Source organism: Magnolia sinica, chromosome 3 (assembly GCF_029962835.1).
Source record: "Magnolia sinica isolate HGM2019 chromosome 3, MsV1, whole genome shotgun sequence".
Classification (NCBI taxonomy): Eukaryota; Viridiplantae; Streptophyta; class Magnoliopsida; order Magnoliales; family Magnoliaceae; genus Magnolia; species Magnolia sinica.
In genome coordinates, this window is record NC_080575.1 from 127571943 (window position 1) to 127644031 (window position 72089).

Below are 72089 nucleotides of genomic sequence, written 5' to 3' on the forward strand. Positions count from 1 at the left end.
TTTATCATTTTCATGTAAAGTATATATTTCAATAGGCTTGTTACAACTGTGTCAAACATTATATACATTTACTAATTAGAGATATTAAAGTTGATTTAGGAATTAAATTTAGATCCATTAAAGGTAATATGCATAATTACTTTTGGATTAGAGGGGATTCCAAATTTGGAGTGTCAAACACAATGGAAGGATTTCAAATCAAGGGGATTTCAAATTAGGGAATCTGAATCTAAGGGCTTCCAAATCCATGCTCCCAAACAGGCTCTTTAACTTTTGCCAGTACCTGGTGAATGAATTGGATGATAAATACATAGAGAGTTTAACTCCGCGTTCCATTTGGAAGTCTAAATAACGAGTCACCATTCCCACCATCCTCACTTGTCCTTGGGGCTTTACATGAACCGAGTTAGCTCGGTTACCTTGCTCGACTCGACTCGAAAAAGCTCGATTCAACTTGGTTCGAAATTGAGTCCAAGCTGAATTGAGCTGATTTTTTGAGCTTGAAAAAATTTTGAACCAATTTCGAGTTTACCCGAGCTCGTCTCAACTCGGATTGAACCCCAACTCAAATTGAACTCAGATTGAACCAGTTCGATAACTCAGTTACTTTAATGTTGATGTTGCTTAGGGGTGTACATTGAACTGGTAGAACCGTGAAATCAGACATGAATCAATTAAACCATCCGGTTTAGTCCGGTTCTATAGTGCACCGGTTCCAGTTTCGGTTCCTAAAAACAAAGAAAACCGTTTTGTTCGGTTCGGTTCCGTTTTAGGGGTATGTAGAATCGAACCAAACTGCGAATCCGAACTGTGGAAACGAACCTAGAATCGACCCTGGAACCGAACCTAAGGTTTTTTTCAAAAAAAAGAAAAGAAAAAAAGAAAACCCTAAGTCTACCCAACCCAACCCTGCTACGTGCGGCTGCCCTTGCTCCCCCCCCCCCCCTAACACACACACACACACACACACTTGCTGCTCCTCTCTCTCACTACAATGGGTAGTGTTAGTGGCTGTCGGAATTTATACCAATTGGGCTGGATTTTAAAAAGCTCAGAATTGTGGAACTGATCCAAAACTGAACCGGTTTTCACGATCCGGTTCCGGTTCCGTTCTAGGGTGCTAACAGTCTGGTTTCAGTTCCGAAATTCCAAACATTGTATAGAACGGTTTGGTTCCGATTTCACCCCAAAATCAGGCCGAATCGACCCATGTGCACCTCTAATGTTGCTCACCAAGTGTTTGATAAAATGACCCAACGAAGTGTCAATTGGTGGTAAGAAAGGTATGTATATGAAACAAATACATTTTTTTTTTTTTTAATGTTGCCTACGAGGTGTTTAATGAAATACCTTTAAAACTGTTTCTGTTATTTTATATAGTGAGACTTTTGAAGGTGCGGTCCTTGTGTTTGTGAAAATGCTGCACAGGTAACTCAACTCAAAATGGCCTGAGCTGCTGACAGAACTGGCCTGTTAAACTTAATGACTGGGCTGAGCTGAGCTTGCCGAGCCGAGTTTGAGCTCGGTCAGCGAGTGGCTGGCGCTGAGCCAAGTCAAGCTGCGCCAAGCCCGACTCGGTTCGACTTGTCTACACCTCTACCTGTCCCTTTGGTATGGCCCACCTGACCCATCGATCAGGATGGATTTTGGGATCCATGCCTAAAATGTAGGGAGCATCTAATGGCAGATGGGATGAAACTCTAATATCGCTTTCGTGTATGGTAACGATAAATGATCATTTCTCATTTGGTGGCCGTATACAGATTCAAATGATGAGCTTACCATGGGCCTTTCCAAATTGAGTTTTGAAACCTTCCATCCTGACATGAGCTGGAGAAGCTATTTGGTGGAGTAGATTTCTAACGGACATCAAAACCGAGAAAACACTGGTCTATTTGAGATTGCAGTATCCAAAAGAAGACGGATCAAAATCCACTCTTATGTACGGCTGTTATTGCAGAACATCCAATCATTGAATGCATGCTATTGCCACGCGTAATTCGTGTACGGTGCCAGCTTAGAACTCCCACACTGGTTAGCTGTTGTCTATAAACCCTCTCTCATCTCTCTCTCTCTCTCGTATCTGCATCTCCCAGTCTTCTGAAATCCGAATCTTTTGAATCGATCCGTCTCTTGTTCTGAAATACCGCGATTATCTTTATTTATTTATTTATTTTTCCTTTTTTCTTTTGACCATCTCTCATATTCGAATTCTGGCAGTTCAGGCCAGATCGAAATCCGATTTAGATGGTATGCAATGCTAGCTTGAGTAAGATCGTCGTCCGAGGGGGCTATCTCGTGAATTTAACCAGAAACGGAGGCCATTTTAGGGATTTTGATGCGAGATCGGGCGTGAGATACCATTGGAACCGCAGGATCGCGGCGATCCGCACGATGATGGTCGACACGGGCAGCACGGCGACGGCGGACCCCACAGCTGCCGTTGCCAATGTCTTGACGGAGAAAGAGAGCACGGACGGCAGCAGCGGTTACGCGAGCGGCGGATGTAAAAGGTACAGTCATCCTGATGTTTTTTTTTTTTTTTTTGAGTTCCAATCCCGAAGGGAACTTTGGTCATTATCGAGATTGTTGCAAGATCGGATTGGAATAGCAATATAACATTCTCTTCTTTGTTTTTTTTTTTTTTTTTGGGAGAAATCTAAGCTGTACTTTGTAGAATTGCACATCTAGGGTGTACTTTGTGATCTCAGATCTGAACCGTTCATCTGGTGGCCCTCACGATTGTTGTGCCATGGGTGAAAATCTCACCTATTGGATGATCTTACCATCTGAGCTATAAATGGACAGCAGATAAATAGGAAAAGATCCATCAATAGACGGATAGGATACTCTAATCTCTGAGATTTTCCTGACAATGCGGCCTGTCCATCATGGGACCTACCTGATGAATGGTCCAGATCGCTGAATTGTTGCAAGCTACAATGCAGTGGACGCAAATCATTTGCCTACCATTGTCATGAGGCAGATGTACCGTGCCCTGCATCTGTGTTTTTGCCTGTATTTATCATAGGAGGAGTGATATTGGTGGTTTGAATTGTTTGACATTTAGTTGAGGGAGTGTTGGATACAAGAACGGAATTGAATTGCAATAATCAATCTGATAAAGTCAAAGTAATCAAATTGGTGAGTTCCAACATTCATCTTGATGGATCTGGCTTCAATATGCAACTGCATTACTTTGAAGTTGGGCAGGGACGAATGTAACTGCAGTTTGGGTGGCTTTCTCATTATTAGTTCTTCAAAACATTGTTCTTGTCATTCCCACTGATTAAAAATATTTTTTGCAATTCAATTCTCTTGTACATCCAAACGATGAATGTACTTGGATTTACCCCAAATGGCTATTTTAGCAGGACGTATAATGTTCTGCCAAGGGCTTGAGCTGTTCGTACAGAAAGTGAAACCCATTATGTGGGATTGGGTTTTTCGGCTTTCTGCCCTTTCCACCCCAGATTATTGCTGGATGCATTTGCAGGTTTGACCTTAAAACTTCCAATACTAATCTGAACACAACTTTTATTGATTTGGATGGCAAAGCATCTTCCCAGCACGCACGCGCACACACACTCACCAATTACTTTGGGACATCCAAGTGGGTCATTCCTCAATTGAAGGATTGGCATACTTAGTCGACCTGGACCTGCCCTTTTTCCATGACCTGGCTTTTTCTGAAATGATCTCCACGTCCTTCATATCTGGTGCCCTTTATTTATTTATTTGAAACATATATATGTGCCATTTCGGCACGTGGAAGAATTGTAGAGCCAATATCTGTTGTCCATTTCTGAATTTGTCCTTTTAATCTAGTTGGCCTTTCGTCAGTTATTTGTGCCCATTCTCATGAGCAGTTGATGATCAGATCAGAAATGCATATAATAAAGTACCTGTGGAGTTTATAAATGCACAAATGCTCCCTTTGTGCACTGTTTCTGGGGAAGTTTCAGGGTTGGAGCTGTCTCTCAAGAGTATTCATGCTTGTCCCAATTTTGGTGTATAGGGGTCGCACTGGACTTGTGTAGTATCTTAAATTATAACAATGTCTTCAAATGCATCTGGGTGCTGAGATATCATCCACATGTACCCATCATGAAAGGAATTTGCATGGGCTTGCTACTTGTGAGTGCACTCTATTGCTGTACATATATTCTACTTTGTGACTGTGCATGTGTTTATAATCTCAATACTGAGCGAGTCTATTCATGCTTTGCAAATCAGCTTTCATGCATCACCGATATGAGGTTCTATTGCCCATGTCGCTGCTGTATCAGCTGTTTCGGGCAGATATAGCCATATTGTCACAGTAGATGATACATGCCAGTATTGGACTATATGTAAAACCTTGGTTCTATCAGGGCTGTTACCCATGGGTACCCAAGATACCTGACTTGATTTCAACAGATCTGGATCAAAAAATTGAACCCACCAATTGGGTCAGATCGGGTATCTAGTCAGGTATTCGCCTGGTATCAGAATTGTATATTTGATATATATAACAACTCATAACACTACTTATACAGATATCTAATTTAAAGATAAAATTCATACAACAACTCTTAATCAATATCCAAATTTATCGATACCCATTCTAAATTTCTGACTTTTATCCTCAAACACTTCCCTCTTCACTGCTCAACCCCATAACCCTTATTTAACTCCATGAATACCGGTGGCTGATCATTGTTGTCGTTGTCATCACCAGCTCACCAGATGGTGGGCATAGGCAACTTCTTCTATAACTAGGTGGTCTTAGTAACATTGTTAAATGGAACTTAGAAACATATTGTAACTACTGCTAGGTGGACTCAGTAACATTGTTGGATGGAACTCAGAAACATCTTTCTTAGAACTTGATGATGTGTTTGTATGCTGTATTGAATTGAATTGCATACCAAGGTCTTGCAATTGCGTTCGTTAATATATATATTCAAGTACTAGGCTCCATTGAGTTGCTTTAAGTTGGGAGGAAAGTAACAGCTTCCTCACCATCCATTTTTTTTCCTATCCGAGTCATTTCCTCTTAATTGAACTGGTTGTTGAAATTGAATGCAGTTGTGCATTCAAATGGAGCCTAATACATTAGTTGTATGACATTTCCTGATGCACAGTAGCAAGATATGAAAGTAAAAGGTTTTTTTTTTTTTTTTTTAAAGGATGTAGGAAACTAAAAGATCAAAAGCAAAATAGTTGCTATGAGTAAAATCTTGATGTGCTTGTGATTAGAAAAGCTCGTGGCCTATCAATTGTCTCACTGGTGACCTGAATTTCCTATGAGCTATATCATTGATTAACATTTGATTATTAAATTGATTATCTTCTCATTCATCTGGAAGAGCACAAAAAGGTTGGCCTCATGAATCTTTTTCCTGATTGACAGTGAAGATGGAAGACTGAGCTGCGGGTATTCCAGTTTTAGGGGAAAGAGAGCGACTATGGAGGACTTCTATGATGTTAAAATGTCTAAGATTGATGGGCAAATGATTTGTCTGTTTGGGATTTTTGATGGTTGGTTTTCTCCATTATCATTTTCTAGTCATTTTTTGTGCAGTGATAGGATTCCGATCTTTATATTTATGGAATGTCACCACAGGTCATGGTGGTTCCCATGCTGCTGAATATTTGAAGGAGCACCTGTTTGAGAATCTCGTGAAGCACCCACAATTTATGATGGACACTAAATTGGCTATAAGTATGTTCAATTTTGCCAATATTTTGCTTAAATGTCTCACTTTAACTTCCCTAACAGGTTTATATGCATGCTGTAAATTGAGCAGATTGTTCTTGTTTTCTCTCATTTGATATTATTGTGGGGCAAACTGCAGGTGAAACATACCAGAGGACTGATTTGGATTTCTTGGATGCTGAAAGCAATACTTTCAGAGACGATGGTTCAACTGCTTCAACAGCGGTGCTGGTTGGTAGTCACCTATATGTGGCAAATGTTGGAGATTCTCGCGCAGTAATATCAAAGGCAGGCAAAGGTACAATTTAATTGTAATTTTTTACTCACGGGAGATCGGTCTCATCGTGCTTACCATCTAAGCCTTGTCTCAACTTATGGGAGTTGGCTGCATGAAAAATTCACTCTATCAAGGACCATATTCTGAGATAGACCATAGGTTATCAAATATTTTCTTACCACCAGCCACCTCCACCCATGTTCTTTTGGGCCTCCCCCTTGCCCTCTATAGCCTTCAATATGAGCCAATTGATTCCTAACCAGTGAAATTCTGTCACCAATAAACATAGTCAAACCATGTAAGTAGTATAATTTCCCTCATCTTAATACCTATTGGGGCTACTACAAAGTTCCATCTTATGCGTTCGTTTCTATTTCCGTCCTTCCGGATCTTGCCAGTCATCCACCTCAACACCCTCATTTCAGCTATCAGCTACATTGGGAGATTTGTATGTAGCATGGGGGGAAAAAAGATATCCTTAAAAAAAATAAAATGTTACCGATAATCAGGAAAGAATGCATCATTGTATTATTTGCAAGACGTGAATTCTTGAGGCATTTGGGTACTAAGGGAAAGATTTCATTTCCATGTTAACGTACATCGAGGCTGAATGTCAAGTAGATTGAGTTTACCAGGGATTAGTCTCACTTCAAAAAAGAGGTGGGCAGACCTTGTGTCTTCAAAAAAAAATAAAAAATGTCGGCTCTGGATTGTTTTGTTGTGTTTTTGAAAGAACAATGCATGGGTGATTCACTTAGATGAAGAGAGCATGAGATTTCACTGTAGCTATAAGAGGATTATGATTTTTGTTGATGGTTTTCTAATTTTGTTTGTTGAACTATGCATATGCAGAAACTGTATAGATTGGAAGCAAACAATTGCGTCACCAGTCCTCCATGCTTGTCTATGAGTATCGGGTGCTGTATCTATCGTTTTGGGTTCCAAACCTGTTCACAACTTTCTGAGACTTGTGGGATTGTGGTCGTGATGTTTTCTGTTTGAGTCCAATTGTTAAGGCATTCGAAGAGTGGACATCTTTGAACCTCTGGTTTCAGAACAGAAACTAGCTACTTAGTGGTTTTTTTTTTTTTTTTAACACACACACACACACTCACGTCATGGTGGGATTTCACAAGAGACTAGCTACTTAGTGGTTGGTTTCAAAAGAGAACTAGCTTCTTAGTGGTTAAGGGTGAGGAACTGGGATAGGCTGTTAAATAGCATTTTTGGAAAACCAGGAGTTCCTATACATGTGCATGTGTGGCAGATATGCATCTGATACATTTCTGATATTTCAATCTTTAAAAAGGATGAGTATCCTTGTTATTGGTGCATCCAGTGGTTACAAGATTGTTTTATTTTTGCAACATGGCTTTGGGTTCAAGTCACCAATTGGAGTATATTTTGTTCTTTCGTGCTTGGTGGTCAGCTTGAGAATGTGTAAATCATGTACGGAACAGATCTGGAAAATTCCCTAGACAATGGAGCGGCCAAGACTCTTTTCTGTTCCACATTGTCCATAGACTCTTTCTGTTCCACATTGCCCATCTTATTTCTCTCTCTTTTTTTCTTACATGGGATTCTTATTATAGGTAGAACTGAAAGCGAGTTAGTGATTATGAAACTCAAATGAGAGTAACAACCAACCCCAAACTTAAGCCTTGGTGGGAGAGAACAGAAGGATGGTGTTGCTGGGAGATAACCTACCCGGCACGTACGAATACCATACTTTGTTCAGTGTTAAAAAGAAAACTCTGTTGGTGTCATAATTGAAATGCGAGATTAAGGTGAAGCTTGCTCAGCAGTTCTGAATCCCATGCTTTTTCCACCTCCTGAAGGAATTTTCCTTTTTGGACTGCTTTCAGCCTGCATATTGATAAATAGATTCTTGTTCCTCAACATGCATATTTTCTTTTGGACTTTGACATATTCAATTTCCTTTTTTTAAAAAAATAACTGTTACTCAAGATTTCGAGCATGCTTTTTAAATGATTGTTCAGTACTTGTGCCCAGTGTGTGGGATTTATCTCTCTAGATATGAATACTGGAGGCAATTAGTTGCAACTTAAAGTTTTAACCTCAGTTTTCATGTTCTTCCTGCTGGACAGCCATAGCTCTTTCTGAAGATCATAAACCCAATAGAAGTGATGAGCGTAAGAGAATTGAGAATGCTGGAGGAGTTGTTATGTGGGCTGGTAAGTCTTAATTTTATTCTAACTAGTCCTTGGCAGAACTCAGAACTTGGTGTTTATGTTTTACAGTAATGTGCAAAACAGTTTTTTTTTTTTTTCTTTTTCTTTTCTTTTCGTTTTCCCTTAAGGCCTTGTGCAGCTGTGCCATGATCTGAACTTGTTGCATTCCACATTAAAGGCTATACTTTTTACATGGGTTCACCCCTCTGATTTTTCTTGATGCCTTTTCCTCCTTTGAGAATCAGGCAACTATTATTAGATCTTAAGTACAAGTTGTGGGAAGTACCTTAGTTCTTGTATGCTTATTTTGTTTAAATTACAGTTTCTTATTCAAAGAATAGAAAATAAACCGGCAGCCTATGGATCCTCCTATACTGAGAATCGTTTTATGGTGGTTGGAATTTTTGGTATTGCAGGCACGTGGAGGGTAGGAGGCGTATTGGCAATGTCACGTGCATTTGGTAACCGCTTGCTGAAACAGTTTGTTGTGGCTGAGCCTGAGATTCAGGTATGGAAAAGCCCTTGATAGCATTCAATTTAAAATGTACGTGTGCGCGCGCGTGCCTCAACTCTAGAAAATTGAGGCTGGTTTTGTTTTCTTCTCTCCCAGCAAAGGGATTGTGGGGATTTCAGTAACTTCTTGGCAATTTCTTGGTTCCGAAATTTCTCTAGAGATTTTCATTTCTTGAGGTTTTTCTAAGGATGTTAGGGGAAAACCTTGTTGAAAATAAGTTTTTAAAAATATTTATTATAATTAATAAATAATTTTTGAAGTTCAACATATATATCTGTAATGAATTATTTAAAATTTTAAATTATTTTCATGCTAAAATTGCGAAGTGCTTAGATTTTCAAAACATCACTATATTAATGCGATAATATTGTTTGGTTAATTTTCCATGTAAATAGTGCAAGATTTTCAGAAGTTCAGCAATAGTTGTCACATGGGCTGTGGGATCCTTATCCCGATGCTTTGAACAACATACTCAGCTCTGACAAATAGGGGTGATGGGTTTGTGATGCAGGACAACTAACCACTTGCTCTAAAAACTCGAACTGATAGAGCGTGGTGAATCAATCCTTTTATCTCATAGCCTAGGCTCCACATCCCATGGGTTAGGTCCTCGGCTGAACCTCCCTCATCTGCCTCACATCACATGGGTTCCGCCTCACACGAGCCACCCGCCCTGAGTGTGCCCCTGCATCCCACAGGCCACCCCACTCCAAAAACACTTCCAATCCCAGTCACCGATCTTGGGACCTTTCTTCAGTTGAATGTGGGCTGTCGCTGCATTCTTGTTTTATCTGTCTATTTGTATGCTACAGATTGAAAAGTTAGGATAATCTATTGAGGAGCTTTTTGTAGAGACCACCACCCAAGGTGGGCAGGAAGCAAACGTAGTAATGATCTAGTTCACTAGCCAAACTTGCTGGAACTGAAGAACCATAATTTTAACAAATAGCTGCATAGGAGGATAGTAGGGCTGCGTTTGGATCACACGTCATTTTGCTTCAGCTTCGTATGCCTTAAAGTAGCTAATCTTGGTTTCTACTAATTCAACACATGAGTATGTTTGGCAAGCAACATACTTAATCCTGAAAAGAATCCAAACATCATATTAAAAAAAAATCACCATTTGAAACTACCCTATCTTCTTTAGGGAAAAACATAGCTTTTGGAAAATCTTTCAATATATATATATATCATAAAACCTAGTTATGAAAAAATCAAACAAAAGTTCACTCCATAAAATTAAAATAAAAAAACCCAATACAAAACCAGTTTCAATCCACCCATAAAACCCAACCAACATTTCTCCTTTAGACGTCCCAAAAAGAAAAATAGAAAATAAAAAAAAATCGAAATCTCCAAAACCCCATTTCAGAAAAAAGAAAAAAAAAGAAAAAAGAAGAAAAAAAAAGAAAAAAAAAGGAAAGGGTCTTGTAGTTTCATCTAGCCTAGCTACAAAGCTATGGGAATCCTCTTTCTTCTTGTTGATGCTGCTGCTATGACTGATTCTCTCCATGGAGACCTTCTACATGAGAAATAGCCGTGCAAGAAAGCCCACTGTAGCCCAGTTGTGGCAGCCCTAGTCACCGCCAGCTGCTCTCTCTCACTCTCTTCCCTTGAAAGCAAAAGAAAAAAAAGTCTTATTTTATTTTATTTTATTTTTACGTAATGTCTTAAGCCATCTTAAGGTGTTTAGCAACTCTTAAATGCATTTTACGAACTTCTGTCACTTAAGTTATTGATTTGTCACTGTCAGCCAAATAAGCAGCTTATCGATGTGTAGCAAAATGCAGCCTAAGAGTTGTGTTAGTACAACAATACATGGAAATCTCTCTAGGTTTCATGTACATGTACTTATTTATGAAGGGCCTATTTAGTTGGTTGGCAGTGAAGCAAATAAATTAGAAGTCCAGTACATCCATTCCAATTTCAGGGACACTTGACCATACCATTTGTCTTAGACTGCAGGCTGACTGATCATACCGAAGCTTGAATCTTGCTTATCACTATTGTCATGAATCTTGTTATATTTTCAGCGGTTTTGTTGTGGCCAGTTAGTAAAACCCCAACCACCTGATCTTGAAATGGGTGGTGGTATGTTTCTTCTTTTATTTCTCTTTTTGTGCTCGAGTTTTGTGTTATAGGCCGTTACAAAAAAGGTCTTGAATGGAGGCAATTATATCCCTTCATTGAATTAGAAAGCAGTCATTGGCATGCTATTCCATTGGCTCAGGTGAGAGGGGAGGCATGACTAGAACAGTAGATTTAGCTGTAGCCATTGTTTGAAGTATCCCCGATCATTGTTTGAAGTATCCCTGATATTGTCCTTATCTCCAGCTCAGCGATACCGATAACACAAGTAGAAATGCCGATAATGTTGATAGTATCAGAAATTCCTGATATCAAGAATGTATTGCTAAGTATCACCAATGTATCGCCAATATTTTCAATTGTGCAAATTCCCGACGTCGCTTGTATTGCCAATGGATCGATATTGCTAATGTATCGCCAATATTTTCAATTGTGTAAATTCTTGGTGTCGCTTGTATCACAAGTGTAGTGGCAATATTTCAATAATATGGAAGACTTCTCGATATCACAAAAATCTATTTATTAAAAAAAAAGTTCAGTTCATTTTTTTTTAATTTATAGGCACCTGGTTGTATGCAATGTTCAATTTGTCATTGATAATATTGATAATATCTCAATATCATTGTTATCACAACATGCATGATAGCTAGACCACAATCTTTTGTTTCCTTTTCAGTTGTTGATGATTCCTTAGTGAAATACCGTGTTGTCGATATTCTAAAATATTGATGGATGTTTGGATGGAAGGTTGGATGGTTAGATGGGATGGTTGGATTGATTTCTTATGATGACACATTCTTTTAGGCCTCCATTAAATGATAACTTATTATGTATGCATTCTTTTTGCAATTTTTTATTTTTATTTTTTATTCTTAAATATGCAAATATGTATATTTACCATATTATGAAGTTTTATTAAAAATTCCACTGTTTTTCCCATGTTTCCCCTCATTTCCGGTTATCAGCGATATTATCAACAACATCGATATTATTTCCATATCCCTGACCAACGAAACTTGTAGCGATAATACCGATAACACTAGTAGTGATACCGATAACATTGGTAGTATCAGAAATTTCAAGCATCAACGATGTATCGCCAAGTATCGCCAATATTTTCAACTGTTTAAATTCCAAGTGTCACTTGTATTGTCCATGTATCGATATTGCCAATATTATTGACTGTAAATTTCAGGTGTCGTTTGTATCGCCAGTGTATTAATGATATTTTGATATTGCTAATGTATCGATATCGTAAAAAATCTGTTTATTAAAAGAATTTCCTTTTCAAAATTTTTTTATGGGCACATGGTTGTATATAATGTTGAATTTGTCGATGATAATATCGACAATATCGCGATGTTATTGTTATCACAACATGGTCGATATGGAGACAACAATCTTCCATTTCCTTTCCAGTTGTTGACAATTTCTTGGAGAAATATTGTGTTGTTGATATTCTGAAATATCGATGGAAGGTTGGATGGATAGATGGGATGGATGGGATGGTTGGATTGATTTTACGACAGCACATGCTTTTAAGCTTCCATTAAATGGAAACTTATTATGTATGCATTCTTTTTGCAATTTTTAGATTCCTAAATATACAAATATGTGTATTTTAGCATATCCCGAAGTTCCGCTTAAATATTCCACCATTTTCCCCATGTTTCCCCTCATTTCCGGTTATCAACAATACTATTGGCAATCTTGATATTGTTCCCGTATCCATGGCCAACGAAACTTGTAGTGATACTGATACTTTGAACACTAGCTGTAGCATTGTGCATGGAGAAACATTGCAATACAGTGATAAAATTAGTAGCATTGTGCAACATGGAGCAACATTGCAATAAGAATGGGGGCAATTCTATCTCTTCGTTGGAGTAGAAAGCAGTCATTGGCATGCTATTCCATTGGCTTGGGAGAGAGAGGAGGCGTGACTAGAACAGTAGATTTAGCTGTAGCATTGTGCAACATGGAGAAACATTACAATAATAGTAATAAAATTAACTGAATTGCCGACTTAACACATGTTTCAGGAGGCAGAAATCGACGAAGAAATGGAGTTCCTTGTGTTGGCAAGCGATGGACTCTGGGATGTAGTGCCAAATGAGGTCAGCTTCTCTTTCTCAATGTATGCATGCTAAGGCAACCTGGGGCTGATGACATCCTGAAGAACAAATCCGCAGTGTACATGTGCCAATCTGGCACTTGTGCTCATGATCCACGGTGTTCACTAGGTCCATGATGAAAATGCTGTGAACCAATATGTTGAGTGTAGTGACCGTTCATCATCTCATAGATTGTTGAGCCTGCCTGATTAGTAGACGGAGGCACATGTGCTGCGGATCACCTCTTTCGCCTCTCCTCGCCTGGAACTCCAGCACCCACTCAATATTCTTGACTGTGTTTTTTTGGCGCTCTGCAAGGATGCTGTTTCGCTTGCAAGAGCAGAAGAAGAACCAGATGCAGCAGCCCGGAAATTGACAGAGACCGCCTTCACGCGGGGCAGCGCCGATAACATAACTTGCATTGTGGTGAGGTTCCACCATGACAAAATGGAAGCAGGTTCTCCTCCAGCAGCTGCAGCATAGAATTGAATTGGTTTTTATTTATTTCTCCAATTAGATATAAGCATCGCCATCCTCATCATCTCTGAGGTCGGATGGCTGTGGGTGAGTGCATAGTAGCCCGCTTGCATGTTAGCAGCAAGGCTGGAGCTGTTTATTTGGGCGTATATGTATTTTGGGGTCTGATGCCATGGGGAAACATAAACATAGACCCTGCTCTTTATCTGGGTGATGTCTATATCTTATGTGGCAACCTTGTAAGAGTTGCATTCCATCCGCAGCAAGTCACAAGGTATTTATTTTATTTATCCCTTGCGTGGAAGTGGGTGGGAAATGGGCTTGGCCAGGCCATGCGGGACCAAATGGTTCCAAGCAGAGCTGGACCGATCAATCTTGAGGTACATGCTGCAGTGAGAATCAGTGGGGCCTGGGAAACTTGCTTCTGGTGGATCTCCGTGTTTTACATGAGTGATCAGGACGATGTCTAGCTGAGATCAAACATTATCTGACTTGTACTTTGTCAACTCATGCAAGACTGTTTTGAAGCTGGATAGATTGTATCCGATGATTGGACAGTGTGTTGTCCATGCTCGTGCACATGGCACAGTGAACCGGCATTATCTTTGTATCCTAGTTTTCAAACGTGCTAGTGTTTTTGGAGTTTGTTTTGCTCAACACACTCAGGACTACCAGCATGCCTCCTAATCCTATGAGGCCGACAAACAGAGATGGTTGGATAATATGAAGTATACATTGTCCATACCACCTACTATATAGTAAGCCTATGATCCGATAATCATGCTGCACAATCAATCTGACCATTGACATAATTGGAATCATTAGAAGTTTATTTTTAATAGTCTGCATTCAGCTACACATTAGATTACGGATGGAAGTGGCAGGTTTCTTACTCTGTGGTAAAAATATGGGTGTCTCTGATCATCTGAGCATCTCTGAATGTGGGCCCGGTGTGGTGAAACTTGTTGGATTAAATTCTACTCATCCGTGCCCCACTGTTTGTAGTTTATATATTAGCACATGAAAAGTTTAAAAAGGTACAAATGATGCTCGACCTGATAGATAGCAACTTCTTAAGTTTGATGTAAGCATTGTACAGGTGGGCCAGCCTTAAGTCAATTTAGGCTGTTCATCAGCGGGTCCCATCATGGGATGGGCCATTGTCACTGTGAGCCTGAGAATGGGTTAGATTCGCTAGATTGGGTTTAGATTTTAAACCTGTTCAATAAATGAGTTGGGTAGCGTGCACTCTGAAAACACCCCTACCAAAAATAAAAATCAGGTAGCAAGGCCACACGTGTATATCTAATTTAAACCGTTGGTGCTTTTTCCCCCCCTACTGCCGATCTTCTCGTACAAGTTTGGCACATTTGATCAGCAGACCTACATTATTTTATGTCCATGGAATGTTCACTTGAGCTGCCCATTTTTCTCATACGAGTCTTGACCCCTTTAATTAGTATCCAACCTGATAGATGGCCTGAATCTCTGACACGTGCACCATCAGATGGTCAATCTAGTGGTAATTTCCGCCCCCTCACTGAATCACCACCCTTCATAATGAGGAAAGAGCCATTAAATTGCAGTCATAAGGCCAAATTGAAAGTAGGGTAATTGCAACTTGGATACCAGTCAGACTATTAATACTAATGCTAAGGAAATCGCAATTTGATCAATTCCCACTTCCATTAGACTGACTATTGCAATTCAATTAGATAGTGCATCCAAACGCACTCCTTATGTTTGCTTATAGATTTTTAAGTGGTTAAGCACAACCCAAAAATCAATACGAGAGAGAGAGAGAGAGAGAGAGAGAGAGAGAGAGACCTTAAATGATTATAAAAAAAAAAAAACTTTCGATTTTCTTTTCCTTCTACTTTTCTTTCTTCCAAGTTTAATCCTTCCAGCTATTCTGCCAACCGTCTTTGTTATTAGATCGCCGGGAAGCAAGGCCTTTGGACGACAGATTCGAAACAGGCTGTGAAGGCGTTTTCGGCGCCTCTTCATCATCCCAGTTGTCACCCCAACTGTTATCCCATCCATCAGATGTATCACTCTCCATCTTCCCTCCGTTGGAAACTGGCAGCTCCATCTCCACCTTCCGGTATCTGAATCCCTGGCCTTTCCGGAATTTAACACATGCCCAAGCTGCCCCTATGAGCAGCACTGCAGCTACAAAAACACAGATGGCGAAGGCATGGGTGAAGATGATAGAGTATCTGGACTGTGGTGCATGTTCAGTCCCCTTGCCAGAATTGGGTATATCTGGTAAATCAAGCTTGCAGACACCAGTCCCAGTTTTCAAGACTATCATCCTGTCACTGACACTGCTTCCAATGCTGCTTCCAATGGAAGCCTTCACCTGCATCACCCAGACCAAAATAAGGCAGAGCCTCAACAGAGTGAAACATTCACCTAAAAATAAAAGTTTAGAACAGAATAAATCTGAATAATGAGAAATGAGATAGCTATATTTTTAATGCATATTCGCAAGTAAATGGAGTTTTTGACATTTGTTATTGTTATTTATCTTCAAAGGCATTTTAGTCTAACCATTTTCTGCATCATAGAGATCTCTATCTTGATCTTTCTCTCTCATGAAAACAAGACGAACAGGGCCAAAGCTCCTAAGTTTTGGGTTCCTGTGGGATCAATCAAAGCCAAGAAGCTATGAGGAATCAATTTAGGAAAAGCCAAACATGTAATGCCACTGGATGAGCATTGGGTTTCAGAATCTGCTGGTCACAATCCAATCCCTCAGTTGCATGAGGGGTGATCATGTCCATCTAATCAGGAGGTTTTTGCCTTCATCTGTCTCATTCCCTTCTTTCTGTAATGGGATCCCCAACAATGTCTTGAAAATTTTCTCATGGGCGTCGCTATCATCACACTCATCATGGAGGAAGGGGAAACAATCTTCTAAGCTATGATCGCATATCTGAAGGAGGCAGCTTGGTCATATGCCTATGGTCCAATTCAAATCTTAACCCAAGGTCTCAGACACAAGACCAATTTGATACCATTTTCATGCAAAGACAAGAACATCTTCCCACATACAACGAACATTAAAATCTATTCAACTTATGAGCCAAATTACTCAAAGTTCAAATCCAGAAAAGAAGAAGTTTCAGCAAAAATCAATCCTGCATCCCGCAAGGGGGCCTTCATATAATAATATTAGTCATTAAAAACCCTGATTCCTACTGATACTCAAAATTCCTAAAGCACCTGCAATTTCTTATTCTCCAGGAAACTATTAAAAAGCTTTTAAAAAATCATCACCAATCTCTTAACTAAATCTTAGTCCATTGGTAGAAGTTCGAAACAACGAAATCTAGCAAACTTTATAAAAAAAGCCTTTGCAAAAATCTATATTTCATCCGTAACAGATACCCAAATGCGAATTTATGCATCCGAGAATTTGTTGGATGCACACATATCAGTCCCGTGTGGTATTTATTAGAACGAAAAAAGAAGAAGATAATAAAAGCTCTGTTCACGGCAGAGGAATTGTATTACCCCCTTTTCCTTTAGATATGATATTTATATAGATCACTATTGCAACGAAAGAGAAAAGGAGAGCAAAGTCCCCCGTGCATCCCTAAACATATCAACCTATACAAACCTTAGACTTGCATAAATCCGACAAGCATAGATCCAAAACAAAAGGGACGAGGAGAGCAAATTCCTCTGCACATCCCTAAACATATCAACCTATACAAACCTAAGACTTGCATAAATCTTCCGAGCATAGATTCAAATGCCCGAAAAATGATTTTGGAAGAACTAGAAAAATTAAGACAGGATTTCTTGTGGAAAGGTGTGGAAGCGAAGAAAAAGTTTCATCTCATGAAATGGGGGAATGTTTGCAAGCCTTGGGAAGGAAGGGGTAGGTTTCTATTTGGGAGTTGGAAACAAATATTAGGTTTTGGAAGAATGTATGGGTGGCAGACCAAAAATTGAGAGCAATTTTTTTGCTATAGTGGGAATTGCGGTTGAGGCAAAATTGAAGGTGGAAAGATGTTTTTCTTTTCAAGGAGAGGAAGTGGTGTGGGCTCTGTTAGTGTAGAAGGAATGTAGGAGACAAGGAGATAGAAGAATTTAATGGCCTCTTGAAGTTGCTGTCTAAAGTGCGACCGGTGATTTCAGAATCAGATTCGATGAAATGGCTGAAGGATAAGTCCGGGAAGTTTTCAGTGTAATCTCTCTGCATGGAGATAGGCGGGAGGGGTAGTGGAGAAGTGGGTAGTCCAACAGAGTTTGTATGGGGATACTGTGCTCCTCCCAAGGTTGCAGCGTTTGGCTGGTTAGTGAGAAGGAATAAGGTGTTGACAATAGATAACCTTCGTAAGAGGCAGATGATCTTGCTTGCCTACTTTGCTTTCAAGATGAAGAATTAGTAGATCATCTTTTTATACATTGTTCCTTTGCAAGAGAGTTTTGGGGCAATTTCTTAAAATTATTCAGAGTTTTATGGGTGGGGCGGGGATCCATTGATTGTTTCTTTATGGTGTGGCATGGCGGGGGAAAAGGGAAGATTGGGAGGAAGGTTTGGCAGTTAAGTTTATTAGCAGGCTTATGGTTTATATAGTTAGAAAGGAATGAGAGGTGTTTCAAAAATCAAGAAAGGCAAGTTATGAAAGTATTCAGGCTTTGGCCTTTCATCAAAAAATTATAAATGTTTAAACCGTTTTCCTAGAAGAAGGAGGAGCTGCATCAATTAAAAACTGTTTTCCTAGAACCTCAATCTTAAACAAAAATCAAGAAAGAAAATCCCAAAACTGTAAATTTACCTAGATCTCATCCGACACAGACCTCATAATCTTGCATGGATTGACTGACAAATCTAGAGCACCACTCAGATTTAGATATGAATTAAATCAAGATACAAGTAACCTTCTCTCTTCTGTCCTGGGAATTCATTTCAAATTGCTTCTGGTTTTGTCCTTCTTCTCCTTTTGTTTTCTTTCAAAAACCTTCCACCCCAAACATAAAAGACTGTTTTCTTAAAGAACACTATACATTTGGTAGTAATCCTTGTTTTCGTAGCATAGGATTTAAATTCTAAACATGGAGTATCTAGGGATGAAACCAACATCCAACACGTATCTCTCTTGCCTTACATTCACCTGAGAATTTCATCACCAAGCATCTAGTAATTTTAGTCCTGCATATATAATGCTTCTTTAAGATTTTTCTCCCCTCTCAATTCTTTCTATAACCACTCTCACTGCCATTATTAATTCCTCTCAATATCCTCAAGTTCTACGCCCCTTCACCTGTGTGGACTTCACTCTTTGTTTACCACAAGTGAAAATTAGAAATCTTCTTTCAACGTCATCTGTTGTCACTTATCACCTTAATTTTGAAATGCTAATTTATGGTTTGTGGAAATGTTTACTGGGATGGAACCCTGACCCTTTTTTTGGGGGTTCGGTCCAACCCTGTCAAACCAGTCCAACCATATGGTCCAGTGTGGATTTTAAAACTTTTTGGTGAAAGAGTTGGAAGATATGGAGTTTCTACATTATGTTAAAAGTGAAGTGAAGAAAGGACCCAATCTCATGTAAGTAGGAAACATAAAACACTTAATAGGATATCAAGAAAATGACAGAAGCACCCTTGCACACTTCGAAAAAAGACAATAAAATAAACTTCTAATATGTGATAAACAAGTGTCAACTACTGCATGCACACGAGCATACAATTGTTTAGAAAGGTACAATAGTCTCATGATTAGCAACACTACTGTCAGATTTTTTTCTTTCCCTTTTTGATGAATGGCGTCTCCTTCTAGTCAATTAGACCTGGCCACTGATTGTGGGTTGAGACATGCTAACTGCACTTGCCTAACAAATGGAAACGAGGGACATGCGTGCAAGATTGGGGATGGTCATCAGGTGTTCCCGCACTGCATAGATGCCATGACAAAAAAAAATTGGCAGATCCAATCATGAGGAAGGCCGCATGTTGTACATAAAATTTGGACCATTGGTCAATGTTTATTAATGTTTTACATTTATGTTGTCGCATGTCGTCTACCTGATGACTATATCAGTGTGACTTTTATGACATGTCAATTGGTAAATTGTGATTGGTTCATGTGCAGCTCCAATCTCACCCACACAGTCATTGTTTCAACATGTGAGCAAGGACACACGCACGCACACACAAATAAGTGAACACAGATTTTATTAAAACATGCTTAGGAAGAGGAAGACAAACTACAAAACACTAAGCAAGACGGATTGAAGAGCTTTTGTTTTGAACTTACCCTGCTAGACGAGTAAGAGGTCACATTCTTTTATAGGCTGGAGGATACGGATTTTACGAGATTTTATTTCCGCTACAATAGCCTGCTGACACTATAGTGACTCATAAAAAACAAACTACTACAATATTGCTACAGTACTGCCGACACTACAATACCACTATTCACAACAGTAATTTGCTACAATGTTTTCACTGTTAGGTACTATAGCTACAGTACTTTCACCAGAGTTGCTACAGTAATTTGAATAGTGAGTTGCTACAATAGACTAGAGTGAGTCATCCAAGTCAATCTGTGTTTAAGCTCAGTGGTTCACCATCCGAGTTTAGAGGTGCGCCGATTCCAACTGCTGGTGGACTTTGTGGATAGTTTGCATTAGCAAAAGGGCCATGTTGCTCGAAATAATTGGTCAAAGTTTCCGCAAACCTTTCTGTATGAGCTGAAGCTGGGGAGGCGAATGGATGGGTTTGATTCTCCGGAGGAATAGCGAACCAATCTTGGCAGTTAATTTCTGCCATTTGTCTTTTGAAGACGTACCATTAATCAGGATAGCTTGAATGGTCCCTTGCTAGATTATAGGAATGCCATTCTCGGACTGTTATATATATATATATATATATATATATATATATATATATATATATATATATATATATATATATATATATATATATATATATATATATATATAGTGAACGCTCAACTTGACAAAGAGATGAACACCCCGCCTTAGATCTTGCTACCTCAATACCAAAGAAGTATTGAAGACGGTGTTCATTGTATGGAAGTGCTGCAATAAACATATCCTGATTACGTTTCATCCCATGTTCAGATATCACGTTACTAAATTTGTCGAACCAAGCCCTTATAGATTGTTTTAGGGCATAAATTAACTTCTTAGGACAACACACTTTGTCTAACTCAACAGAGTCGGGCGGTTGCTTCATATTGACTTCTTCAGTAAGATACCCATGAAGGAACGTATTCTTTACATCAAGCAGGAATAAGGGCTAGTCCAAATTTGTGGCAATGGAAATAACAACCACAAAGAATTAAGCTTAGTCCCAGGAGAAAATGTCTCTGATAGTAAACTCCTATGGTCTGAGAGTGCCCTTTAGCAATCAATCGAGCTTTTAACCGATTAATTGAACCATCGAGATTATCCTTCACTGTATGCACTCATCGACACTCAATGCGCGTTTTCCAGTAGGAAATTCAATAAGAGTCCATGTCTAATTTAAATAGAGAGTAGTAATCTCTTTTTCCATAGCTTGTTTCCATCCATTATGACTTAGAGCTTCTTGGAAAGAATAAGGAATAGACATAGATGACAAAGACAACACAAATTTTCAAAGGAATATAAACCAACAAATGAAGCAAACTTAGAAACAAGATGTTGAGTGCACGAACGTAATTCAATAAGAGTCCATGTTTAATTTAGATAGAGAGTAGTAATCTCTTTTTCTATAGCTTGTTTTCATCCATTATGACTTAGAGCTTCTTGGAAAGAATAAGGAACATACACACAGATGAAAAAGACAATGCAAATTTCGAAAAGAAAAGGTATATTAACCAACAAAGGAAACAAATTGAGAAATAAGATGTTGAGTGCATGAACATATACCCTTAGTAAGAGAGATTGGTAAATCGCCTTCATTAAATGCTAAAGACAGAGATTCAGGAGGACGATGATCTAACAAAACAAGAGGATTGGTGGGAGGCATGATGGTATGAACTTCATTATTGCGCTTGGAGGGGGGCGTATAGATGAAACAATCTTTTAGCAATTTGGCATACTCATCCTTGGACAATGTGACTATATTACTTGTCGTAGTTAATTCGAAATGGACTGAGATTGCCTTGGAGACAACCCTTAAAACTGTGATAAGAAGATCGAACCTGATTTGCCTAAGCTGGCCTACTAATTCCAAACACGTACTGACAGCGTGGTTAAAAGATTGACCACAATGAAAACATTGTTGATTACCACGACTATGGCTGCGACTACCATCAAAATATGTACCACGACTTCCCCAAGTGTTCCTACATCCAAAATGATCTCTCCCTGACTTTCTACAAGCAAATCGTTCGCCACGACCATGGCCACCACGGCTTCCCCCTCTCCTACCAGATGAAGAAACAAAATGTTGAGCAATCAAATGTAGATGAACTGTGTATATTTATACTAGTTGCACGCCGAACACGGGCAAATACCTCCATAGTGGATGAACGTTCAGTTCTTCCCACATATCCCATAATGCTGGATAATATTCGCTTAAACTCTCATCTCTTTGCTGAAGCGCAAGGATATTATGAAGCAATTGGTATATATGAGTTAAATTCTTCTCACCTGAATACATTTCTTTTAAATTATTTCATATTTCTTTTACTATTTTGAAAAAGATAACATTTGCACTAATATGTAAGTTCCATGCTATTCCATAATAAGGTTCTAATATGAGAATCTTCTGCCACTCAATCTTCATATTCTGCTAAACTTTCAGCAAGTTTTGAGAACGATGGATGCTTCAATTTTATTTTTTCCTACAAAAAAACACTTCTAGCTATGTGGCTCATTGTAAATAATTTGCATCGTTAAGTTTGGTTGATGTAAATAGAAGATTCATTGACTCAAATGGAGATATAAGACTATTCTTGGCATTCTTAACATCCATGTTTATGGGTGACGCAATCAAACACACTTCAAGAGAGCATAAATTAATGATCACCACCACACATGGACGAACTGATTGATAACAAATACAAAAAACAGTTCACATTCATTCATGAGTTCTTCATGCACAATTGATCTTCGAATCGGGCCATAGATGCACGACAGCACACTTTGAACCATCGCATTGGTTGTATGCGTAAGTGGTCTTCAAGTACACTTACGGGACACAACTACACATCCACCATATTGTAGTTGAACAAAGTGAAAGAGGTGATTTGTGTAAACCAACCCCCAAACGATTTAGGATTTCACCTTACAGAAATAAAGGATAAAAGGAAGAGAAAGAAGGTGAAAGGAGGGAAAAGAGGCAAGGTATTGGATCACTCAGGCTCTAATACCATGTCCTTGATAGGATGGAGAGAGAGAGACAAAAACAAAAATGGGAGAAAGCAAGAGAAAGGGAGAGAAGGGCTAGAATCGCCTCTCACGCTCCTAGCCTCTCTATTTTATTATTACGGCTTTCATAATAAAAGCAAAAGTACAAAAATACCCCTCCATATGTAAGTTATTACACAAGAAAAGCCCATGGGCTTAAACTCTATTCTAGTACATATTTCAGCCCAATAATAATGAGAAACCACACGTGAGATCATCACAGTACACCAATAGATATAATAGTCAATGCACCACTAACTATTGGTAATAATATCTCTGTTTGACTGACAATATTAACAGTCAATTCTTTGTAAAATTTATTAGGGCATTCTGACTAATTGGAAAATAAAAGAAACTAGAGAAACATTGAAAATGTTCTACAAATTATTCAAATCCAAAACAAGCGCAAAATTGAAATCTTATTGGAGCAGAAGTTTTTGAAAATATTTTTCTTGCATGTACAGTGAAAAGTATTGATGCAAAAACTAAAATTTCTTACACCATTCAGCCCCAACATACTTGCATCCAGTGAAATCCCTTGATAGAGTGGAATGGCGGAAAAAGGATTCATGTAGCCAATCCTAATCTATTGGGATAAGGCTTACATGATAATGGTGACGACAATCATGATGATCCGGTGAAATATGCATGCATGCATATTATTCCTCTAATTGTTTTGAAATTCAAGAAAGCAACCTCTAATTAGCTTCCAAATACCAACACAGTTATGCATGCCTGTGCCTATGAGCAATAAATGGAAGCATGCACACACATGCACAGATTTCAGATATTTGAAAACTAGGACCTCAACTTTAATTCCTGATGTTCTATTCTTAAGTTTGATTCATAGATAGCCTTGTTTCAGCTAATTGGTATCCGCATAAATAAACTGATGATATGGAAAAAATAATAATTTGATGTACATGTTTGCATGGCTAGCAGCTAGGTACGGGTATCAACTTGGCCATGAACTTTTTCAGCCTTGGTTAGCCATGAGCACTTGCTAATAAGCTTGGTTATGTTAAACTAAATGCAAGCTTTTGCGACACCTTTTGAAGCACTAAGTACACATTTTCTGTAAATACCTTTTTATCTTCTTTCCCTGGTAGTTGAACCGTGGTTTGCTCAAGATCGACAGAGTTGGGGGCAGTAATCTTAACAGTAAGAGACTCTGTTCCTTTGTTCTGGATCAAAAGCAAAAGATCTGGTGATTCTGGCAACAACCACAAAGAAATGAAGAACAGTTAAGTGAAATAATTTTAATGTAAAATGGAAAGTTAAAATGAAACATAAGATATTAACAAAGCTAGGTGCTTATGCAGAGACACATATGTGCAACAGTATTTCAGGCTATCGCGAACATAGATTAATGCTAACTACCAATAATCTATGCACAACAACAATAAGGATGGTCCTCAATGTTTAAGTAAATCAAAGTATGATGTTTTCCATGCATTACTGATTCAGATTAAAAAATATGATAAAATGAAGTAAAGAAAGCAGTTAATAAGGCCAAGCATAACGCTCATGATGAATCGCATGATAAGCACAAGGTCAAGGTCGAGCTCGAGAGAATTGCATGATAAGCACAAGGACAAGGTCGAGGTCGATCGAGATCGAGAGTAGCAACATAAACTATATTAATGCATTTAGGGTCAGGGTCAAGTCTTGGTGAAGGACGTTGAGATTAGGAAGACATGCAAAGGCTATTTTTAGAGGTTGTTGAATGCAGATGAGAGTATGGGGATAAACCTAGAAGGATCTTGGACATCGGGGGATCTAGAACCTCATCATCAACATCATCTAAGCCTCATCCTAACTAATTGAGGGCGGCTACACAAATCTTGTTCTACCATTCCTGTCAAAGGTCATTAGTTAGGCATAGGTCATCAAGCCTTTTCTTACTACATCCACCCACAACCTTTTGGGCCCTCCCCTTGCCCTTTTAGAGCTTTCAACTTGCACCAACTCCTTCTAAGCATTGCAGTTACTTGGTCTTGGTCTATGTTGCACACGACAAAACCATCCAAGTCTATTTTCCCCTCATCTTATTACCTATTGGTGCTACTCCTAAGTTCCCTCAAATGCATTCATTTCTAATTCTATCCTTCCTTGTCTTGCCACTCATCCATCTCACCATCCTCATTTCAGTTGCATTCATCCTAAGCAGTGTTCAAAATATCGATACTATCGGCCGATATATCGGTATCGAGCCCCAGCGAGACGAAACTCCTCCGATAACCCCGGGAAGATACCGAAAATTCCAAAATCCAGATATCGGCCGATATTATCGTCGATATCGCACGATATATCGTTGATATCGCCGATACAACCCACACCGTGCGATATCGCGGTATTTCCGCCTCCATTATTGTCGGAAATCGACAAACGGACAAGCCGTGCGTTTGCAGGGGACTCACAAGTCCCACTGTAGCCAACAACCCACAAACCACAACGATAAAAAGCCACCATGCCGGGTTGTGGAGAATAAAAAAAATTTGAATTAGAAAAAAAAAGGAGAAATCGGAGAGTACCTGTAGCCGTAGGCTGTAGTGGTGATCGGAGGTGGGCCATTCGACAGGTAAGTATTTGTATCCCTTTTTCTTCGATTTTTTTGGCTCGAGAGAACGTGGATCCGGAAGCGTTGCGTGCGCGAAGGAGAGGGAAACGAAAGAAGAGGGGCGCGATTTTCATCTAAAAACCCTCGCGATTTTCATGTGAAGGAGACGGAAAGGGAAACCTTCGTTGTGGTGGTTTACACAGTACGCTTTTATCATACTCAGTAAATTCAATTGGGCCCACCTTTAATGTATGTAGTCTATCCACACCGTCCATCCGTTTTCCCATCTAATTTAATGGGTTGATCCCTAAGTTTAGTAGCCAAATCGCTACTGAATTGACGTCACCAAGCTCTGTGGAACCCACCATAGAAAACAGTGGGGACAATGACATCCACTGTTTAAAACTGCTTAGGGGCTACAGAAGTTTCCGATCAAGCTTATATTTTTGTTTTCACTTCATCTTCTGTATGTTAACTTACAAATAGGTTGGATCTAAAAAAACACATCATGGTGTGCCCTATAAATATTTTAACGGTGGGTGTGATTGCTTCAACGGTTTTCTGTGATGGGTCCACTTGTACTTTACATCTACATCATTCCTTTTCTCATGCCATAAAACGAACTGTAAAAATGGTTGGATGGCATGGATACAGCACATGCATTATGGTGGGGTCCACAGAGCTTGGTGACGTGGGATACTGATTTCCACCGTTGAAACCTTTCTCCGCCCCTGCAGTGATGTTTATTGGTCATCCAAACCATTAGAAACATGATATAAACGTGGATGAAGGGAAAATACTAATATAAGCTTGATCCAATCATGTGGCCTTCGAGAAATTTTCAACGGTAGATTTTCAATTCAACTGTTTTATATGGTGTGGCCCATTTGAACATTATATATGCTTTATTTTAGGCTAAAGCCCTGAAATTATTTGGTAAAATGTATGGACGGATCGGATAAAATATCATCTTGATCAAAAACTCTTGTGGCCGTCAAAATAAGTTTGTAATGGTGGGCGTCACTCTCTCCACTGTTTTCTGTGGTGGGGTCAACTCGAGCTCTGGATCTTACCCATTTTTTGGCTCATGCCATAAAATGAGCCATTCAAATGTATGGACGGTGTGGATACAAAAAATACATTATGGTGGGACCCACAGAAGTTGGTGACGTCCATGGTCACGTCAATTGGGTTACGCTATTATCGTACTGAGTAAACTCTGTTGGGCCCACCGTGAATGTATGTGATCTATACAGGCCGTCCATCGGTTTTTCCATCTTATTTTAACGGTTGAGCTCAAAATTTAATCATACCCAAAGATCAAGTGGACCATACCATAGGAAATAGTTGGAATAATGATTTCCACCATTGAAACCTTTTTAGATAGATGGTGTGGATTTGTCACGGGTCCACTTGAGATTTGAAAAGTTTATTTGAAAAAATAAATGGACGGTGTGGATATAGATGCATACATCACAGTGGGCCCATGGTAAGGGTTGCACCATGCTATGGGGGGGGCAACCTTGATGCATATATTCCTGATTCATGCTGTCCATCCGTTTTTCCGGATAATTTGATAGCAGGAGTTGTCAGGTGCGCTTTGGCCTCATCCAAGATGGTGTGGCCTTACTGTGGGGCCCACCTTGATGTATGTATCCTACATCAAAGCTGCATATCTGTTGTATCAGAACATTTTAGGGCATGAACCAAAAAAAAAATAAAAAATGATGTAAATCTAAGTCTTAAGTGAACCATAATATAGGAAAAAGTGATGATTGTATGTTTCACCGTTACAAACTATACAAAGGAAATTTATTATGTGCATCTTTTTTTTGAGATGTTATGATTTAAAAGTGTGTATTAAGGGCCTTTTTAACAATCCCCAAAGTTTCATTAAAAAATTCAACCATTTTCCCAATGTTTCCCCATGTTTTCCAAAAAGTGCGATAAACTACGCGATACAAATGATATATCCCGTGCGATAACTGATACATATCTGTATCTCAAGGGTGCGATACATTGTGCGATACCGATATTTTGAACACTAATCCTAAGAACATGTCATTCCTTAAATGCCCAACATTCTCACACATAAAGCATTGCTGGTCTTATAGCTATCCTATAAAACTTCCCCATCAGTTTGATTGGTACATGATGATCGCATAGAACTCTAGAGGCACATATTAAAGCTAGAACCAAAACAGGAATTTGGAATACAACTTTAGTAAGAACGGTAATAGAGGTGAGGCTTTAGTTGAAAGAGATGGTTAAGAGATTACCAGAGCGACATGATTCGTTAGCTTTGCAATCACCAAATGTTAGAGCTAGTTTGATGAAAATGCAGAATAAAAAAAAAAAAACCACTTGTAAATGAAGTGGAAATCTGTCTCTAGAGTATAACATGATAATTGCATGGTTTTGAATGTTAATGAAAAAGTTCTAAGATAACTATTTGATGAGCTACATTGTACGAGGTATGTTGGTATGACTAAAGAAAATGGCATTAATGTCATTTGCTTATATTATATGGTTGGTTTGTTCCTGTAATGTGTTTACTAATAGAGATGAATGCTAAACATCTTCTCCTCCTCTTTTCCCTTTTCTTTTCTCATAAATTACTAAACGGTATCAAAGGAGATGGTTTGATCCACTCTTGAGATCTCTCTGCTCACAGCCCTTACATCTGATTTCACCTTTTCCATTCAACATCAACATCGTGCTCCAAACGCATTCATTTGCTTCTATCTAGCGTCACCATTTTGCTCCCAAACGCAGTTACTACCAACATCATAGCTGTCCAAACACTGCCACAATCAGCTGCTGGCCAACAGCATCAACATCATGTATCGAAACACAGCTACAGTGAAACTGTAGATGTCCAAAGGCTGCTACATTAAGTGTTGTGGCCAACACAAATTTCTAGTTGTAGATCTTTGCCTCTGATGGCCGCTACCTTGAGATCAACAGCCAAGCTTTGTGGTCTTGCTCGATATCTGACCATAAATCAACTCTTGGCTGCCATAAAACTAGACCATCTTTGTCATCATTATCGCTGACGTGGATTGCAGACTGTGTCACTGTGGCGGGTCATCACTATTGTTGCCATCACAGGTCGATAATGCTGCCAGTTCAGTGTCGATCTGGAAAATGGGGTTCACCTGCAGTGTCTAGCGTGGATGCAAAAATAGTCATGTAGTGTCTAGCATATACTGCAGATAGGTTCCTGGAAGGTAGATCAACAGAGTCTGGTGCAGACCTGTCGCTACGGTGTGTTCGTGTAGAGCAAAGATGATCATCTGCCCAGCACCCTGCATAGAATCTAGAATAATAAACTTGTGGATCTGGAGTGCATTATGGAGATCTCATCTGATGCAGGAAACAATATCTTCATCTACCGTTTGATTGGTTACTATCGCTTGTAGACCTGAACTAACAAGTGATCAGGTTTATCTCAAGAAAGCCAAAAAAATTTCCCCAATGGATAATAATTCCTCTGCTCTAGATTCTGATGCCTCCTCATAGAAAGGTCCAAATTTCTGTGGTGGTGCTGTGGGCCATCAGAGAATATGGATTACCAAATTTAAGTTTGATGGAACAAATTATCTGGAATGGTCACAATCTGCAAATAAATTTTGGGTGGCGACAGAAAGCTTTTTCTTTTCTTTTCTTTTCTTCCTTCCTTTCTTCTTTCTTTCTTTCTTTCTTTCTTTCTTCTTCTTCTTATTCTTCTTCTTTCCAGAAGAACAGGATGCTTGGATATGTCATGGGTAGGATTTAGAGGCCAGGCCTGATTACTCAACATTTGGTGATTGGAAAGCAGAAAATGTGACTGCGATTTTGTAGCTTTTTCACTCTATGCCATCTCATCTAGCAACACCGTTCATGTTCAAGGATACAAGGACTTATTGGATGCTGTGGCCTCTTTCTACTCTAAAACAATCACACAAACTTTCGAGTTAAAGCAGCAATGTTCAAGTTTACACAGGGAGATCGAAGTGTTGGTGATTATTATTCCATTCTTAGGGGATGTGGGACATCATGAGCTGTATAATTGTATGCCTTTTATCAAAATGACCACCATATATGTTCCAAGGATGACCCAAATGGCTAGTTGACCTTATGAAATATCCCATAGTGACTGTTGACCCATAACTTGGATATAGTCCATTAAAACAAGGTCAACTGAGCAGAGTGAAGTATTAAAACCACATTTAAATTCAATCAAAAGGAATTTTTTTATGATGCTACCAATAGTTTGTACTTTGTTTCAAGATTCTATTCCTTGAGATCACAAGCAAGAACCATATTGCTTGAAAAAGTGTTCTGTGTCATTGAAGTCACGAAATGATAAAAAATTCCAATTATATTGCAAGCTTAGAAAATCTCATAAAACACAAATTTGCAGCCAACAAGACTGACACCATGAAACCAATTCGTCAAATCAAGTTGTGATCTAACCAGTAACACAAAAAGCATGAAGAAGTCAAAATAACAAATACAACAGAAACTAACCTCAGAACAACTTCGAGAAGGCAAAAAACAACCACATACCATTTCCCGGGACTTTGAAACAGGCAACCAACTTGTTCTTGTCATCCGTGCACATATTAGATGCATCGCACTCTTCCGCCCGGGAATTCTCCTTCCTCGAAGCTTTCTGAAGGGCAGAATCCCCTCCTTGGATGGCCCCCTCTTCCGCAACCTTAGAATCAGATCCCTCATTCGTTGAGCCCTTCTTCTCCTGCCCACCATCCACGCCCAAATCTTTACTCATCCCACTCTTATCTTTTTCCACCTTACTATTTCCGTGTGAATCATTCACTCCGGAATCTTTCTTGACTTCCCCTTCCAACCCTCCACCCAGAACTCCACCTTTCTTTCCTTCATCGACTTTCGCAGATTCCGAATCCGACCCTGTTTTCAATTTCTCAACCGATCGGCTTCCATCTTTTGGATCGAGTACAGAATTCGGATCCGCCTTCTTGACCTAAATTCAGAATTAACACCTTATGAACTTCTTGGAAAAGGAATCAGAAACGAAAATCCACCCAAAAACTCAAATTATCTTCGTTTGCATTTTTCCTTACATCTGTTTCTGCAGCGTGGCAATCTACGAAGAGAAGATACAGTACAAAAGAAGCCACAAATACACCAATTCTAGCCATTCTCGTTCTTTATAAATCTCCTACTTCTACAAGGAAACACTTTCATCGGTTTTGGTGCCCTAGAAACAGAGGAAGAAGACACTGATTAGGCTTTGATTAAGAGAAGCTTAAGCTCGATTAATTTCACTAACCTCGGATTCTTGGCCACGAGACGCTTCTAGAAGAAGGCGTGTTCTTGCTGCTTCTGAGAGATCTTCCCATCTGCTTCATCGAACGAACTGATGACAAGAAGAAGAGATACTTGCGTTTGACTCTCTTGGTGGCTTTTGTCAGACGCGGCGTCTCTCGTCAGCGCATCTGAAGAACCGCGTCTGATCGATGAAGTTTCGACGGCTGAAAATGGGAAAGATCGACAGAGAGAGAGAGGTTGGACTGTTGAATGTTTTTGAATCAGTAATCCGGTCTGTGGGGCCCATACTGATGTTTGTGTTATATCCTCTCTGTCCATCCGTTTTTCAAGATACTCTTAGGACATTATGCCAAAAATCATGGAGATCCAAAACTCAAATGGGCCACACCATAGGAAGCAGTTGGAATGAAACGCTGACCGTTGAAACATTTCTGGAGCCCACCATGATGTCTATATTCCATCGAAACCGTTAATAAGTTTATTATAACGGCCAATAATGGAAAATAAAAATACCATCCTGATCCAAAACCTTTGTGGCCTGTAAAAGGTTTCAAGAGTAAGCGTTCAATCCACATTGTTTCTTTTTTATATGACCCACTTGAGATTTTTACCTCCCTAATTTTTTTATATACTCAATAAAAATATATTAAAAAATGGATGAACGGAGTGGATATAACAAGAAGAGTCATGGTGTGGCTCCTAGAGCTTGGGGTTACACTGAACTCCTGTAACCCCAGACTACAGGCAAGTCTTTTCTTTCGGTAGATAGCCACCGAAGTTACTTGATACTCTGGCAGCGTAAGACGCTTGCTACGCAGGCACTTAAACGAGAAAAACGTTGATACAAAATGAAACAGGTTTAATTATTTGATTACTTTCTATAATTCACAGTATAAAAATCGTATTTAAAAATAAAAAATAAAAAAATCGTAACCTTTGATTTGTGGATCTTTTTTGTTGAAACATGACAGTCGGATATTTTCATTTTCAACCGATCCACCGATCGGGTAGCGTGCCAATTAAATAAGCGTAATTTTCCAATTTATGAGGTAACTAAAATTTGAATTATTTCTATTCCATGTGCCCAATTACGAATTGATATATTCATTCCCGAGTATCACATTCCTCACACTTTGCCAGATTACTGAAGTTGTTCTCTTTCGGCTTTCGGGCGGAAGAATCGAAGTAGAGATATGCTCCCATACAGTCAACACGTGTGAACTTTTACATACAGCCTCGTTTTGCTACGTTATTGTGTTTGCAATAAATCCCATCCGTCCAGACGATGGACCGTATCATGAAGATTACATTAAGAAAAAAGCTACTGATCTACTCGTAATGTGGGGCATATAACTTTGCTGAGTCATACCATCGTCTGTCCATTGATTTTAACTAATGCGGTCTTCTGTTTATGTAGAACGGGCTAAATTTCGCTCCAAGTAAACTTCATTGGTGGCCCACCATTATCTATGATCAGATTTTGTACACGAAAGGTACATAGATGGAAAAGAACGGATGTACGTTAAAGTTCATATCCAGTGCCTTGGAGGTGATCATTTCCCAAGTCTGTCTCACGTATAAATACTTGGAAACCAGGGCAGCTAAGAGGTCGAATGGCGCCGCGCGCGTGAGATGGAGGGTTTTCTTCTGTCACATGGCCCCGAAATGAAGCCATCTGAAAGATCTGGGCCATTCATGTCGGATCACGCCGTAAACATAAGCTTTCTGAAGGATCAGGATAATGCGCTCATTAGGTGGGCCATGTGTATACGTTGGATATTAGTCATCGATCATACACTTTGGGCACACTTGATGAGTGAAGCCAGGACGCGGATTGCATCCTACCCCGATGTAAGTATTTTATCAACGCCGTTCATCATTTTTCTCAGATAATTTTAAGATATGAGCCAAAAAATGAGGAAAGTACAGGGCTTTAATGGACCACAAAGTGCGGGTTGAAATTCGACCATTAAAAACTTCCTGGGAGCTGGAGAAGTTTCGGATCAAGCTGATATTTGGTTTTTCACTTCATCCACGTCTACACAACCTTATGAATAGGTTGGATGGTAAAAAAAAAAAACATCACGGTGACCCCTAGAAAGATTTCAAGGGTGGGTGTAATTATCACTGCAGCTTCCTTTGGTGTGGTCCACTGGAGCTGTGGAACTGCTTCATTTTTAAGTTAGTAATTTAAAATGATCTTAGAAAAGCGATGAACAGCGTGGATGAAACACTTACATCACGGTGGGCCCCACAGAGCCCTGTCCGGACGGATTACCGTCCGGGCTGCGGTAGGACGCAATCCGCGTCCAGTGAAACCAACCCAAAGTCAGGGAAACGGATTGGCTACTCCCCCGCCACTAGCCCGGTGGCCGGTGGGTGGTGCTCTGTGGGCCCCACTATGATGTATGTGTTTCATCCATTTCGTTCATTCATTTTTACAGATCAATTTAGGCCTTGATACCAAAAATGAAATGGATATAAATCTCAAGTGGATCACACCACAGGAAAACAATAGTGATTGGATATTCACCATTAAAATATTCCTAAGGCCAACTGTACTGTTTATTTGACATCCAATTTATTGATTAGATCATACGTACCTAGATGAAGGTAAAAAAAACAAAGATCAGCTTGATCCAAAACTTTTATGACTTGGAAGAAGTTTTTAATGTTAGATGTTCATTCAACACTTTTTGCTCTACTGTAGTCCGCTTGAGATCGGGATATACTTCATTTTTTGTCTCATACTCTAAAATGATTTATAAAAATAGATGGAAGACATTGATGAAACACATACATCATGGTGGGCCCACAGAGCACCGAGGGATGCCATATCCGTTTCTCAAAGTCAGAGACTTTCATGGTGGGGTCCGAACTGATGAAGGGATGACATATCTCACGTGTTACAAAATATCACGCGAAGAAACTCTCCTGTCTCACTGGCGAGGAAGTGTTGAATGGCATCTAAAGTCAACAAGTGGTTGGGAGTTTTAAAAAAAGATAGGGGTGAGAGTTTGTACGGCATCTAAACTCAACAAGTGTGGGCCACTGATGACTAACACAGCTTTATTTGGACTCGTATTCGGTAATGACTCCTCCATTACCGAGCACTGGAAAAGCTGAAAGGGCCCACCGTGATGTATGTGTTTTATGCGGCTGTCGTTTGTTTCGTTTTGGGAGCACATTTTAGGCCATGAGCCCAAAAAATGAGCAGATCCAAAGCTAACCGAGCCATGCTACGGTAAGCATGGGAATAGCGATGCCAACCATTATAACCTTCTGAGGCACGTGATGATGTTTATTTGTCATTCAGCTTGTTCCACAAGTCATAGTAACCTAAATGAAAGGAAGAGATGCAAACCAACTCGATTAGATATTTTCGTGGCCCATGGGAGGTTGAATTTTTTCCAATTGTGGTATTCACTTCCCTTTGTTTCTATGATGTGGTCCACTTGAGCTTTGAATTTATGTCATTTTTGAGATGACACACTAAAATGAGCTGAAAAAATGACATGGATAAAACAAGAACATCATGGTGAGCCCAATGGAACTATGACCAATATCGACAAGTACTAAGCTCAGTATTGGAGGGGTCACTGCTGAATCTGCTTCATTTTGGTCCGTGATGTGTATTTTATCTCGAACACTTGATGAATAGTTGGTATAAGTGTTTGGTTCAAAATTCAATCTTTGATAAATGTGTGTAGTGCAAGTGTATTGGATCTCAAGCTGGCTTGACATCAATCGAATGCCTTTGACCCCAAGTGTTGAGATATACAGAGAAGCCAAGAACTTAGTAGTTCGATAGTCTATTCAATCACATGTAATTAAGACTAAGTGATTTGTAGAGGGAATGGTAAGTGTTTTTTTTTTTTTTTTCAACTAAAAGACATTTTCTTACAGTAAAAACAAAACTTGATCAATTAATCTAATATAAAAATGATTAAAATATAAATAAAAGAAATTGTATTTATCGAAGTGTTTTGAATGTGATGTAGGTGGCGATGTTCTAAAACTATGTCTTCCTTAATCCAACGACTTATGTGTAGACAAATTAAATTACACAACAAGCTAAGCGAAAGTCAATCCAGTGCAGCAACGTAAATAGATTGAATTACACTAAGAGTTAATCTAAGATAAGCATAGTTGTAGCATAAGGTTATATTGTGTTAGGATGATGAGGTGCCGGAGCTCTTTGATCTTCTTCTTATTTATAGAATTTCTAGATGGTAATTGGAGAGAAATCTTCTAGCTGCACCATAAACAGTCGTGGCCTATTATACAACATCATGTGTATTGGTTGTTTATTGTGGACATTGCAAGTATGTCTTCAATCCACAACGTGGGTGAAAGTTCTCATTAGGATGCCACATGCAAACATCATTTCTTTTACTTAAACATTTGTTTGTGCACTCTAAAAGTCAATCAACTTAGCATTGTTATTATGTCACTTCTTAGCTTCTTGAGTAGCTTCGATCGTAAGGGTATGTTCTATATAATACCATGGTGCATTGATTAAATTCATCATTAACCATAATTATATCTTAGTCGTTACCTATTATCAGCCATCAGACTGCCAAGGTTTATCTCTTGAGCAAGATATGTGACATGCATTCCGATGACAATAGCCAATTAAACTTATTCCTTTTAGGCTATTTAAGACTTTTCAAAATCTAATTAAATCCAATCGTTATTGTCACGCCCTGAAATTCGGTACCCAAGTTGGCCAGGCCTGAACCCGAATTCCAGGACTGTGAGTTGTACTTAAACAAAATATACATCGCAACCCACATTATTTTTATGCATTTTCAAGGCAATCAGAGCAACTAAAAATGGTCAAAATAATTATCATTGAATAACATCCACAAATCAATTGTTGAATATTTAGTTACATTGATATTAAAAAATAATTAATAACAACATACATTGATCTTTAATTAACTTCTAAATAAATAAAGAAAAAAGTTTTCAATCTTGCCCAACTGATTCTTCATATACAAACCCTGCAAAATAATCTATACGGGTGTAAGCGCGACAGCTTGTATGGTCACATCCTTTCTAAAATTGAAAATTCTACGTTAACACAAATAAAACTCAATAATACAAATATGATTAATTACGAGTATTGAATTGTCATTTTACATGACAATAATAACAATTTATTTATTTTTCATAATAACAAAATAAGACAATGCGGCATCTAAAATCATTTTTGGTTCAATCCATGACAGAGCACCCATGTGTGTTGATCCTTTTAGGGAATGACCCTCAGCAGAGCATCGGTGTTGATTCTTTTAGGGAATGACCCTTGACAGATGTAACGACCCTAAAATATTTTCTTTCTTTGCATAAATTTTCAATTTAAATAGGACGAACCACCCCACTTGAAACTAACAATCCAACTAAAAACAACTATCTGACTTTAAATAACCCCATGATACTAACTAACACAACTAAATGAAAACTAATCGTTTAACTCAGATAATCAACACTAAATCTCCTAGTGCAAGCCTCTACAAGAATGGAAACGGGCTTAGGACGATTTATAAACCCCGTTAGAGGACTTGACGACTTAGATCTCACCCACAAAGAAATCGAGAATTTCCAAAATAGTAATCGTGGGTGAATAGTGATTCCCCAAGGCCATTAGTCAGTACCGATCGCCTTAGATCTGGTCGTGAAGCCCACTTTTGTTAGGTGCGTGAGCACAGATTGTGCACTCACACCGTGCACGAAACTCACCATTGGGTCAAACAGTTGTTGACCCGATGAAATCCTGAAATTCCAAAATTTCAAACGAAATCCACTCCCGCCTGTCGCTAGCTTAAATCTGGCCGTCCGTGTGATGGTAAATGACCACTTTCCAAATACAGTAGCCAAATCCACATCGTCCATCTAATTTGTTGGGTCCCACCAACCACAACCATGAGGAGATTTCAAATTAAAAATCGTCCGTGCCGCCTCTGTCCGCAACCCAGGGAGCAACATGAGAGGATGACGTTGACAGGGACGATATATCCACGTCCACCACACCTCTAACCAATCCGACCGTTGGAAACCATCGGACGGAGGCCACGTACATGGAGAAATCCCAGTCAGACCTACTGCTTTCCAAAAACGCACCCCTACTGGTCGGAAAGCGGAAAGAATCTTTCCCTATTAGGGAAGACAAATTCCAGTCGATCATTGGCTTCTGGAAGTTTCTTCCGAGCTGATTTAGGTTGTCCGCATTAGGGCAATTTAAAATCTCGTAGCAACGCCGAGATTTTGAGGAGATGCCGCGTGGACACGAGACACCGCCTCTCTCGGATCAATGTTATAATCACTGGCTATTACGCACCCTCGGGTGGGCCACGTAGACCTCCTGGACACCATCCAACTCTTCTAGACGCATCAGATCAATGGATAACCCATCCATGGAAAAAATGCCATAATCAGCGGGTCACCTTCCTTAATCCGACCATGAAACCCACCCCCAACACAAGTGGCCCGTTCATGCATCCAAACCGTTCATCGGGTGGCCCATCCCACCTATTGTTCATCGTGGACAAACGCCTGAACCCGTGCATAAGGATTGATGCCTTAAGAAATCCGTCCGATTAGCTATCCGTTGTTAACTAAAATCTCTCCACAACTAATCCTCGTGATTAGTCATAGAACCCTCCAGAATCAGAAAGGCTATAAATAGCCTGATTTTAGGGCGAATCCCAAAGAGAATTAGAGAAAGAAATGGAAAGCGAAAGAGAGTGGGAGAGTTGGAACGCTGTTTGAGCAGGTTACTGATTCGGTAGCAACTCGACTTGGCCCGAGTCGTTCTGATACATAAAGAGAACTGAGAGAGGAAAGTGATCGAGAGAGAGGAAGAAGTTCGTGAGAGGGATAGAAAAAGGGAGAAAGTGTGAGGTAGTTGCTGGAACCGGTGTCCAGCCGGACTTGGCCATCCAAATACACCCGCCCTCGCTAAGAGGTAAAAAAATCGCCATTCCATACTCCCAGTTCAATAAAGTTTCTAACGACAATCACTAATCGGGTCACTAAATCACAGACTCGGTCTGAAAATTAGACCCGAACTCGATTCAGACCATCAGTCTCCTGCGTCAACAGCAACAGCAGCGAGTCGTGTTCACATCAGCCCGACGCAACTGCTCACGCCTTCACGCCGATCAGCTCCAGCCGCATCTATCAATGGCAGAACAAGAAGATACAATCAATGCATAGAACCTCCTCGACCAGCTCACATTACAGGTATCTGATCGTTGTTTCAATCAGACATCAAGCCTGAGTCGTCGATGAGTCACTATCCTATTGACTCTACCAATTCCTGTTTTGCAGAGAATAGAGTCTTGATGTAGTGAAACCTGCCCGAATCCGCTTCACTCTACCGATTGTAGTAGACGCTCCTTAGGTATGAGACTAAACCCGACTACCTACACTAGAATCTACCCAAACTCAGTAACAAGTTGACTCACCTAGTTTCCTTATTTGGGCTGGGATCTAAGCTGACCTCGACCAAGTATTTGAGGCCATCACTAGAAGTCTAAAATTCCACTACAAGTCCTGGGAACCAATAACTGAAAGTCGCAACTGGCGATTTCCCAGAAAAATCCCAATCTCAACTAGTTTCTTGGTTGGGGGTTCCAACTGAGTCAACTCAGTAACGCCTTACTGAAACCCTGGAATGACTCATCCAGTGTCACTTGCAGCAACCCTCCTTGAGGAACAACTGTTCCTTCAACCGATTTTTAAACAAGCAAACTACCAAAGGCCATACCCAATTGGTTGAAAGTTGAGGAGTCCAGCTGAGTCAACTCAGCCGTGACTCGCTGGAGTCTTGTAGCATCTTAATGAGGGTTGTTTACAACTGAAATCCTGAAGGATAATTACCTTCCATCAGTTTCAAATCAATTAAGTGAAGAAGATTTCAATCCACCCATAGTCCATGCATGAACTAGAATAGTATTTGATTTTCATTTCTTTGATTTGGGAAATCATAAACTCACCGTATAAGGAGGATCAAACCAAAGGGAAACTTTCATTCAAGGTGAGGGATATCTCACATGGCTTCCTCATTTCATTGATATCTAAATTAGCTTAAGCTTAAAAGTATGAAGATGGTTTAATTATATTTATATTAATGTTGCTTCCTTAAATCTTAGATTGATATTAATAATCGTGTAGGATTGTATTGAATCTAGCTACTTTAATCCATCTTATAAGAATTGTGTCATACTCTTTATGACATATTTAGAATTTTCTTGTTATATGTACACTTGCACTAACTGTATTAAGAAGTAGTAAATCTTGTCTTCATTTGAATGGTAAGTTTACTCCATATATGCTAGAGTCATTTTAATCTGAATCTATAAGGTATAAAGTCTTAGAATAGTACACTATTTCTTTCATTTCTAATTAGTTATGTTGAATGTGAGTAATATGCTAATGCCTAATTACCCAAGTCCTATAAAATCATAGGGTGATTCGAACTTAATTGTGCGGGCTCTAAGTTACTTTTGTAATTGTAAATGTTGAGGCATAATTCTACTAGTAACTACAAGTATGCATGATAATACCTAAACTCATTCTCAAGTCATATAACAATCCCTAGGTGTGGAATGTCAACCATTGTGAGATGTAGAATAAACTTGTCTCAACTTTAAATTTCTTGATATGCTACATCTATGGGCCCCTTTTGATTTAGTGGAAGTAAAATATTTATACTTAGCTCTTGTTGAATATTTGGTATCCTATTAAAAGACCACAAGCCTTGACCATATTTATGAGAATAACCTTATGCATGAGTATCATGGTGCATGACATCCGCACATGACATATGAGTTTTTCCAAGTGCTCACTGTAAGCCACACCCTATTCGAATTTCTGAAGGTGTTATCTTTTCAGTTTTACTCACAGGTCATGTGCATTTGGGTCACTTTGGACGCTCTTTCTTTTCATGATGCTTTTTCGGGATTAGACACTCCTCAGGCGTACCCCGTGTATTTTTCCAGGAGATATCCTTGGGCGTACTCACCTTCATGGTCTTTTTCGGGTGGCTAGTTCTCCTTGGGCGTATCTTTGAATATTTTTCCGGGTGATTAGTTCTTCTTGGGCAACCCCTTATTTTGACAGCTGGATGTGCATCCCTAGATCTGTGACTTGAGCATACATTCATACATCCATACATGTACATTCGAGTTTATATTATCCTTATTGTGATTGAATATGATTGATTTAAACTGTTTTAAAATGACATGATATGTATGAATCCTTGCCGGAAATTTCCACTGAGTTTTCACTCAACCAATAGTGCGGTTACACCAAATAAATATAGGTATGATGGAGGAAGGTGACGCTTATGATGGTACCCCTGGCGCAACTGATGAAAAGTATGGAGAGGAAGGACAGTATGCTAATACGGTTGAGCCGTTGGAGCTCAACTGAGGATATAGGACCTATTTACTTTCATGCTTTCAGACATTATCTTCATTTTGCTTAGTTTGAGAATTGTAATTAAAAATCCCCTGTTGTGGAATCTTGCTTTACTTCTTTATTTTTATTTACGTATGTTGAACCCCTTTTATTAGTTTATACAGCGGTTATTTCTCGATGTTAGAAAATGTGTTGGTAATTAGATGAATGATAGTTTCATTTCATAACGTAACCCTTGGGTTCTCGTACTTGAGCGATCGTCCTCGGGTCATGAGAATCATGATGTTACAAAAGAGTACCTGGTGAATAAACTCTTACGGTAAATACCCAGGGTAGAGCACTCATGTATGTTGATCGTTTTAGGGAATCGCCCAGGGCAGAGCACTCGTGCCGATCATTTCGGGAATGACCCTGGGCAGAGCACCCGTACCGTGCCGATCCTTTTCGGAATGACCCTGGGTAGAGCACCCCATAAAAATAACATTATGGTCCTTTCAGGGCAGAACACCCATAATATAATTAAAAGTATTTAACAATAATCAAATGAATTTATTCCACATATTAGAAATCAAATAAATGCATTCTACATCACGTAAAACTAAAATCAAATGACTTAAATCAGCAATATAAAATAAATAATTAATGAAATGAAAGTATATAATAATGTAGTCTTTTCAATCAGGAAAATTACATACCTGATGTGTTGAGTGGAGGTTGAATGACATAGTTTGGACGTTTCAGATTAGAGATGGATCCAATAGACAATCGAGATTTTTCGATTTATAGGTTGGCTCGAAAATGGAAAGAGAAAGGAGGAAAAATCGGAGAGGTTTCAATCCGCGTGGATTGCATTGTGGAAGCCTTCCAAATCCCTTACTGCAACGGAAGCTAGGTGGGTCCAACGAGATGTTTGTGAGAAATCCATTCCGTCCAGCTACTTTGCCTGGTCGCAATAATACATGATTCTAAAGGTAAGGCAGATTTGGAATTTAGGTGGGCCATAAGACTGGAAACAGTGGGGTTGAAAGTTTGCCGTTAAAATCTTCTTGGGTTGATGGTGAGTGGTCTGGATTGTTTGGTGGGTTCCGCCAATGAAGAATGGTGGAAGAAGAAAGAAGAGAGTTTGAATGGGAGAGGAAATTGGGGAGAGAGGTTAGGTCGTGCGGTGACTGCATTGTTTTTTTTCTTCTTTGTTTTTTATTTAAACGATGGTGGCCCTGCAAAGAAGGCAATATAAATCCACTTTGTCCATTATTTTTGCTCGATCATACTAGGGCATGGGCCCAAAAATGAGGTCGATCCGAAGTTCCAGTGGGCCACACCATAAGAAACAGTGGGGAGTGAGATGACCACCATTAAAAGAAATGGGTTGTTACATTCTACCCTCCTTAACAAAATTTTGTCCCCGAAATTTACTATGCTAATGCTTAAACTAAAATCGCATGGTGGGTCTGCGAATGACGCAGTTTACGTTGACATTTACGTTAGTTATGGTGTCTCTTTAGGTGATAGTGTTATTAAATTATTGGTAAAAACCTACTCTTTTCTGATAGTGCGGCGACATAACCAAGGGCTGACGCCAGTGTCATGGAGGTCATTGATTTTGTTGTCATCATTGATGTGGTGGAAGTAGTTGTTGAGATTGTCGAAGTGGTCCTTGACATGGCTATAATGTGACGGGTACAACGAATGTTGTTGCTAAGATACTTGGTATGGCCATGGAGAAACATGGTGCTACAGTTGAGTCTTTAAGGGTTGCAGTTGCGATTACGAATGTTGTGGCTAACTTCGAATGTTATAGCTACCAGTGCGAGGATCGGTAATATCTACTTCCTATTCACTTGATCTGTTGTAGGATGGTTGGTGTGATCTCAAGATGTCTTGTGGCTGTCCTTACTGTTATGAGCTCAGTTACGACCATGACACTTTTTAAAATATGGTGAAGGTGATCTCGAGATGATGGTTTCGCTGAAGAATGCAGTGCAGATATTTGTTGCATGGATGATAACCCATTCCATGGAAGTGGCCTATAGACTTGCTTAGGTGGTCCCTAATTTTACGGTTGGCGAAGAGGAATGGGTCGTACATAGACATACAACATGGTCTTCATATCTATAGTTGTAACAGGATTTTAACAGTAGTGATGTAGAAGTGTGATTATGGTCGGTATAACCAAAGCAACCTAAAAATACTTTAGGTCCTAACTACTCTATTTGCAATTGATCCACTCTAAAGGCATCGGGTCAGGCATTCATGATAGAGTGACATGACTCGAGTCATTTACAAGTACAATATATGATCGGTTGAAAATGTGTTTCACAAAAGATTTATTCGATTTTCAAGGAATGATTTGGTGGCTGGAGTTGGTATACGTGATGGTTCAATAAGGACGGCGCTGAGATATATATTGAAGTTGAAGTGCAAAATTTTTTGATGTTGAAAATTCTGTTCCATTTGATGCATTGGATAGTTTCAAACATTGGATTGGTCTTTATACACACACACACACACACACACACACACATCTATAAGTCTGCTAACACGCTATAAAATTTCAATGTATGCTGAGGTATACAGAAGATTCTAAAATTCAGAGGCTGTCCAGAATTGAATGATTTATGAACAGTCTGACTACAACCCAAAATTGATCCAATAAAAGTATAAAATTATAATTTCTAATGATTTTTCTATAAAAATAGACTTATCAATATACAATTTAGATTTTGAATCACCTCGATCGGAGTTGTACTAATTAGTTATGAATTTTCAGAGTCAGTCAATTCTTACTGTCCATTGTTATCTAATAAAAAGTAGAGAGCTAAAATTCTATAAAATTCATATATGGTCCAGATTGAGTTCCTTACCTGATGGCAGGTCTAAATAGGCTTAGCTTCCATATTAACATAAATGAAAATGAATCCTAAATTTGAATTTTTAATTTTAATTTATTATTATTATTATTTTTTTTTTACAAGAGCTAAGGGGGTCCTAAGTTGGGTTCTCTAATTCAATCTCTATTCTAAGTCATGAGTTGTTCTAACCTAGGCTTAATCTAATCATTAGTATAATGTACATATAAGGTCATCGTGAGAATCTAAAACCTAGACTCTGATACCAATTTGTCATGCCCCGAAATTTGGTACGCTAGTTGGCCAGGCCCGAATCCGAATTCCAGGACTGTGAGTTGTACTTAAACAAAATATACAACGCAACCCACATTATTTTTATGCATTTTCAAGGCAATCAGAGCAACTAAAAAGGATCAAAATAATTATCATTAAATAACATCCACAAATAAATCATTAAATATTTAGTTACATTGATATTCAAAAATAATTAATAACAACATATATTGATCTTTAATTAACTTCTAAATAAATAAGGAAAAAAGTCTTCAATCTTGTCCAACTGATTCTTCATATACAAATCTTGCAAAATAATATATATGGGTGTGAGCGCGACAGCTCATATGGTTACATCATTCCCAAAATTGAAAATTTTACGTTAACACAAATAAAACATAATAATACAAATATGATTAATTATGAGTATTGAATCGTCATTTTACATGACAACAATAACAATTTATTTTTTTCATAACAACAAAATAAGACAATGCAGTCATCTAAAATCCTTTTTGGTTTAATCCAGGGAAGAGCACCCGTGTGTGTTCATTCTTTTAGGGAATGACCCTCGGCAGAGCACCTGATGAATAAAATTTCAGGGTAAATACCCAAGGTAGAGCACCCATGTATGTTGATTGTTTTAGGGAATCACCTAGGGCAAAGCACCCGTGCCGATCCTTTCGGGAATGACCCTGGGCAGAACACTCCATAAAAATAATATAATGGTCCTTTCAGGGCAGAACACCCATAATATAATTAAAAGCATTTAACAATAATCAAATGAATTTATTCTACATATTAGAAATCAAATAAATGCATTTTACATCACGTAAAACCAAAATCAAATGACTTAAATCAGCAATACAAAATAAATAATTAATGAAATGAAAGTATATAATAATGTAGTCTTTTCAATCGAGAAAATCACCTACCTGGTGTGTTGAGTGGAGGTTGAATGACATAGTTTTGACGTTACAGATTGGAGATGGATCCAATGGATAATCGAGATTTCCCGATTTATAGGTTGGCTCAAAAATAGAAAGAGAAAGGAGGAAATATCAAATAGGTTTCAATTTGCGTGGATTGCATTGTGGAAGCCTTCCAAATCCTTTACTACGACGGAAGCTAGGTAGGTCTAACAAGATGTTTGTGAGAAATCTATTCCGTTCAGCTACTTTGCCGGGTTGTAATAATAGATTATTCTAGAGGTAAGACAGATTTAGAATTTAGATGGGCCATAAGATTGGAAACAGTGGGGTTGAACATTTGCCGTTAAAATCTTATTGGGTTGATGGTGAGCGGTCTGAATTGTTTGGTGGGTTCCACCGATGAAGAATGGTGGAAGAAGAAAGATGAGAGTTTGAATGGGAGAGGAAATTGGGGAGAGAGGTTGCACGTCACTGCATTGTTTTTTTTTTTTTTTAAAATTTTTTTTATAAAATGACGGTGGGCCCGCCCTGTAGAGAAGGCAATATAAATCCACTCCGTCCATTATTTTTGCTCGATCATACTAGGGTATGGGCCCAAAAATGAGGTCGATCTGAAGTTCCAGTGGGCCACACCATAAGAAACAGTAGGAAGTGAGATGACCACCATTAAAAGAAATGGGTTGTTATAGTTAGAGTATTTGAAAAGATTTTCCAAGTTTCTTATGGAGATTTCACTACCACGTGGCATTATCTGTGCACTAGATCTGACATGGTAGGCCCTAGGAAGGTTTCAACAATGAGGGACAATACTCTACGGTGTGTCCACTTAATCTTTGGATCTGCCTTAAAATGATCTCACAAAATGGATGTATGGTGTGGATATAACACACACATCATGGTGGGGTCCATAGAACTTTGCCACATCAATACATCACCAAGGTCCGCATAATCCTTGTCCATTTATCGTCGGTGCACCATCATTGTTGTGCCTAGGACCATCATACAACAACAGGAATCTTTAGTTGAGGGTCCCATTGCAAACTAGATCGTGATGCTTCACAAGTACATGAATGGCTAATTACCTACAAGCAAAGGATCAAAACTTATGATAGAGTACCATCTTTCCTACAAACATGCCACTTGTGTAGGACATATGTACCATTAAAGTGGAGGTAGGCCTCAGCTTGAAGATCACTGGGCCAAAAATAAAAAATAAAAAATAAAAAAGGTTGTCCACTCATCAAGTGATCCTCACTTTTACATTCAACAAGACCAATGCTGTGACTCAACATAGGTGATTAGCTCACCTAGAGAGAGGATCACCCCAATTTTCAAGAAAGGCAATCTACATGTTGGGGCCCATTATTTTCATGGTACTGATTTCATAAATAGAAGGCATGTTTGTGGGAAAGATGACACTGTAACACAAGTTGTGGTGCATTTGCGTATAGGTGATTAGATCTCAAGGACATGTGGGAAGTCTTCTGAGCTGGTGTGCAATAAGCATATGGAATTAGCATTTTGTGGTTGTCCAGATCTGATCTAGTTTTAACCTGTACGTGCACAATTTCTCGGACCCATTTAAAATCTGGTGGGGGTTCAAGTTCTTTTCGACACCGGTTGGGCTGAGACGAGTTATGGTTGGGTCCACCATCTTGGACCCAATTAAAATAGGTGGGGCCAAGTCGATTAATTTTAATAGCAATATTATACATATTAAAAATATATTAATTATTGTAGCAGTGGCATAAGGTTTGCGAAGCTACACGTGTAAGAGAGCCAGTTTATACTTGGCGCGTGCCTAGGGAGAACATATGTGTAATATAACCCATCCATTCTGGTGGGTCTGACCATGTAAATGCCTTTACTTGAGTTGTATAGGACTCGCATCCTATCGGTTCTGAGTACAGGTCCTCAAAAAATGAGGCCCATGAGCCAAAGGGACCGAACCCAATCAGCTCAGGTCCGACAACTCCAGGACCCAATTCAAACACAACCTTACATGCACATGTTGGTTTAAACTGCGTTTGGTTGCTCCAAATATCATGAAATCCCATTGACATAAAGCCAATTTGAAGAGGATTATTGAATGTTCATAGATGAAACGTTTGATGTGGTGGGCCACGACAATGGATGTTGATCTTTTCACATGGATGTGGATCAAGATCGGGCTCTCTTGTTTCTTAGGGCTCTGATTGAATATAAATACGACGGTCCAATCCCCTTGATTTTTTGGACACTGAATCTTCAAAGTTCTTGATCACCGTACATTAGTGCCATGTGTACAACTCTAATTCTAATGTTTAGGGTTAATTGTTGAGACTGAAATATTTTTTTTTCAAAATTTCACATCCAACTCCATGGATCAATGGCTAGGATTTTCTCTTCAATACATGGCCCATCCAACAATGTTAATAAGTCGGGCCAGGATGGACAGTCCTGCCATTAGGCGAACTCAAGCACGATTCTAGCTAATTAGTTATTGGGCCTGAAAAGCCCAAGACCAAACTACAGGCCAACGGTCAATTGAGACCCATCCCAAAGTGGGCTGGCCCAGTCCGACAGACGAGATGCAGCGAGTCTCATCCACTCATTGATTGAGCATACGTGTGTATCGCCATCTACACACCATTCATCCTCGTTGTCATCATCTAAGCCTTATCCCAACTACTTGGGGTTGGATGCTCATGGTTAAATGAGTCGACGACTCAGATTGACTCGTGACTAGCTCTGCACGAACCGAGTTAGCTCCGTTAGCTCGCTCGGCTTAGACACGAAAAAGCTCAATTCGACTTGGTTCGAAACTGAGTTCAAGCCAAGTCAAGATGATTTTTTGAGCTCCAAAAAATTTTGAACCGAGTTTGAGCTTACCTGAGATCGACTCGACTCAGATCGAACCCCACCTCAAATTGAACCAATTTGGTGACTCAGTTACTTTAATATTGATGTTGCTCACCAAGTGTTTGATGAAATGACTCAACAAAGTGTTGGGTGGTGGCAAGGAAGGTATGTATATGAAACAAATGCCTTTTTTTTTTTTCTTGATTTTGATGTTGCCTACAAGGCATTTGATAAAATACTTATGAATAGTTGCTGCTGTTTTATGTACAATAAGAAATTAAAAGTGCACTCCATGCATTTGTGAAAACGCCGCATAGGCTCGATCTTGACTTGAACTCGGCTTGAATTGGCCTGAGCTGTTGACTAAACTGAGCCGAGCTGGCCAGTCAAGCTCGAGGACCGAGCTAAGCTGAGTTCAAGTTGGGGTCAGCTAGTGGCCGAGCCAAGTCGAGCTGTGTCAAGCTTGACTCAGTTTGACCCTTGTACACACTCTCAAGTTATGGTGAGTTCTCTTGATACCTCCACCTACATCATTTTAGGCCTTCTCATCCTCTTTTAGAGCCTCAACTCCAATTGACTCATGCCTAAGTGATGCAGTACTTACTCACTGATGCACGTGACTAAATCATCAAAGTTCACTTTCCTATCCAGGTTTAGGTTGTCAATCGGCCTGGCTAGCCCATTGGATTTTGGTCCTATCCAGCCACGGGCGAGATTGGGCAAGAGAATCAAGCCAAAGAAGGATTGGCTCCGTGGCTTAAAATTCAGGCCTGTTTCTCAATCACACTAGGTTTGGAATATGTACGACAATCTGTTAGCTCAGCCCAATTCCAGCCCAAAGGAAATTGTATAATATGCACAATATGTAAAAGTCCTCATTTACTTTGTTGCACAGCTTACGTTTGTTTTATTAGTCCATGAGGATCACACACACACACACACGAGATGTTTCCATAGGAAATAAACCAAAATATATACGTTCAAGATCTAGGCTGTTTATTTGTTCCAGAATATATCTCATGGAGTTTGATATGAACAATATACTGATCAAAAGATCTGATCCATCCAATAATTAGGCTTCTTTTTATAGCCATCCTTACTTTAAGCATCACATGGAATGCTTAGGATTATTTGATAGAAGTGATTCTCTAGATCCATAAGCAATCCATCGTGGGCCTCGATAAATAGATAGCTCAATTTGTTTATTAGGTCTCTTTTCCATAAACGATCTTGACCATCCATTTTACAGGCTGTTGATAATAGGTTAGGATGGCTAAATCAATATGCTTTTTACATGGTAGTCCATTAAATGCGTGCTGGACCTAATGGATAGCCATGATCAGTGGATCGGAGAATTCAAGTGTCCTGGTGCTAACCACTGATCATGGCCATCCATTTTACTAGGAGCACTGTAATTGACAGTGAGCGCCCTGAGAGCACTTGATCAAGACTAGGGGCTAACCAATGGGCCTGCATGGCTTCAGTATCAATTTTCTATGTTCTGGATGGGCCTACTGGGCCCGGTTATGACAGAGATTTTTGCCCCGGCCCGGCCTGATGCATTGTCAGCACACAAGATTTTTGAAATAGGCCCAGCAGTGAGTGGGCCTGGGGTTGTTTAGGCCCGAATTTTGAACTAGCTGTCTGGGGCTATCCAAGACCAGGCCCGGCCCATTGGTTGAAAGCCTGAAGCGTATAAATAGCTCAGCTACAACAAATTTGCAAATCCCACATATAATTCATGCACATGTGCCAACATGGCAGACATGTTGAACAAGCAAGCCGTCCATCGCATGGGGCTCACCAAGTAGACATCTTAGCAAAAAGGAAAAAAGAAAAAAAATAATAATAATTGAAAGGGCAGTCCTCTTACTTTGTTGGCTACAGGCAGCGTATGAAAGAAGTGGACCGCCAAACCATTTTTTTTTTCTTCTGTCAGTCTATTTTTTTTTTATTACACCGAAATCGGATTGCCTACTGAGCTACACATCCACCTTCGGCGAAAGCCATGATAGGCCCGCGTGATGGACGGCTTGGATGTACTAGTGTACAACATGGGCGCCAAATATGCAAGTTCCGAGGTTTTGCGTGGGTTCGGTGGAACCAAAGACTAATTAATCATGTAATTTAATGATATTCAGTGCACCAGATTGCCTCTGCGTCCGGGTAGGGACTTTGTGGGGATAGACCTGGATGAAGGGATAAAAAACAAATATCAGTTTGGTCAAAACTTCTACGGCTCCCAAGAAGTTTTTAATGGTGGGTGTTCAATCGCCACTGTGTGGTCCACTTGAGCCTGGGATCTGCCTCGTTTTTGGGATTAATACCCTAAAATGTTCTGAAAAAAATGGATGGACGGCGTGGATAAAACAAATACATCACGGTGGGCCCCACAGAGCCCCTGCCTGGAATCGAGTCTGTCTACGACTGGGGCAAGATGCAATCCGTCCCCATTAAAAACCATTGTTATTATTTTATAGCCACAAATCTGACAGCACATGACATTAACGACCGCAAGGTACTAGATAATGGGAAAATGGGAAAATGTGAAGGTTGAGCACACAATAAAAAATAGCCTTTTCTTTGAAAAAAAAAAGCGGTTATTTCCCTACAATGCTGAATTTTGACTTTAACATATAACGTCTTTACTTCAACTGATATGTCATACAGTGGAACATCTCTGCCATCACAAACGGTGGCCCATACCATTAAGATCACCTGGATTATAAATCGGAAGAATCGCTTCATTAGGTGGGCCAGACACATACATTGAGTTATACCATTGGCTGTCCACTAATTCCAGCAGCGTGGCTAGTTACCTGATGAACTAACCGTCCTGATTTTTGCCTGGTCGTTATGATGTGATGTGACCCATCTATTCCAAAGTTCCCATGATATACATACACATGAGATGTGTCGATATAAAATAAACCTATATATGTACTATGAGAAATATTTTGATACACCGTCAAAGTGAGATAGATGATAGGAGGGCACTTAGAAATTGAACACATGTCCTACAATTAGGCAAATTAAACCTTACAACTTAACATAACCAGTGTAAATTTATAGTGAACCAAATATTAAGCTTGTTTGATCATTTGGATAATGGATTAGCGAACATTTATTCGATGGTTAAAAATGCAAAATCCAACGATCTTATTTCCACAAACAAGTTTCCATGAATTAGAGGTTAGGATTATTATTGGATTTGTGACTTAAGGCAGCAGGATGCACACTCTACTTAGTTTTATTTGAGATAGTATAAATGTACAATCACAGAGTACCTAAATATCAAGTATCATACCTGGTTTGAAACCCAATTTGAAGCAGAATAACCCTAAATTGTTCAAATTAATCATGAGATTGTTTGAGACTATGTAAGGCTTTCTTTAGTCATTTTATTCTTACAGACTAAAATCTTAGTAGCTCTAATAAGATTTTGAAAATCCTAACTCTGATAACTAAAAAGTTGGAATTATTATTTTTTATCTCCTCTCTTTTATTTATAATAATAAAATATAAAAAACACACTCACTCTAACAGGTTATTCTTAATTGATTGGAAAGATGATTCATCTAACATTCACAAGGTAACTCAATGGCAGATGATGATTAGGTATTAGGTCGTCTCTTAAGAAAACTTGGTTTTGAATGATTTGTATAAAGACTCATGGCCTTTTGAGCATTGTTTAAATGGGCTTGTTTAGTGGGTCAGTTAAACCAAGCAGGCTTTGGTTTCTCGTTGACTCGGGACTTTCCGGGTCGATTCGACCCAGTGAGTGATCGATTCGCGAGCCAAGTCTAGGGTTTCAGACTATGATTTGAGAGCAAGAGAGACCAAAAATACCATACACGTGTAGCATTGCACGTGTGAAAACAGGTTCATGGTCTTAAACATTCTTCTCTAATTGAGCAAAAGTACCAAAACATATTAAAATCATCATGAAATCTACAAATCCTTTTATTAAACTATTGCTGTTTAGGAAGGTGCAAGCACAACTTAGTAGTAGTTTTCTCCCACAAAAGGCATCAAAGCATGTCCACAGACATGTGGGGCCCACTTCCTAGATAAGGCCCATAAAGTAATCGATCTGGACTTTATAGCCAGATCAAGGATAAGAATAGAAAAAAAAAAAAGGCTTTGTGGGCCACCCACTTCGGTGGCCACGCAGATGACCGCCAACAACCGCATTTGCTGGACAATGAGAGGGGGCTATGTGTCTGTTGATGCGGTGTCCATGTGGCGATCCGACGGTCCTGGACTAACGAGATTGCTTTTCCTAAGTTTTCAAACAAATACTTTTTAAAAATGTTTGGAGGGCCAAAAGGGAAGAGAGCAAGATTTGATTTAGAGATCTTATTGTTGACTTACAAGCAATTGCACCACAATTTGCAGTGCCATACCTTCTTTTACCATTAACACACCACTTTTGTAGGTCATCCGTTCCATGAAAACAGTAGGCCTCACCATGAAGATTACCGATCTTGAAAATCAGGCAGGCATATATACTCACTATATTGAATTAGTGATTCCAGTTGTGTGATCCTTATGATGAGTGGACCACCTGATTTTTTTCCCAAGTGATCTTTATGGTGGGGCCTACTGTTTTCATGGTGTGGATGTCCTACACAAGTTGCATGCTGGCAGGAAAAATGGTATACAACCACAAGTTGTGGTGCAGCTGGTTGCAGGTGATCACTTCTCTTTGGTTTCTTGGTTTGATACTGTATCTTTGTTCAGGGGGAGTGTTTGGGTTGCAAATTTTTTTTAATTATTTATGGATTGAAAAGGTTACATAAAAAGGCTATTTGAGGATAGATCCGATTGGCCACTTAAGGAGAGAAAGGAGATGGTCGGCCTCACCATGGCTCGGCTCGACTCAGCTTGACTCAGCAACGGAGAAGAAGCCTACTCGGGTTTGCAATCTCGACCATCCATTTAGTTGCCCTTACTGCAGATGGAAAGTGGTTCAGTATACCCATAAATTCAATGATCGTGGCGATTTGATAAGCAGCCATGAAGGAAATGGAGGAAACATCTATGGTTAGCCGTCCACATAGATGTATGTGATTGTTCAGTAGGTATGATTTTCGAAACAAAGGGTGGCAAGATCGCCTGATAGATATCTGGGGCCTAATCTGATAATTAATGGATTTCGAAACAATTTCGAACTAATCAACTCAGGTCCAAGCTCAAAACAACATCAGAATATCTAATGGAGCCGGCCACAAATTGATTTTTAAATGAGTTGGCGTGGGTCATTAAGAAATGGGTCCAATTTTCTATTGGTCCATTAAGAACTTATTTATTGACATTAAATACGGTTATTAAGACTAAAAGTGAAAATAATGGTTGTATTTTAGGGATATGGTGGATGGTGGGTGGGTGCTGAAAGCATTTTCCTTTTTATATATGTCATGCACGTGAAAGTAATACAAATCCAATGATTAAGATACAGTTATGACACTTACAAACAAGTACCGATTCATATACACATTAGGAGAAATGAGTTAGGTTTCAGTCTTGTTGAATGTCCTTGTGGCTCATATGATAGCCGTGTCAAGTTGTATTGATTTAGACTTAAGCCTGATTCAGACCTGGGAATAACTATGGGTTAGGTTTACTTCTAAAATCTAGATTTTTTAATTGAAAAAAAAAAAAAAAACACCCTAGCGCCTGTCTGGTTATCCAATTACAATGCTAAATGACTTTAAATGGATAATGATTATTGACTCTTGTAATTGTGTTGTGACATTACTTATATTTGACTTAAATGATGATTTTATTAAGTTGTTTGTTTCACCTAAACATCTCTGTGAAAATGATAGTTTTATAGTGTAAAAATATAATAATAACAATTTATTTACTTAAAATTTTTAATGAATGTATTAGACTTTTAATTTAGAAGTCATACTTTTAATTTACACAAACACTTTGAAAATAATGACTTAATCACTTTGCATTTTGAGAAAATTGGAAAACCAAACAAGCCCTTACAGCCAATAACAAGGTTAATGTGGTGTATATTTAGAGCCCTTAGAACTGCTGTGCATATAGAGTCGACAATGAGCCATGGCTAATTCATGGAGTATTTGAGTTCCAACTCATGGCTTAGTAGTAGACAGTGTGTGTTTCAACATTGATTTAACCGCCTTCATCATTAATCACCTTCTCCTAAGATCTCCAAAATTAGAAAATCTTACCCCTAGGATATGTGGTATTTCCTCTATCAGATGTGGTTTATATTCATATATTTCTTTTTAACCATGCCAACAATGGAAAGGCTAGAGTTGACAAATTGAGAGGATATCATAGCAATGATCTATTGATGATGGTGACCATTAAATCAAGGCTTGAATAGACCAATCATGGCCCCACATCCACAAACCAACTTCCAATGAATAGAGAACTCATGCCTCATCTTTTTAAGGTGAAATTTCTTGAACAAATATTGTCATATTGCACCCTTGTATGTATTCGTGTTTGAATTTTTTTTAAAAAATTCTTATATGTATTTATAAATAATAATAATAAAGGTTATATTTTATTTAAAATCAAATAACAAAATATTTATTTTTCATTTTTTTTTTCTCTTGTGATTCTTCTTTTTATAAACAAGAAGCATCGATTTATCATATCAGTGCACGAGATGTAGCGATGCAATACATGCCAGCTAATATTTAAAATCACATCTGCATACATAAAGCGAAATTCCTCTTAACTAAAATGAGATCAACTCATTTTTAGGCCTCTACCAAACCAGGCCGAGGAGTGTCTATGTCAGTGTGCACGATCTTATTGGCATTTTCTCCACTGTACATTCGTCTTTTCTTGAAGAGTCTGAACAGAATCAGATTCCAACGATTAGAAGTGGGCCAGCTTTCCGAACCGGACCGCGAATTGGTCATGCATGATGTGTGGATGGAATGATTTGCTAATAAATCAGTACATTCCGAATGAAACAAAAATGTAGAAAGCCATGGAATCGTCTCTTCTCTACAAAGGGTCCAAAAGAGAAAATGTTAGAAATGAAACCCGGCATCTCTACAAGGGGCCTGAGTCATTGCCACGCCTTTCTAACTTTGCATGGCTTTTATTTTAAGACATGCTACCCATGGAATTCAGAGGCCAAACGCTCTTTAATAGTAACCGAAACTGACTAAAACGCAATTAGACAAATTTGAACAGTTTAATTTGAATTAATTTTATGCTAAGTATGTAATCTTTGAGTAATTTGTAATTGCATGTGTATCATCTATCAAACTCTGCGAGAGTATCAAGGTTTGTCTCCCACATAAAATCCAACCAACATGGAGTAGGATTCTTAACTTAAGCAACCATCTTTCAACGTATCTACGTGTAAATGTGCTGCTTTTACATTATTTTTTTCTTTGTAATTGTGACATGGTACCAGCTCTTCCTACCTTATTACCAAGCAATTGCAGCCAAAGTGGGCCCACATCCGAACACCTGATCGATTGGATTAGAGCTGTTATGGGTAAATCCGAACCGAGCCGTATCGAGGCTAACTCTGGCACCAAAGAGCAAGGCCTTGGACTGATAAGCTTCAGACCTAAGGTGAGCGTCTAACCGGAGGGCTCTTGTAGAGCTACGACGCCGACCTAGGATTAGGAAGAAGTCTTCACACCTTCTATGAGCAGAACCTCGAAGCGGTGATAATACGTCCGAGCCGATCCGTCTTTTGCAAGAGCTCTCACGAAAGTTCGAAGAACAATAGTTGTTGCGCACCCGTTCATCCTACCTTTGACCCGAACCTCTCTATTTAGCGTGTCAACGATCTGCTTATCTGTGGGCTTGGTGGTCGAGTAAGATCCCAGCCATGAGGTTGGCTCGGATGGAAACTTGGTCAACGACAGCATTAATAGACAACCCAGTAATGCACGTCAGGAGTAATGCTCTGTGCACGATCTCCGGTAACTGCCGACGACTGCACACTCGTAGTTCTCGCATAGTGGCAATTATCGTGTTAAGAATATCGGACACGTTCAAGACAATCCTCTGGTATAAATACGAATTATTTCTACAGGAACAATACACAATATTTGATACCCTAACCCCCAGTTACAATACTTAGACCCAAATTCCTAGCTTGACTTTGGCATCGGAGGGTCCCCTGCTCTAATCAGGGTCTCCTTTATTTATCTTCTGTGTAGGCTTATAGGGCTTGGTGCGAGTGCTTGGAGCCCGGATAGAGTGGACTAGATTTTTGCATCAACAGGAGTGGTCCATTGTGGATTGGGTATGGCCACAATATCATTTGGTTTAGATGATTAAAAGCATGCAAGGGCCTTAAAAACAGAAGGTTAATTTCACATTAATCCAACCGTCCGTTTCTTCATGCCCTTATTTCTATGGCTGTGATTGTCCGTTCATCATCTTTTCTGTGTTACATGCAATCTGTGCCATACACCATGGAAGGAGACTGTCTGATGGTCTGTATTAATCATATGCGGGATCCACTTTTGCAGCTGGGCCACACATACATTCGTACGGTGATAAGGCAGGAAGAGTTCGCAATGGAACCTAGCTCTTCTTTTTAAATATCTTTTTACTCTAGGGGTCGTGGGAAACTTCGACACCCAAAGTCAATCCAGTCAACTTCAGGTTTCCGTAGTCTGCACGGTGGAATACATCTCTTAGAGTGGGCCCCACACTCGCCAGATCCTGACAAATAAGAATCGCTTATTTTATTTAACGGTTGGTCTGACTGGAAAAGAGGATCCCGTTTACTTCTGGAAGGAAACTAAGGTATGTCTTTTCTACCATTTATGGTATGTCTTTTCTACCATTTATGAAAAAGGTAGGACCAACGACCGTAGAAATGGGCGTATCAGAAACATGGTCCCATTTTAGCACAGCCTAACCTACTGGGGGGCAATCCTAACCATCTGATTCCGTCCAGTGGGTTTGGACCGTGGACCATTTTCATTCTAGTGTCCCTTTGATAGACAACGATTGGATGAATGGCCAGGATCATTGAATTAGTAACATCTGGGTCTTCCTCCATGGACGTGGATGGCGTGGTGATCCACCACCATGTAGGTACGTGGTGTCAGGAATCTGTGGGGCCCGTTGGATTTATGTCCTCCTCCATCCCCGATGACGCGGATTAGCTGCGACCCACGATCTAGCCAGGTGGGTGCGACCCTGCCGCGGGGGACGTGGATTGCGTCCTACCCCCACCCGTCTCTAGCCTCGAACGGACAGTTCTGGGCAGGCCCACTGTGATGTATCTGTTTATCCATGCCGTCCATCCCTTCTCTCAGATCATTCTTTATATAAACAAAAATGAGGGAGATCCAACGCTAAATTGAACCACACCAAATAATAAGCTTGGTTGCATTAAATGTACAATGCATTAAATGCCAGAGTCATCTTTGGTGTGGTCCACTTGAGTGTTGCATCTGCCTGATTTTTGTGTTCATGCCTTAAAATGATCTGAGAGAAGGGATGGACAGCATAGATAAACACATACATCACAGTGGACCCGCTCGCAGAACTGCCCATTCGGGGGAAGAGACGAGCGGGGCTAGGAAGCAATCCACATCCGCCGCGGGGCCCACCTCAATGTATGATATTTGGTTTTTCCCATCGTCTTGCTTGGACTCACCTTATGGATGGTTTGGATGGCATATAAAACATCACGGGCACCAGAAATGTCTCAAATGGTGGGCACCTCAACCCTACACGTTCCCTATGGTGTGGCCCACTTGAGTTTTGGACGGGCGTTGTATCTGGACTTACGTCCTCACATGAGATGGTGGAACGTAGTGACTGTCATACACGTCACGGTGCTTTGGTCGCCGAGCTCCCTACAACCACTGTTGCAGGAAATTGGCGTCCCGTTACGAGTTACAACGGCCATGTATCATGTATGGTATAAAAATGGGTTTGGTACTCAGCCTGAGTACCAAAACCATATACTACATATATCAGAACGGTCAGGATTTATACTGTCAGGTAAGTTGAACTGTTCAGCCATGGCAGGTACCATCAAATCAACGGTCTTGATCACTGAACTGTGTGTCCCATTTGTAGGATATATCCACAATATCCTCGGTTTTCCAGTTTGTACAAATGTGGTCCATAGTTCAGCTATCCAGACCATTGATCTGATGGGCCCACATGGATAGACCATCCCGAACTCTTCATGTCGGATGATCCTACCGGTTCCGTCTTACCCTTCATTTTCTGATGAAAGTGGATTTTTGCACCATTTCTTTCATTACTGTTTTCAAGCCACTGATCTAATTAGCTAGGATTATCTCATTAATGAGAAGATTTTAGGTCGACCCATTAGGTTAGGATCATCTCATCTAGGATTTTTTTTTTTGGTGGGCCCATTAGAATCGATTGTTTGGATCACCAAACCATTGATAACCATGGGGGACGATGATTAAGTCCTGGGCGAAGATCATACAGTTCCTCGCGTAGGTCAGACGCTTGGAGGGCTTTCAAAAACCTCAATGTGAATGCGAGAAGAATGACAATTGCTGTGTTGCATTATAGTCTATAAATGGGACGGCAATGCCAAACAACAACTTGCTCGGAGAAGAAAGAAATACATGTGCACAAAAAGTCAACTAAACTCCTTTGATGATTAGTAAATTTTGGCAAAGCCTATGGAACTAGCACCACCTAAAGGAGCAAAATTGATTTATTAATGACAAGCATACTACATGATTCAAATTACACTACTAATTGAATAAATCTTATCAGCACAGTTGTAAAGATGATAAATATGGTTTCATATCTGCCTTTTTTTTGGTATCCCAATTTAGTATTCGAGGAATCCTTGTCGGCAGTCTTCTAATGACCCACCTACGGTCACCAGCGAGTCGAGGAACCGTTTGTAGGCCCAAATCTGTTTAAGAATAATTATCATGCATTACATATTGGTTGACATGTATGAAGAAAAAGGAAAAAAATCGAACTCAAAGTATGAATAAGGATAAAAATAACGTACTTGTAGGGTAAACATGCATCTGTATATATTGTATGATTTGGGGTACTCTGGCTAGTCGCCCTTTCTTCCCGAATAATGCCAGACGTAGAGTTTACCCTATTCTTCAAATAATTATACCCCACACTGCCCCAGGGGTAGTTATTAAAAAAAATCCAAGTCATCGACCATGTCGATAAACTTATCAACATAGTTATTCTTTTGCGGAGATCCAACTAATAGACTCTCAACACAAATTAATAGAGCCAGCTTCACTACGTCCATATGTTCGTCTTTATCAGCGAGTGAGAAATAGGTTTCTTTTAGTTTTTGTTTACTAACACCCCCTGCTCTCAAGTAGGTCTCCCTAACGCCTTTTCCTGCCTCTGCTCTTCCGGCCTCGGCACGACTGCCACCATCCATCCTAAGTGGTCCAAACTTAAGACCTATTATTAGCCCAAAATAAAGCTTTGTAAAATTTATCTTGGTGCCCTGAACATCGAATTTCAGATCACAACATGCCTTTGCATCAGACAATGCATGATCTAAGACTGTGCCGTCTACTCAGCCACTGGCCAGTTAAGCAGAAATCCAAAATAGATATCTCTAAATAGTTTCTTTCTATCAGGTTTCTTCTCCATATCTTCAACCAAGACTTTTAAAAAACTGACGGAGCACTTGGGAGAGACCTGTGCCTTTTCAAAGTCTAAACATGTGGTCATGATTGGCTTGTTTCGACCTGCATTCCAATATGGTCGTGGATTGTTAATCAATAATAAGATGGTCTTGCAAAATCTAACATACGTCGTAATTGTAATAAACAGTGGATCGGGGTTGTAATCCACGAAGGGTCGTGTTTATTACAAGTTCTAAAGGAACGTAGTTATTATGCTACACGGCTCATTGTTGTCATCTATGCCAGATCGTGGTTGTCATCTGTGCTGGGTCGTGGTTGACAGTCCTACTACATGATTCATCGATGTCATCTATGTGCCTGTCAACAACGATCCATTAGGCAAACCAACCACGATCGCAACAACGATTGTGGTTGTCATGGCATAAAGATTGTTGTTGTCATCTATGTTGAATCGTGGTTCACAGTCACGACCCACAAAACATGTTATCCACGATACATATTGTCTGTCAACCACGATCCATAATGCAACAAACCACGATCACGACCATGATCGTCGTTGTCATGCCATACATATCGTTAATGTCATCTGCATCGAGTCGTGATTCATAGCCACAACCCACATAACATGTGGGCCACGATACATTGACCCTGTCAAACACGATCGATTCGGCATATTGACACCAATCACAACAATGTTCGTGATTGTCATGCTATACATATTGTTATAGTCATATACATTGGGTCGTGGTTCACAGCCACGACCCACATAACATAATAACCACCATACATTGTCCCTGTCAACCATTACCTTGCTTTGCCATTTATATTGACTGAGTTGCACAGAACTTGTAGGTGTACTCGTTGAGTGGCGATGGAGGGGCCCAGTGAAGAAGATTCAAAATCAGTAAAAAAATAGGGTTAGGGATAAAAAGTGAAGGGGTCTTAGAGAAGAAGCTCTAATATATAGTCGGCGTTCCGTACGTGCACAAGTGGTGAATGTTCTGCGTTTGGAATGGTAAGCATTCGTAAAAGCGTTTGTTGATATTCTGTGTTTGGAATTGTAAGTGTCCTTAAAGGCGTTCGTTGCTGTTCTGCGATTGGAATCGTAAGCGTCGGTAAAAGCGTTCGTTGATATTCTGCGTTTGGAATCGTAAGTGTACGTAAAGGGGAAAAGGATTGCGTACTGAGTAACTCTTAGCGTACTGAGTAAACTCTATGAGGTCTAGCGTGATTTATATATTTTATCTACTTCGTTCATCCATTTTAACAGATAATTTTATGGCTTGAGCCCAAAAATGAAATATATCCAAATCTCAAGTAGACCTCACCACGGGAAACGATGTGAATTGAATTGTACCATTGAAAATTTCTTGGGGCCCATGGAATTTTTGAATCAAGCTGATATTTGTGTTTTCCCTTCATTCATGTCTTTGTGATCTTATGAACATGTTGGATGACAAATAAACATCACTGTGAGCCCTAGATAGGTTTCAACAGTGGAAGTCATTATTTACACTGTTTCCTTTAGGTGGTCCGCTTGAGCTTTGGGCGTACTTGTATTTTAGACTCAACCACTAAAAGGATCTGGAAAAACATATGGACGGCGTGGATAACCCACATACATTCATGGTAGGCCCAACTAAGTTTACGCAGTGTGATAAAAGCGTACTGAGTAACTCAGTACGCAATCCTATTTCTCGTAAAAGCGTCCGTTGATGTTCTGCGATTGGAATCATAAGCGTCAGTAAAAGTGTCCGTAAGCGTCCAAGATATAATCAGTGTTCCGTAAGTCACATCGAATTGCAGATATTCTCTGATCCGCACTGTCCATTTTATCTGTAATATCAAGAAACAGAATTACCCAAAGAATGGTCAAAATATTCGAATCCAATAGATCACAAGAGTTCAACTAATAGATTCCGTAAAATCTCATAATTTGTCATATTTAAGCAGTGTGGGCCATCCACTGATGGTTGGATACGTGTCACTCATAAGATTTTCGAAGGAATCCATCATCCATGAACAATTCCAACGGATTAGATTCGATTTATGATGGGCTATAGACTTGAACCATATGATGGATGATTGATGTTCTGCGTTTGGAATCGTAAGCGAACTTCCCGCCTTTAGCACGCCATCATTAGTATATGTACATGCGACATATTAATTCAGTACAAACTAAGATATATGGGGTCCACAGTGATATATAAATGTCATCTAAACTGACTATCATATGTAGTGTACATGTATAAAAGCATATCATAAAAGTAAGCTTTATCAGGTGGAAGTACGACTCACGTAGTTCTCAACACCTTATAACCATTTATTTCGGTATGATCAACTACGAGATATATACAATGAAAACCATGATATATATCGTCATGTCAACTACGACCAATCGAACATTGACACCACGACCCATATAATATAATAACCACGATACAGAGTTGTGAGACAGAGACTTGGGCTTCAAACTGGATATGGTGAAGGCTTTCGTTGTCACAACTTTATCAAAGTCATCTCTACCTTGCACAATGACAAACACGATACTTCACGTTGGCAAAGGATCGTTGTTGTCTCTTTCTGTCTGTTTTTGTTTTTTTTTTTTTCCGTGGTTTTCATGTAAAGTGGATTGTGGTTGTTATGATATATGGATCGTGGTTGTCAAAGTTACATGGGTCGTGGTGTCGGTTGCTTTGGGTCATGGTTTTCATGTTTATGAATCGTTGTTGTCGTATTATGCGGATCGTTGTTGTCGTGTCATATGGATCGTGGTTTTCATATATTATGGATCGTGGTTATCGTGTTTTGTGGATCGCTGTTGTCATGTTACAAAATATCGAGTTCGTTTGCCTGGAAGCCAGAATAGGTCATTTCACATCAGCCTGGAATATGGATCGTGGTTGTAATGTTGTATAGGTTGTGATTGTCATGAAATATGGATCCTATATGTCATGTTATACGGGTCGTGGTTATCATATTGCATGGAACGTGGTTAACGATTCACATGCGTCGTGGTTGTTATATTTGTAATGGATCGTGGTTATCATCCGTACCAGATCGATGTTGACAACCACAGCACTGAGTAAAGCACAACTGATTAACATGACAACCACGATCCATATATCACGAAAACCACGACCTATGTTATGTACACTATTCCGATCTTTGGGTTCGTGGTTCATATGCATAAAGGCTCTTGATTATCATCCACATTGGGTCGTGTTTGCCATAATACATGGGTCTCCACTGTCATTGTATATGGGTCAATGTTGTGAGGTTGTATAGGTCGTGGTTGTCATCATACATGGACCCTGGATGATATGTGGGTCATGGTATACGTTAATCATTGGTCGTAGTTGATATGGGTCGTGGCTGTAATGTTAAATACGTCATGATCACAGTTGTAATTGATCGTGGTTGTCGTCCTTGTTAATACGGCGTTGACAACCACGACCTTAATGAGAAACACGACCCATATAACATTTCAATCATGACTTTTTTGTCGTGACAACCACGACTCATTGTTAAGTTCACGTTTTCCTATATGGGTCGTGGTTCAAACACATAATGGATCGTGGTTAGCATCCACATTGGAAAGTGGTTAACATGCAGTAAAATTTATGAATCAATAAGTATATTATAGTTCACATTACCTTATCACAAGCAATAACAACAATAAGTCATCATCAACCTCGGCCTCCTCCTCGACCAGCAGGGACGAAAGTGCATCGACGCCAGTTGTCACCTATTCGTTTGCATCTCTAGCATCTGGGTGTCAGCCTATCTTCTCGCTGGGATGTAATAAAAACCTTTTTGGTTCTCCCATCAGATCTTCTAGTTTCTGGAGGCTTCATATTCTCACATAAAACCTTTGCGTTTTCTCAAGCACTGTATAAACTGACCGCACGTACACTTCATTTCTCTTAGATTCACCACATCGGTCATTCCCCGTGTGCGGTGACTTGCAACTCATCTGCTAAAATTGTGACACATTATGTCTTTCGGACTTCCGAGTTGCATCACCATACAAAACTTTAATTATCAAATCGAATTCAACCGGCGCAGTCTTCGTAATCTTATGGTAATGAAGCGCACTGGATCGTAATCTTATGGTAATGAAGTACACTGGATCGTGGTTCTCATACACGTTGGGTCGTGGTAATGAAGAGCACTGAGTCGTAGTTGTATCCAGTGTCATATCCTTGACGACCACGATCCATATAACATCACAACCGCAGTCGTGACAAGTGCCAGCCACGATCCAAATACCATCACAAACTTGATGCCGTGGTTGTCTACCATCCAATGGTGGAGGTTTGATCAAGGTGTGCCCTATGTTACACTCCCTTTCACGTGACAACTGGAACACTCGGCTTCTCGACTATGTTCTTCCTTTACCTTGACAAATGCCTACCTACAGTTGAAATAAAATAAAATACTAACCTCATAGTGGAAGAGGCTTTCAAACGAGAGAAGCGAAGAGGAGAAACAACGTCGCTCTTTGGTTGTTGGTCTCTGGATCTTGGCTTCTCTAGGAAAATAAAAGAAGAAGAAGAAGAGGGTCTTTGAAAGGTACATAAGTGCGACATTTGCCCCTTCCGAAGCTCGTGGTGCAGGTGATCGGTGGTCTGTGGGCCCCACCATGATGTATGTGCTTCGTCCAAGCCGTTCGTCTAGTTTAAAAATCATTGTATGGCTTGAACCGAAAAACGAGAGTGATATAACTCTCCGGTGGACCACATTGCAGGAAAATTATAGTTATTAGATATCCACCATTAAAATACTCCTAGGGCCCACCGTGATTGGATTATGCTCGTTTTTGGTCTCCTACCATAAAATGATCAGTAAATATAGGGACAACATGGATGAAACACTTACGTGGTGGTGGGGCCTACAGAGCGCCGAGCACAAGCCGTTGACCGGTGTCCCAGGGAATAGTCGATCCATCCGTTTCTCGGGGGTTGCAAAGGCGCGTGACTTCTGCTTTACTCCAGGACCGTACAAGTCCTGAACCAAGGTCAGGGGCATTTTCGTTCGAAACAGAGTCTAAAAGGCCCTTCTGGGAATGTATGGAGTGTCACAACGTTCTAGGTAATTTGCCCAAACTTAGAGGCGAGTACGATCAATTTCCCTTGTCAATTTTGTATCATGCCATGTGTACGGGTGAAGAGGAACCACCATTTAAATGGTAAAGAGAAAAACTTTTATATTACCGAATTCCCTTGTCAATTTTGTATCATGCAATGTGTACGGGTGAAGAGGAACCACCGTTTAAATGGTAAAGAGAAAAACTTTTATATTACCGAAAAACAGAGATCGGAAAATATTTGATACTCTAGCAGAATGTGATGGATGATATGCATGTACTTAAGAAATCACAGGCAACGCATCAAAGTAATTCGGATCAAACCACTGAAATTATCGGTCCCAGTTTAAATGTACTATGACCCAGATATTCCACTTATTTGATTATGTGAGTATAGGATGGGTGAACATTTATTAGATGGCTAAATTAAAAATAAAATCCAACGGTCCTCTTAAAAAACAATCCATGAATCAATGGTTAAGATTCCTCCACCAATCTGATTTTGGAACTGTAAGCTAGCAACGGTGGTTTAAAAAATATACTCAGTTTAATTTAATTAATATATGCCATGTAAACAAATTTTAAGTGCCTGCGTGTCAAGCGTTATACTCGACAAGAGTATTAAAAACTCTCCATTTTAAATGAAAACGCTGGCGTAACTCGCAAAGTTACCTCGCGTTGGTCGCTTCCTCGAACGTAGGCAAGACGACTTAACGCAAATGAGATCAGCCCCGTTCATCAAGTAAATAACCCATTTCTCAGCATTGATCCCAAAAATCAGCCTGATTAACATTTAGGTGCGCCATCTCATAGAGAATAGTATAAAATTATACCTAAAACCTTTAAATTCAGGTGGTATGGCCCACATTAGTTTTGAAAGAGTGTAATTTTTTGTTAAATATTTAATCACTAAGAGGCACATCAGATTAATGGATTGGATGGCATACAAACTCGACGATGGGGCCTTAAAAAAATTAATACTGGGGTGTCCATCCGAAGGGCGCGGATCGGGAACCGACGGTCCTGGCAGGCAGGGCTGTAAATGGGCCAGGCCTGAGGTAGTCTCGTCCCGGATTTAACCGTTTCGGGCTAGGTCGTCGGGCCGGCTCTATTCAAGATTCTCATTTTTAGGCCTAAGCCTGGCCCATTGACACTCCTACCGGCAGAGGCTCTGTGAGGCCCACTTTGATGTATGTGCTTTATTCATACATTTTGATAGATCATTTTAATGCATGAGCTCCAAAAGGAGGCAGATCGACGGCTTGGGTGGACCACACCACAGGAATCAGTTGTGAAAATGACGACTACCGTTGAAACCTTCCTAGGGCCGACCAGTTATTTATTTGCTGTCCAACATGTTAGTGTCTACCCGGATGAAGGAAAAACATAAATTTCAGCTTCTGTGGTCCTAAAGTGGTTTTCAACGGTAGACTTTCCATCCCACTGTTTCCTGTGGTGTGGTTCACTTGAGCCTCACATCTGCCTCCCTTTTTTTAGTTCGTACCCTAACATCATCTGCCAAAATGGATGAACGGTGTGGATAAAAGACATACATCAAGGTGGAGCACATCTAGGATCCTCCTTCTCTAGCAGGTCATGGTACCCAGTCGGCGTACCCATCCGAAGTGTTTCCCACGGGGTGGCCCACCTGAGTTTAGATCTTAGAAAGTTCCACCCACGCAGTTAGCGGAAGTCACCTAAGGGAGGTACGACTGGGGCAGTCCATTTCCATTTAAAAATGGGCCCATTAACCTACCACGTACTATGTAACTTGTGCACCGACAATCGTGCAGGTGAAACTTTCATTAGATCCATACCGTCCATCAGGTACTTTTCCTTATTTTATCTGCTGAACCCAAAAATCGTGATAATCCAGAATCTAAGGTGGGCCAAACTGTGGAAAATATTAGGATGCAACGTTCGCCATTAGTTTTATGTAGGGGGCATCATGATATTTATTTTCCATCCAATCCATTTGTCTTATGTGTCCCATGAGGACGAAAGAATTTCTGAAAATCTAAGCATTCCAAAACTCCTGGGCCATACTAATGGAATTCAGAGGTTTTTAGTTATGATTTTATGGGATGGCCCACCTGAGTGTTGTATCAGTCTTTATTTTTCTGGACAATTATAAACAAGTGATGATACACCTGATGGACGGAGTGGATTTCACGTACGTTTGGCCATTTCCCACGTTGGAGAAAGTGATCGAGCAGTAACTACGCGCGGTACGACTATGCAACTCTCTCGAGTCTGCCTCCAGAAGCGAAGCCGAGCGGAAGTTCGAACCAATGAAGGGAGAAACAACACTAACGTCGTAGACCGTAAGGGAAACGGCAGGCACTTGAAGCGGTCGTCTCCGTCAACGTCTGAGGTGGTTAAGGTTGGACTACGGCGGGTAGGAAGCTTCCGCATGCGACATATTCGCCGTTAAGATATAACGGAAAACTGACAATATCTTTCCTTTTCCAAAAGCCTCCTCGGACTAATTTTATTTTATTTTTTTATTTTTCTGTTGACCGGAATACTGACCAAATTCCCAAAATACCCTGGGGAAGGCTTGGATACTCTGGCAGTGCGATGGATGATACGCAGGTACTTAAAAATTCTAAACATGGGAGAAATTCAAATTGAGCTGACCATATTGTGGGTCCCAGTTTGGAAGTGACATGAACCAAAATTAAGATTATTTGATTACCTACATACATGAATCTTGTCTGGACATTCTGACATTTATTATATGGTTAAAAATGAAAAATATTCAGTGGTCCTATTTCAATGAATGTCTCTGACTTTGAGGTTAAGATGGTACAACCAATTAGAAACAGTGGTCCATAAATTTAGTCAAATTAAATTCTGAGTGCATGAATATCAAGAGTCATACGCCACCAGAGTATAAAAACTCCACACCAAAGTCGTGGTGTATTGTAACATGAACAGTCGTACAAGGTAGGGTCCATTATCAGTGGATCAGAACCCATGTTAGCACTAGAGAGTGTATCCTAGCCGTTCCAATTGCAGCCACTAGATTAATGATTAAAATGGGAAATATTCACTGGTCTAAGTTCAATAAACAGGACACCAACTTGTGCTTGGTCACTCTGACTTTACCGGTGCGTCCATGTTAAGTGGGTCCCACCATTTGGACTAATACATACGCATTAAGTGCACAGAAGCTGTGTGCATGTGCATTGATGGCCATAGTCTACCAGATTATCAATGTTTTTCACCTTTCTATTTTATTTTTTCTTCCTTACTTTCGGTATTCAAAAGGGCAAGAAGATTCTTATACAGTTGCCCGACGGGCGCAGGCACTCGGACTTTGAAAATCTGACATAGCAGCATGGCTGACTGATTGAATGCAAAAGTTCAAAGAACTGATTGGAGGGAACTCTTTGAGAGATCATCAGTTACAACAGGAAATTGAAGAAGGATCATCAAATTGTCCACACATTCTAATTCCCAACGTACCCTTCTACTTGGAAGTTTATTCCAATTTGAAAGTCTCAATTCCTCACTGAGACTGAAATTTCAAAAACCAATCAAAGAAAGAAAAATCATTGGGTACAATGGTATCTCAATATCCCACTTCTTGGATGTTCTATTTCATCCTTATGTGTACTCACTCATCAATCAATTCAAGAACGGAGATAATTTAATCCATCCAAAAAAGAAGAGAGTGATATATGATTTATTCCTTGGGCCATCCTTCTTGATTTTTTTATTTTTTATTTTTAATTATCATTTATGGCATTAAGCATTTGTTTGGATATGTGATCCTACAAAATCAGGATTAGCGGGCCTCATGTCCTCCATATAAGATTTGCTGCACTAAAATGACTCTTTTCTCCGTATAAATGCAATTAGCAGTATTTCTTCTTTTCTTTTTTCTAGAACTTTGTTAATTGCGTTTATATGGAAGTACCACTTTAGTGCAGCAAATCCTATATAGAGGGCATGGGATCTCCTACTCAAACGAGCCTAAGCTAGTACATTGACTTTCATTTTATTTGTGTCTAGCATCAATTGCAAACTTTAGTCACTTCGCTCCCTTGACCTATTAAGATATCACAAGCCGAATGCGCTTATGTTTTGGGACACGTCCCACTTTGAGAAAGAGAAGATCGCCTTGTGGGATACACATCTCTTGGGTCATTACCATATCCTAGAATAACATTGGGAGATAAAATCCTTTTCTTTTGTGCTCCTATGAATGCTCACTTAAGTTAGTAGGAGCTTATTGGATGGACATTATAGAATAACAACCTTTGATGAGAGATGAGCAAGAGGTTTCAAGAAAATTAGTATTTTCTAAATTATACTCACCTAGTAAGCAAACAATAAATCCATAGGTATTTGATAAGAGAAATCAAAAACAATTATTGTTTGATGCATCTCATTAAGCATTCTCAATAACTTTCAATGAATACTTTTAAGTATAAATCATATTATCATCTAGTCTACTCTCAAAGATCTATATTTGTTTAATTCACCTTTCTGAAAAGCGCAAATCAGATGATTGAACTATATATGTAAGTGTCACTCTCCTAAAGGCACTAGGGATCACTTTTAGCATTTGTCATGATTAATCGTGATGGTTAATTTGATTCTTTAACTATGCATCACATCAGCTTTTAGCACTGCTATTCAACATCATAATCATAATTACATGCTTTGAGGTCACCTAAAAAGCTTGTGGAGATAGAAAATGGCCTGCCTAGCTACTTAGTTTGTCAAACTAGTTGTGAAAGACTTCAAAAGAAATTGGCATACGTGGTTCGATATTCAAGAAGATTTTTGCTCCGCGATGATCTGTCCATGCACCTTGTGACACTTCTACAAAGATCCACCTAGCATTTAAAGCATCGAATGACACATGCCTCTCTGACACGGGCAATGCTTTAAGATTGAGTCAATGATAACGTCCCACCCGCAATAAGAAGGCCCGCGTATCCTCCGTCCATCTTTTGGAAAAGCCTGAATTGGAAGATCATGTCTTCGGACAACTGTCTTATCGTAATTAACACAAAATGCCAAGGATTTTTCATGGACTCATACACCCTTCTTGGTGATTCAAATTCTATGGTCTATTCTAGACCGATTGGTCCGCATTGGCTAGACCGATTGGTCGGCATTGGCTTACCTACTTATAATTACCACTCGACCTTGGAAGTGAATATGTGCTACTTATAATTACCACTCAGACCTTGGAAGTGAATATGTGCTACTTATAATTACCACTCAGACCTTGCCACTCAGACCTTGGAAGTGAATATGTGCTACTTATAATTACCACTCGACCTTGGAAGTGAATATGTGAAATTTCAATTTTGTTTGGATTTATGCCATTGTTACTAAACACATTTGCCACTTGGGATAAATATTTCAACCTCACAAATTGAAATTTGGGAAGATGTCCTTATTTTAACTCTCTTAACACGACTTGTTCAGCACGTGAGGTTAAATGATATGGAGTTACATTAGATGGAATTAACACTACTATTGCATAATGATTACATGTCTGTAAAATTGTAAATATTATGGTGTTTTGATCATCTAATCCTACATTTGGGATTAAATTCTTTTTTTTTGAAAAAAAAATGATATTGAATAAAAGCTGTGTTTGATAACAATGAAATTGCAATCAGCCGACCAAATTTCATAGTTGATGTTGGCCACCTATCGGCATATATAACGCGACTGTCATATGTAAAGGAAACATATGGATGAACAACAAGAATAAAAAAAACATGCATCAACATTAGACCTAGAGATATAGTACATTTCCAAATCTACCTAAAATAATGTAGTATTTACTATTGTAAGCCCCTAATGAAATTTGGATAGGACAAAATGCAATTCCACACCCACCTAATCCCACATTCCAAACAGTGATATTTGATAATGAGATCTTTAAAAATACCCATTTTCAATGAAAGTTTAGATTCCCGCCCACCATTATTGGATGGTGGGAGATGCTTACCTAGGCAACGACTTTGGGATCACCAGCATGTATCATCCCATGTGGCTCTATTTAGAAAATCTAGTCAGAATTATTTGAAAATTGAAAATCTTCCTTTGAATGGTCCACATTCATCTTCCCAAAAGATGAACGTCTCGCATTATCAGATCCCCTATACATGTGGATCCCGTGGGATAACACATGCAGATGATCTTGAGTCACGGCATTGGCAAAATAACCTCCACAACACGTGTGTGGAGTCCGCATGCGTGCTAATATAGAACATGTAGGGGTTGTTTGTATGTCCGTAAGTTCTATAAATTGTAAAAGGTTTAAGTTAACATGTTCACAAATGGTGTTTGGACAAAAAAAAAAAAACAAACAGCTATAGGCATCCAAACGGACCCCAAATGCAAGATTCAAGCTTCTCTGCTCAATTGAAACTCGCCTCCTCTATATCACAATGTAAAACATGAAGAGATTGGTGAATTAAATCTTTCCGACCATCTATTCATGCATCTTGTGGCCCACCTGAGATGCAAAAAGGCCTGATTTTTAGCCAATGAGATCTAAAATTGTACACCTATTTAATGGAAAGCTCAGATCTTGCACGTGCTCCTGCACACGAATGGGCATAACTCCCACTCGCACTCGGAATAGGAAAACTTGAATTTACACCGACACCATTTTTTCACGGTTCTCTCTAAAAATGCATCTCAAGGATACAGTAGCCATTCTAGAAAAAGAAAGGGTAATTCGGTAATAGGAACCCACGGTAATTTTAGAAATAACGGAAATTTGGTAAATTGCAAAATTTACCCCCGAGGATCTCGAATGAAGAGATTCATCTTAGCTCTCCTCCTCTCTCTATAAATAACCCCATGCCCGTCCGTTACGCTTCTTCCCTTTCCCTCTTCTCTTTGGTTCTCTTTCTCCCTCTTTTTCTCTCGGCTCTCTCTCTCTCTCTCTCTCTCTCTCTCTCTCTCTCTCTCTTTCGAGCTCCTTTTTCAACATCGTGAATACGAGGCGGGTTGAATTGATTCTTCTCCGAATCGGTACGCATCTTTCTACCTTTTCTCGATCTTGATTCCGTTAGCATTGAAATGAATTCATTTTTTATTAGATTTTAGGGTGTTTTTCCATACAAACGGCAGGCGTTGTAGCGTTTGAGTTTTATACGGTTTAAGAACCGAATTTAAGAAATGGCAAAACTGCCCTTTAGTTTCTGCAACCTATCCATTTCACGGGGGTTTCGATCGAAACCCTCTCATCCTCGACTCGACTGGAGCGACATCCTCTCTGCGTCGTGTTGTGAGCGATCGACGAGTCGGTAGCGGCGGGGCCGGACTCGTCACCTCCGAATCGGATTTCGCGGGCATTGTGGCGGCCGATCCGTTACCAGAGAGAGATAGGTTCGCGTGGGACGAGGATTTTCTGCGTCAGCATGTAGCAGTAATTCCTCCGCTCGGAAACTACATGGGCCCACCGTTATGTTTGTGGGAAATTCACCTCCATCCATCCGTTTTAACAGCTCGTGTTAGGACGGGAGAAAAACTGAAGAGGATCCAAAACTGAAATGGGCCACATGAGAGGAAAAAGTGGGAATTGAACTACCACTGTTGAAAAATTCATAGGGTCATAGGAGTTATGTATCACGCTAAAATGGGAATGACGTTATGAACGGTTTGGATGGAAGATTTCAACGGTAGCCATTTCTTTCCCTACTTTTTCTCTCGTGTGGTTCACTTGAGTTTTGGATCCGTTTCTTTCTCTGTTACTTGCCCTAAAATGAGTCGGCAAAGCGAATGGACGGGTAGATTTCTCACCAACATTACGTTGGGTGCACGTAGCTTCCGAGCGCAGAAACTTTCTGCAACAGGCTTGGCAGAAAATCCGCGTCCGTTGGGGACGCGTGTCGGTTGTTCTGTGCAGAAGCAGTGGGAGCGGACTAGGTACAGCCCCGCCCTCCCCTAAGGCGGTGCGACCCCTACCTTGGGGCCCACTTTGATGCATGTATTCTATGTCTTCCAGCCGTACATCCGTTTTTTCAGATTATTTTAAGGATGTGACTCCAATAATAAAGCAGATCTAATTCTCACGTGCACCGTACCTTAGGAAACAATGGTGATTGACCATTACTGGGCCACGAAAGTTTTAAATCAAGTTGAATTTTTTATTTTTTATTTTTATTTTTACCATCATGCATGTTTGTAAGACATATCAACCGTTTGGATAGCAATAAACACTACCAACACCACTGTTTCTTGTAATATGGTCAAGATGAGATTAAGATCTTCTCCATTTTTAGGCTTCTGCGCATGGAGACCGTGGATACAGAATACATACGTCAAGGTGGGCCATGTTAAGGGTGGCACTGTCTTTGGTGAGGCTCCAGCCAATGCATAAGTGGCCGACCTCAGACGTGTGTTAGTGTCACCAAGTTATGTGGCCCCATTACAATGTACATGGTATATCCACATCAAGCATCCATTTAGAGAGATCATTTTAGGACA

The 72089-nt window shown here is 39.7% G+C and overlaps 3 protein-coding genes across 4 annotated transcripts in view; 2 read left to right on the plus strand and 1 right to left on the minus strand.

Annotated features, from left to right (window-relative positions):
* The first annotated feature begins 1811 nt into the window (after positions 1–1811).
* Positions 1812–14005, plus strand: LOC131241243 (probable protein phosphatase 2C 52). Of its 2 annotated transcripts, none has more exons than XM_058239988.1 (9): positions 1812–2034; positions 2221–2513; positions 5396–5523; positions 5609–5707; positions 5841–5999; positions 8087–8173; positions 8587–8678; positions 12815–12889; positions 13205–14005. In XM_058239988.1, the coding sequence occupies exons 2-9, from the start codon at positions 2248–2250 to the stop codon at positions 13367–13369; spliced, it is 1071 nt and encodes a 356-aa protein (XP_058095971.1). In that variant the 5' UTR covers positions 1812–2034; positions 2221–2247; the 3' UTR covers positions 13370–14005. The 2 variants fall into 2 exon arrangements, with proteins under 2 accessions (XP_058095971.1, XP_058095972.1); XM_058239989.1 differs by having other exon boundaries at positions 2226–2513.
* A 1025-nt stretch (positions 14006–15030) lies between these two features.
* Positions 15031–30834, minus strand: LOC131241242 (uncharacterized). Its single transcript, XM_058239987.1, has 5 exons — positions 30600–30834; positions 30391–30527; positions 29855–30290; positions 23829–23956; positions 15031–15725 (listed from the first exon to the last, which is right to left on the minus strand). The coding sequence occupies exons 2-5, from the start codon at positions 30466–30468 to the stop codon at positions 15258–15260; spliced, it is 1110 nt and encodes a 369-aa protein (XP_058095970.1). The 5' UTR covers positions 30469–30527; positions 30600–30834; the 3' UTR covers positions 15031–15257.
* Positions 30835–70504: 39670 nt separating this feature from the next.
* The window catches only part of LOC131241245 (probable trehalose-phosphate phosphatase C), a 16413-nt gene continuing 14828 nt past the window's right edge, over positions 70505–72089 (plus strand). Inside the window, exon 1 of the mRNA XM_058239990.1 lies at positions 70505–70631. The gene's annotated coding sequence lies outside the window, so the exon portion shown is untranslated. The remainder of the gene's footprint in view (positions 70632–72089) is intronic.

Bases quoted from the DNA above. Each gene is read 5' to 3' on its own strand.
- LOC131241243 (XM_058239988.1), top strand. From the start codon at position 2,248: ATGGTATGCAATGCTAGCTTGAGTAAGATCGTCGTCCGAGGGGGCTAT. The intron at 5,708-5,840 runs GTATGTTCAATT...GGCAAACTGCAG, and splicing joins GGACACTAAATTGGCTATAA to GTGAAACATACCAGAGGACT. The intron at 8,174-8,586 runs GTAAGTCTTAAT...TTGGTATTGCAG, and splicing joins AGGAGTTGTTATGTGGGCTG to GCACGTGGAGGGTAGGAGGC.
- LOC131241242 (XM_058239987.1), bottom strand. From the start codon at position 30,468: ATGGCTAGAATTGGTGTATTTGTGGCTTCTTTTGTACTGTATCTTCTC. The intron at 30,291-30,390 runs GTAAGGAAAAAT...TTCTGAATTTAG, and splicing joins GCCACGCTGCAGAAACAGAT to GTCAAGAAGGCGGATCCGAA. The intron at 23,957-29,854 runs GTATGTGGTTGT...GGTTGTTGCCAG, and splicing joins TTTCAAAGTCCCGGGAAATG to AATCACCAGATCTTTTGCTT.